This window comes from Nipponia nippon, unplaced genomic scaffold (genome assembly GCF_047370975.1).
Source record: "Nipponia nippon isolate SJK-2023a ecotype South Korea unplaced genomic scaffold, ASM4737097v1 scaffold_6, whole genome shotgun sequence".
Classification (NCBI taxonomy): Eukaryota; Metazoa; Chordata; class Aves; order Pelecaniformes; family Threskiornithidae; genus Nipponia; species Nipponia nippon.
Window position 1 is genome coordinate 60,905,560 of NW_028262380.1, and position 60,948 is coordinate 60,966,507.

Genomic DNA, 60,948 nt, shown 5'->3' on the forward strand with positions numbered 1-60,948 from the left:
AGGCTCAATATGAGTGAACAGTGTGCTGCTGCGGCCAAGAAGGCCAATAGGATGCTGGGTTGCATCAAAAAGGGCATCACCAGCAGAGATAAAGAAGTCATTATCCCACTCTACTTGGTGCTTATCAGGCCACACCTGCAATACTGTGTACAGTTCTGGTCCCCGCTATATAAAAAAGATGTGGACAGGCTGGAGGGGGTCCAGAGAAGGACCACTAAGATAATCAAAGGTCTGGGAAGCCTGCCACATGAGGACAGGCTGAGAGAATTGGGCTTATTCAGCCTTGAGAAAAAGAGGCTTAGAGGTGATCTCATCACCATGTACCAGTACTTAAAGGGCAGTTACAAAGTAGATGGAGACTCCCTTTTTACAAGGAGTCACATGGTGAGGACAAGAGGTAATGGGTACAAGTTACTCTTAGGGAGATTCTGATTGGACACGAGAGGAAAATTTTTCACAATGAGAACAGTCAACCATTGGAATAATCTCCACAGGGAAGTGGTTGACTCCACCCCACTGGACACTTTTAAGACTCAGCTGGACACAGTGCTCGGCCATGTCATCTAGACTGTGCTCTTACCTAGAAACGTTGGACCAGATGACCCTTGAGGTCCCTTCCAACCTGGTATTCTATGATTCTATGAAACATACAATTCATGTGCCAAGACTGAGGTATATCATCACATATCCACAATAAAGTTCCAGGTGATGTGCAGCAATACACAAGATCTGAAAGAATAGCACACACATTATACAGCTGATATAGTCCTTCAGGATATACAGATGAGTTGCTTAACCACTTTATTGTTAAGACTCTCTTTCCAATCACCTACAATTTACAACCTTCAGCTGTTGAGGCAGAAAACCAACAGCCCGCTGTGTGAACCATGTCGAGCTCACACTGCTCACCATTAGGATTAAGACCTTAGACTCAAAGGCTGTATACTACCTGCTGAATAGAGTAACTGATCTTTACTACTACCAGATAGCAGTCCTCAATATGGGAAGGCTTGTCAAGTCATGGTGCCGTAGAATCTTCCAAAAGAAGCAGTGTCATGGTTTAACCCCAGCCAGCAACTAAGCACCACACAACCACTCGCTCACTTCCCCTCAGCAGGATGGGGGAGAGAATCAGAAGAGAAAAAGTGAGAAAACTCGTGGCTTGAGATAAAGACAGTTTAAGAGGTAAAGCAAAAGCCGCACATGCAAGCAAAGCAAAACTAGGAATTCATTCAGTCTTTCCCATCAGCAGGCAGGCGTTCAGCCATCTCCAGGAAAGCAGGGCTCCGCCACATGTAACGGTTACTTGGGAAGACAAATGCCATAAGTCCAAACGTCCCCCCCTTCCTTCTTCTTCCCCCAGTTTTTTATTGCTGAGCATAACGTCATATGGTGTGAAATATCCCTTTGGTCACCTGGGGTCAGCTGTCCTGGCTGTGTCCCCTTCAACTTCTTGTGCACCCCCAGCCCGCTCGCTGGTGGGGTGGTGTGAGAAGCGAAAAGGCCTTGACTCTGTGTGAGCCCTGCTCAGCAATAACAAAAACATCCCTGTGTTACCAACACTGTTTCCAGCACAAATCAAAAAAATAGCCCTATAGTAGCTATTATGAAGAAAATTAACTCTATCCCAGCCCAAACCAGAACAAGCAGTCATAAGAGTGGTCCAAAAAAGTAAAAGTACTTTCTCTTAGAGTATCTTATCCCTCACAAATTATTAAGCATTCCCTGGGAAAATTAAGGGCAGAACATGTTACTGTCCAAGGTGCTTGCAGGCAACAGATTGGAAGCAGGTGCAGACAGCACCTGCAGGTAAGGTTTTATTTTTCCAGGGTATTCTGAGAAATTCCCATTAACTATATACCATAATGACCTTTCCCCAAAATAAAGGTTTTGTACACTTGTTACTGGAACCGAAACCACCCATGACCAAGGAAGCAATTCAGAAGTGAAGTCCTTGCTGCAAAAGTGCACTACTTGCAAAAGTCAGCATTTTACAGCTGCTTTAAGGGGTAATGAACTTCCTAAACACAAAATTAAACTCCTAAATTCATACTTGAGCAGCTGTAAACTTTTCTAGAGGAATGAATATCAGCATATCCCTGGGGATCTCCAAGTAGCAAAGCACAGAAGTGCACAGATGGAGTAGAGGCAACCTCTCCATTATCTGTGTTCTAGTAGAAAGCTGTTGTCCCTTTAATGGACCAGCCAGAGAGAGGCAGAGTCATGTGGAGCTGATTCTGAATTGGGAACATATGAGTGAGATGGCTGCAAGGATCATATCAGTCTCAGGGAAATGTAGGACTTACACAGTCAGCATGGACTGGAATGACAGAGAGTTTTCTTGCAGCATGGAGACCCTGTTTCACTAACCTGGTCTCCTTTATGACAAGGTGACCTGCTTGGTGGATGAGGGGAAGGCTGTGGATGTTGTCTGCTTGGACTTTAGTAAGGCCTTTGACACAGTTTTCCACAGCATTCTCCTGGAGAAGCTGGCTGCTCACGGCTTGGATGGGTGCACTCTACGCTGGGTTAAAAACTGGCTGGACGGCCAAGCCCGGAGAGTGGTGGTGAATGGAGTCAAATCCAGTTGGCGGCCGGTCACAAGTGGTGTTCCCCAGGGCTCAGTACTGGGGCTGGTCCTGTTCAATATCTTCATTGATGATCTGGATGAGGGGATCAAGTGCACCCTCAGTAAGGTTGCAGATGACACCAAGCTGGGTGGGAGTGTTGATCTGCTGGAGGGTAGGAAGGCCCTGCAGAGGGACCTGGACAGGCTGGATCGATGGGCCGGGGCCAATTGTATGAGGTTCAACAAGGCTGAGTGCAGGGTCCTGCACTTGGGTCACAACAACCCCATGAAACGCTCCAGGCTGGGGGAGGAGTGGCAGGAGAGCTGCCTGGCGGAAAAGGACCTGGTGGTGTTGGTTGACAGCCGACTGAACATGAGCCAGCAGTGTGCCCAGGTGGCCAAGAAGGCCAATGGCATCCTGGCTTGTATCAGAAGTAGTGTGGCCAGCAGGACTAGGGAGGTGATAGTGCCCCTGTACTCGACACTGGTGAGGCTGCACCTCAAGTACTGTGTTCAGTGTTGGGCCCCTCACTACCAGAAGGACATGGAGGTGCTGGAGCGTGTCCAGAGAAGGGCAACAAAGCTGGTGAAGGGTCTAGAGCACAAGTCTTATGAGGAGCGGCTGAGGGAGCTGGGGTTGTTTAGCCTGGAGAAGAGGAGGCTGAGGGGAGACCTTATTGCTCTCTACAACTGCCTGAAAGGAGGTTGTAGTGAGGTGGGGGTTGGTCTCTTCTCCCTAGTAACAAGCGATAGGACGAGAGGAAACGGCCTCAAGCTGCGCCAGGGGAGGTTTAGGTTAGATATTAGGAAAAACTTCTTCACCGAAAGGGTGGTCAAGCATTGGAACAGGCTGCCCAGGGAAGTGGTTGAGTCTCTATCCCTGGAGGTATTTAAAGAAAGGATAGATGTGGTGTTCAAGGACATGGTATAGATGGACTTGGCAGTGTTAGGTTAACGGTTGGACTTGATGATCTTTAATGTCTTTTCCAACCTTGACAATTCTATGATTCTATGATCTTGAAAACATTAAGTGAAGATGGTGAATTATATCACTTCTCAGGGCATGTAAAAGGAGAAATGAATCTAATAATTCAGAATATATTTGCCCTAGGTTGGTGACAGTTTCACATCCATGGATACAAGTCTCAGAGGGATCTGACAGTTTTGCTCTGTAGTTCTAATCAATGGCTGGGAAACTGCTCAGATGTCCTCTGCTCAGCGATTAAAGGATCAGCAGAGCAGGGCAGCAGCTTTCAACCTCGAAAAAGATCTGAATTTGTGTTTGTACATGCTGAGCTTTTAGGGCTGTCCAAGCAGGAGATCATCATTTGAATAGGATTTTCAAAGGCACTCAGAACATACCTAGCCCCTTTCCATATCATAAAGTAAATGAAAAACACACATTTCCTGAAATTAAATCTTGATCCTCCAATAAACCCAACGAGAGAACAGACCTCTTCACTGATGCGTGGTTCATGGAGGGGCCAAGGCTTAGTGGGTAAAGCATGAGGTCCAGGGAGTTCTGAGAAAGTTTTATCATTACCTGCAGGGCCCAGAGATGAGAAATAGGAGTGTCAGAATTTCATCAGCAATCTCTGCCACTAAGTACTACATAAATCAATTTCCTGAATGCTCAAACTTGAAAATAGTCTTAAATTAATGAATGACTGGATTAGATACTGGATTATCTATTATTTGGAATCCAGTTCTGAAAGAAAGATTTATCCTGCGTTTGAAATACATCTTGAGTGAGTCACCTCTGTTTTGTTTAAACCATAATAATAATGCCCATATTTTCCTGACATAGCTTAATTTTCTATATGTCTTGTATGCTTTTCAACACAGGAACTGTCAGAATACATTAAGCCTGTTCTATGCTCATTTAGTGTCCTGAACCTGGCCACAGCAGTGCAGGCTTCTTTATAGGTAAAGCACAAAAACATGATTGACAACATAGAATAATCCATTTATGGGGGATGCATCTCTGCAGCGCTTTCAGCTAGCCTACCTCCCAAAGCTTCTCCCCTCTACAGTTATGAACAGTCATACAGATAGTAATTTTGTCATTATCAATAAAGCTACGTTGGCTTTACTGCTCAGTGCCTAGCACGTTAGCAGCCCACCTGCAAATGCACTCCCCGTTTCCATCATACCTGCCCCATTTCAAAGATCTCAAACTTCTGATCTGTTTTCTTCCTAGACCTGTGATTTTTATTTTTCTATTTTAAATGTAAAGCTAATTAGGCAGTGGCAGTTCAAACCAATCAACTGGCATCTCTTCAGCTAAGTATGTTAACTATGAAGCTCTCCTATTCTTAAGCTCTGTCAACCCTTTATGCCATCTTAAGAACTAGATGCTACCTGGAAATCTTTATAAATATACTTTCTCATGCTAAATTAAGGTAAAAGGTTTCTACCTGGGCTCTCAAATTACTTTAATGCTTATTACTTTGTATCAGCTCTCATTTCTGTCACTGTTATTCAGCCATTCTCTGGAAAAGTTCACTGAACTTCCTTCAGAGCCATGTTTCTGTTAGAGGCAAAGGCAGACAAATACCTGGAAGCAGTAAGCCTGCTTCAGTGCTAATGTTCTCCTTGCTAGTTTGGGGTGATGACAGCTAGCAGGCAAAGCATCTGAGATACTGGAGGAGAGGACAGGCACAGCCCCATGGGTAATGGGACCAGCAGACACCTCAGGCAGTGCCACCCTCCCTCTCCTGCCATGTCAGGCCAGATCTTGTGGCAAGCAGGTTCAACATACAGGCTCACAAGGTGGGCCACACACCACATTTGGTAGCACCTTTCTGCCTTCAGAGGAAATACCACATCACTGCACTGCGCAGAGCAGTGTGGGTTGTCAGTACTACAGCAAATAAAGGCAGTGATGTGGAGCACAGAGAGAAAAAATAAAACCCTTTTACCCTATCTTGTAACTCCATGTATGGCAGAGTACAAGACTGATGGTTGAAGTTTGACAGTTTAGACTAGGAATACAGTACCAACCAATGGTGTGGGGACACAACTATGAGAATAGCTTGCCTAGGTATCTAGCAGGTTCTCTAGCACATTAGCTTCTTCCACAAAAAGCACATCTTCAAGAAAAAAAGAACTAACTTCTGATCAAATTAGAAACAATGGTGAGCTTTTATGGTTGTCATTATTACCATATTTTACATAATGCTAGAATAACTGGTTCCTCATGATCTAAAAACACAGACATTCATGAAACTGGAAGGCTAAAAACTAATGCAAAGCAATGCCAAGACACGCGTTACTCCAGACTGAGCCTTGCTGGCAGTAGTCACCTACTTGCAAGTCTGCAAGGCTTTCTGACTTGCTGCACGTCCATTCTGCCTGCTTGTGCAAGGACCCCATGGGATCCCAGGAGGCCACTCAGCCAGGTTCCTAGCTTGCCGCAGCTCTGACTCCCTGCCTAGCCCCAGCAATGGAAGATCCGCACTTCCAGCCCTTATGGGCCAGGGGTATATGCATGCACGCATACATTTTCCCCAGGAACAGGAAAGGGATAGTTTAACCTCCCTTAAAAAAACAGGTAGGGGACATACTTCTGAAGAGACAAAAGCCACAACCAGATACTGCGTGGGTACTACTGGTGAAAATGTTTTAAACATTCAGAGCTGTGGCTCCCAGCTCTGCATCATTCCTGCACAATTAAAGAAATGCATCACTGAGCCTGTGAGCTATTTGGATAACACTAGATCCACAGCATAGGAGTTGAAATTAGTTGTAGTTTGAGGGAAGAAGATAAATAATAATTTTGTAAGCTAAAGTTATGCCAGCCATCCAAAGCTGTTAAGCACGGTGGATCTCCAAAGCAGTGCTTTTGGCACCAATGCAAATAAATGTAAACTGAGTAAAGACTATATGAAAACAGCATGATGAAATTTAAACGCCAGTAAATAATGTTTTCACTCAACAGGAATTTAATTTAGGAGATACTGTTTTAAATTACCAACTACCGTAGCATTTTCAACCAGACAAGGAAGATTCATGAGCACTTTTCTTCATAGGCCAGGATATATTTGTAAGTATAAATATAAAAAATTGTTGACATTTTGCTGCTACAGAGAACCTGCTATCACCCTGTAATCGTCAAAATAATACACAAAGTAGCATATACCAAGCACATGGTAGTGTGGAGTGTTATCTTTAGCAATGTAAGTTGAGAATGAGCCACAAAAGCCAGAAGTTATAGACATAATCTACATGACTGTAATAAACCTTTCCTACTGTACTGTACAGTTGCATATTCTTGATAGACCACACATTGTGGAAGATAATTTTTTAATCAGGATAAGAGGTTTGGACCTTTCCACCTGCAAAGCAGTGCACTCTCATAGCGGCCCTTGGAAGGATGTCCAAGCATCCGTTAAATGACAACTGTGCTTCTAAGAGGAAAAGAATACAAAAATATTTCTATTCAAATAGTTAAAGAATAAAATTATACTAGAAAAAAACATCCCAAACCAGCAACAGATGAGACCTGAGACTTTGCATTGCCTGGGACAAGACAGGTGGTGGGCTGTCATCCACCCCTGACCCCACTGCCCCTCTCCCACTGGACTGGCACCATGAGTTGAAATATACTTCCAGTGGACTTGAGTCACTGATGACATACCCACCCCACAATGCTTTGAGTCATATCTCTTTTTGAGAGGGGCTTTGCATACATGTAGATGGAACAGGTCGGTTTCTCTGTCTGTCTCTAAGCCGCCATCAGACTTCTCTAGAGGACTGAAGACAGAGGAAGACAGGCTACTGTGATCCCTGAATGCCTGAGGTCCTGGACACAGTTGCCTAGAGCTGGAAACATTGGGTCAGCCCCCTCACAGCATTTACTACCCTTCAGCTCAATTTGCTTCAATTTCAAACCAGACCTTCTGCACTAGAGACTTTCCCATTGCTAAAGCAAGTCAATCCTCCACATTTTTCACCAGCAAAATCTTCAGCAAAAGCTGGCCACACAAGGACTACGTAGCCTGCCCCCCACAAGACCAGCACTAACAATGCTCTCTGCAGTAGAGGCAGGAGTGGCTGTCTGGCTATAACCCTTAAGAGAGCTTTGCAGCTTTTTAGAGTTTTGTGTGTTGCAGCTTTCCTTCCCCCCCCTCCATCACATTAATAATGTGCTCATTCCTGTTCTTTTCCTGTTTTATCTACATATGATAACTTCTTCAAGCTGAAAGCTATTCCTGTAATCACAATATTTCATCCACGCTCACCCTGTAATGTCTCATTTACACTAATGTAGAAATGTGGCAACGTGTTGCCTAGTGACCAGAAGCATTCCCCTCCACCCTTTTCTCCCACAAGCAAGGCTTTTGCCATGGCAAATAAGTGAGTATTTTAATGTTATGGAATTAAGTTTTATTAGATGCCAGCTTCCTAATAACATTGGAGAGATCTATAAAATAGAACTCCACACATCTGCTTGCCAAATGGTTTTCTAAGCCTCCTAATGTTTCCATTTATGCAATACAATCCTATTTTATATGGCATTTTACAGCTCTAGGAAAAACACTTTCCAGTCAAAACACATTCTAATACATATATTGGGCTTACATGAATACATACAGGAGACAGTCCCATGTCTATCCAAAGGATTTGCTCTTTTCTTACTCTAGTCCCAAACAGTCATAGTCTGTGTTTTACCGGTATCTTAATTGCCCTTCTATTACACAGTTAATACAAATTACATGAATTACTGAGTGAAGTTCTTTCACTTGTGATCTGCAGGTGACAAGAGTGGTCCCTTTGGCCTTAAAAATTTGTGTGTCAGATGAAAACAGAGAGAATGCGGGACAATGCAGAGCAGGATGTCAGCTGCAGTGCTGCCAACACCCAGCTCACAAATCTCGGGTCTGGTTCCAAGAATACACACAGCAGGCTTAAAAAGCAAGGATCTTAAATACAAAAAAGTGATGGGAGGCTTGTTTTAGTTGCCTCCTGTTTTTTTTTCATGCTTCACTCATTACTTGTTTCTTCCATCAGTAGATAGGAAGGGGGCAACAGTTAGAAATATGTCATGACATATTTTCAAACGAAAACTGCCAGTCTCACTTAAAATTCCAGTTTCTGGAATCTTTGAGTGTGGTGGGTTGGCCTTGGCTGGACTCCAGGTGCCCACCAAAGCCGCTCTATCACTCCCCCTCCTCAGCTGGACAGGGGAGAGAAAATAGAACTAAAGGCTCGTGAGTTGAAATAAGGACAGAGAGAGATCACTCACCAATTACCATCGCGAGCAAAACGGACTCGACTTTGGTAATAAATTAAACTTATTTCCCCATGAAATCAGAGTAAGGTAACGAGAAAACAAAAACTAAATCTTAAAACACCTTCCCCCCACCCCTCCCATCTTCCCAGGCTTAACTTCCTATTTTCTCTACCTCCTCCCCCCACAGTGGCGCAGGGGGACAGAGAATGGGGGTTGTGGTCAGTTCATCACACGTTGTCTCTGCCGCTCCTTTCTCCTCAGGGGGAGGACTCCTCACACTCTTCCCTGCTCCAGCGTGGGGTGCCTTCCACAGGAGACAGTCCTCCATGGACTTCTCCAACATGAGTCCTTCCCACAGGCTACAGTTCTTCACAAACTGCTCCAGCGTGGGTCCCTCAAGGGGTCAGAAGTCCTGCCAGCAAACCTGGTCACTCATGGGATCCTCTCTCCACGGGTCCACAGGAGCCTGTGCCAGTGTGGCCTTCCTACAGGGTCACAGCCTCCTTCAGGCACACCCACCTGCTCCAGTGTGGGGTCCTCCATGGGCTGCAGGTGGATATCTGCTCCACCGTTAACCTCCATGGGCTGCAGGTGGACAGCCTGCCTCACCACGGGCTTCACCACTGGCTGCAGGGGAATCTCTGCTCCAGCACGTGGAGCATCTCCTCCCCCTCCTTCTTCACTGACCTTGGTGTCTGCAGAGTTGCTCCTTTCACACATTCTCACTCCCCTCTTTGGCTGCAGTTGCATGTGTTCCCCCCCCCTTAAATATGTTATCCCAGAGGCGCTACCACTGTTGCTGATGGGCTCGGCCTTGGCGAGCAGCAGGTCCATCTTGGAGCCAGCTGGCATTGGCTCTATTGAACATAGGGGAAGCTTCTAGCAACTTCTCACAGAAGCCCCCCTACTACCAAAACCTTGCCATGCAAACCTAATACATTGAGAAAAAGAAAGTACTGCAAAATTCAGTCACTTCACCTGTGGATGACATGGCAGTAAAATTCCCCTGACATCCAGATGTAACAACTTCTCTGTGGCACCACACAATACTGCACCATCTCAAACCTTCTTAGAGGGAGATATCATCCTTCAGATGACCCTCCATCCTGCATCCCTTGAAATAATGCATTGACATCTCTGAAGCAACCAACCACCAGCATTCAGAAGTTTCATCTGTAACAAGGGCCAAAAAGAGATGTCAAAAACATCCCCCGGCAATGATGACTCAAGTTCACAAAGTAAATTCTGGCATTTTCCTGTGCTCTCTGGAGCAGATTCAAATATTGACTTAAACACGGCTGCATGAGATATTTTCAGCCAAAATGAGCAGGAGATTAAATGTGCAAAGAATGAAGCAAAAATTCTATAAGAGGACCCAAGAGAAATAACAGGCCCTCTCACACACCATGTTGTCTAATGTTAAGAGCATTAAAATCCTTGAATGTTGCAGTAGACAAATGCTCTCTCTTGTGGAAAAGAAATATCATCTCTCTTGTAAGGAAGCAAGAGAACAGCCTGAACAAAAAAAATAGTGGAAAAACTCCAACCTTTGGGATTTGGTTATGAAGTTATATTTACTCCAGCCCTTTCTGAACAGGGGTTTGGTTTAACATTTTAAAAGGCTCTAATTCCCAGTTTCATAAGTGACTTTTATTTTTTAATGTAACGGGCTTCTAGTTCAGTTGAGCATATCAAAAAAGTACACAGTTAAGTAGAAACCATATAAATATCGTTCAGCTTCCAGCAAGCCTTGCTGCAGTTGGCAAGGGTAACAACTACAGCTCGGCTTGGAACAGCCAAGAGGAAGGACGTCAAAGGCGCAAGTGAATTAAGCGAGAAATTTCAGAGAGGGGGACGGAGGGCTACGCTGGACATTATTAGAGTACAGGCAAAAAGGAAGGACCTTTAGACAGCCTAGAGGACTACGCATAGCCCAAGTACATAGGAAAAGTCACCGACTGATGTGCCTTAGGCTGTGAGCAAGAAAGCTTTCCTGCTGTTAGATTTCATTCTTGCTAAGGGAATTTGGAATTTGTCCAGTCTTTTATAAATGAGCAAGACTCTTCCAGCTAGAGAGAGGATCAGGGATGGAACCGTTGAGCTACATTTCTGCCTTCTGAGTTGGCTATTGCAGTGATAGCTGGCATAAAATTTTGCAAGGGGTTGCACGTTTATGGTCTCAGTTTTTATTAAAAAGTGATGGAAAATATCGTTTATAAAGCCTTACTTGGGTTTTATTTATGAATACCAAGAGGCCAGATTCATAAAATGAGTTAGGGATTATGGTTCTTTTTGGCTGTAAGCAGCTCCTTATGTCACTGAGTATAAGGGGAGGGAGGAGAAGACATGCTGATGTAACCTATCGAATTTGTACCATCAAGTTTGCTTCTTACTTGCAGCCTGCTCCCATCACTCTCCCCATTTCGCCTTTTGTCCTGTCTAGGATCCTCAGATGGCTGGTGTGAGAAATACAGGTGCTTCCTTTAAAAAGAGACTGAAACCAGGTCCTAGAGCTCTTATACTGACCAAGGAACATAACTTTTTTTCCTACCTGCTCCATCTGGAGCAAAGGCTGGCATCTGAAGTGTGGCCAACTCAGTCAGAAAGTCAATGAACACAGAGAACTTGGCAGACATTATACGTATGGATATACAACAGAACAATTATCCACCTTGTACCAGAGCTCCATGCATGCCAAGGATCACGCCTTTCTAATTCAGGGCCTGGAGACTACAGCCCAAGAGTCATTTGGTTGGGAAATGGGAGTAGGTTATTACTCTTGAGAAACACAAGCAAGTCTAATTCCATCTGCACTGCTGCCTCTACACCACATGAATTAGTTCGCTAGATGCACTCCCACATCACCTAAGGCAAACTGGCATTAGCTGCCTCACATCTGTGCAGCTGAAACAGCATCTGTAAAGTGCTCTGTATAAATGCACTGTGGCCTGTAGGAAAGCAGGATAGACACTCTGAGGGCCCTTCTTGGTCTACTATGTTGCTGCTTGTGGGAGCAGGAATGTTTCCAGCCCTGTTTCATTGTCCTGAAGCACTTATAACATGATGGGCTGCTTTACCAGTGAAGAAACAGAAATAACAGCTGGAACTCAGGAATAAAAGGAGAGTTTATGACCTTTCGAAGAAGGGGCAGGCAACTCAGGAGGACTACAAGGATGTGGTGAGGTTATGCAGGGAGAGGATTAGAAGGGCCAAAGCCCAGCTGGAACTTAAACTGGCTACTGCTGTAAAAGACAACAAAAAATGTTTCTACAAATACATTAGCAGCAAAAGGCAGGCTAAGAAGAATCTCCATCCTTTATTGGATGCGGGGGGAAACATAGTAACAGAGGACAAGGAAAAGGCTGAGGTACTTAATGCCTTCTGTGCCCTCAGTCTTTAATAGTCAGACCAGTTGTTCTCGGGGTACCCAGCCCCCTGAGCTGCAAGACAGAGATGGGGAGCAGAATGAAGCCCCCATAATCCAAGAGGAAATAGTGACCTGCTACACCACTTAGACACACACAGGTCTATGGAGCCAGATGGGATCCACCCAAGGGTACTGAGGGAGGTGGCAGAGATGCTCACCAAGCCACTCTCCATCATCTATCAGCAGTCCTGGCTAACCGGGGAGGTCCCCGCTGACTGGAAGTCAGCAAACATGAGGCCCAGGTACAAGAAGGGCCAGAAGGAGGATCTGGGGAACTACAGGCCTGACCTCAGTGCCGGGGAAGGTTATGGAGCAGATCATCCTGAGTGCCATTACGCGGCACGTATGGGACAATCAGGGGATCAGGCCCAGTCAGCATGGGTTTATGAAAGGGAGGTCCTGCTTCACTAACCTGATCTCCTCCTATGACAAGGTGACCCGATCAGTGGATGAGGAAAAGGCTGTGGGTGTTGTCTACCTGGACTTAGTAAAGCCTTTGACACAGTTTTCCACAGCATTCTCCTGGAGAAACTGGCTGGTCATGGCTTGGATGGGTGTACTCTTCGCTAGGTAAAAAACTGGCTGGACAGCCGGGCCCAGAGAGTGGTGGTGAATGGAGTTAAATCCAGTGGGTGGCCAGTCACAAGGGGTGTCCTCGAGGGCTCAATATTGGGGCCAGTTCTGTTTAATATCTTTATCAATGATCTGGATAAGGGAATCAAGTGCACCCTCAGTAAGGTTGCAGATGACACCAAGTTGGGTGGGAGTGTTGATCTGCTGGAGGGTAAGAAGGCTGTACAGAGGGACCTGGGCAGGCTGGATCAATGAGCCGAGGCCAACTGTATGAGGTTCAACAAGGCTGAGTGCCGGGTCCTGCACTTGGGTCACAACAACGCCATGCAATGCTACAGGCTTGGGGAAGAGTGGCTGGAGAGCTGTCTGGCGGAAAAGGACCTGGGGGTGTTGGTTGACAGCTGCCTGAATATGAGCCAGCAGTGTGCCCAGGTGGCCAAGAAGGCCAATGGCATCCTGGCTTGTATCAGAAATAGTGGGGCCAGCAGGACCAGGGAGGCGACAGTGCCCCTGTACTCGGCACTAGTGAGGCTGTACCATGTTCAGTTTTGGGCCCCTCACTACAAGAAGGACATTGAGGTGCTGGAGCGTGTCCAGAGAAGGGCACTGAAGCTGGTGAAGGGTCTAGAGCACAAGTCTTATGAGGAGCGGCTGAGGGAGCTGGGGTTGTTTAGCCTGGAGAAGAGGAGGCTGAGGGGAGACCTTACTGCTCTCTACAACTACCTGAAAGGAGGTTGTAGCAAAGCGGGGGTCAGTCTCTTCTCCCTAGTAACAAGCGATAGGATGAGAGGAAATGGCCTCATGTTGCACCAGGGGAGGTTTAGGTTGGATATTAGGAAAAATTTCTTCACTGCAAGGGCAGTCAGGCACTGGAACAGGCTGCCCAGGGAAGCAGTGGAGTCTCCATCCCTGGAGGTATTTAAAAGAAAGGCTAGATGTGGTTCTTAGGGACATGGTTTAGTGGTGGACTTGGCAGCGCTAGGTTAATGGTTGGACTTGATGATCTTTAATGTCTTTTCCAACCTAAGCAATTCTATGGTTCTAGAAAGCTCTGAACTTCTGACTTTAGAGTTGTGTGTATCCCCACCCCACCCTCAAGTTCCCCTAACATCCAGCTTCTCCTCTCATCCCACTATAGACTGCCCCACATTGCTACCTTGCCCAAGTGCTTTACAGATTTTTAAAAATATCACCACATTCTGCCAGTTTGAAAACCACTAAGTCAATCTCAAAAAGAGAGAAATAAAGGAATTACCTGAAAACATAGCAAAGAAATGAAACTTCTGTTTCTGGTTGCCATCCATCATATTTTTAAGCATGTAATTTGCATTATGGATAACAAAGCTCTTACAAAGTTCTGGGACTTGGAAGTCAGTCCTTAAATAACCTGCATAAAAGTCAGGGGTGGGAGGAGGGAGCAAAAGCTAAAGACCTACTGAGAGACACAAAACAGGCTACTGAAAGAACGGAGAGTAGGGAAGACAGAAAGATCAGAGAAAAATAAGAGGCTCCTGAGGAAGCAGGGCTCCTGTTTTACTCTCCACATATGTGGAGAGCCTGCAGTGCTACTGGATTAGTTTTCTTTGCTTCCTTTTTAAAACCAGGCAAGATAGGTGCTGTAGGTGTGGAAAAGAAATACAACATTGTTCTCCAAAGCCCAAGTGCCACCACAACAAATCAAATCTTTTCTAGTCAATAGGACAGCATGTTTGATAAAATACTGTACAAGTTTGGGCAGCAAAGGCTGGACCAGTACGATGGGAAAAAAAATAGGTAAGGGCATGCCATGGGAGTTGAGCTGGGATGGAAGCAAGGGAACTAAAGCGTGGACTCTATTTCAGAGCAAAGAAATTATTAAGAAGCTTCCCGAAGGCAGTACTGGATGCTCATCGCATGCATCATTTAAACATGAAGGGGAAAAAAGCATCAGTTAGCTATAGCATAATGGATATTTGTACACTTGCAAATGGGGAAGTGCTCTGATTGACAAAGTAAAACAGCAAAAAGCCTTGCTTCATTATACCTGTAAGACCAAGAAGGGTTGTCTCTTATCTGCTTTGTATCTTCAAGGCAGAAGCTACCCAGACACTGCAGATGAGTATGGAAGTATCCTTTTCTGACACTTATTTGGTATCTTCAGTCTCCCAAGATTTCATAGCAAAACAATTAATAAATCTATGTGTTTTCATGAATTTTTACTGGGAGTTTCACAAAACAATTCTGACAACGTTTCAGTTATTCTAACTTGTGGATAATGGGAAAAATATTTTTTCAAAGTTTACTAGGTGTCAACATTGTTACAGATTCTCTTTGCACTGCCCAAGTTTCTCATTTATGGTATTGATATGACTTTCATCTTCAACATCTCCTCTTCTTCCCTCTCCCACCCTGAGTCTTTGGACAACAGTCTGGTTTGAAATGGTAGATGAACATTATAACATGGTAATTTCCTTAAAGAAAAAACAATGTACCAAGATTAAAGTTTTGTATGCCTACTTATGTATATTCCAACATGCTCTAATACCTGTCACAACCTGACTGCTCAGCTGTATGACAAGCACAATCAGCATGCTCTCCGGACATATTTCTTAACAGAAGGGGAAAACACTCCCTGAAGATCTTGATCATTAGATACTACACTAAAAGCTCCCTTATATACATATACATGCAAAACGCAAGTCACACCAAACATTCTTCCATACCTTCTATTTCTTCCTTCCTCCTTTTTTTATTTTATTTTCAGTGGTAGTCTTAGAAACTCAGACACCAAACTCATCCTGTAAGGACTAATCAAATAAGAAAAAACACACATTAAAAGATGAGCAAACAATTGATATTTGTTTTCCTGGAAACAACAATAAAATAACCCAGAACAAACACCACACATACTTCAGGTAAACATTCAATCATCTTTCGTTTTTATAGACAAGTGAAAAGAATTTAAATCAACCAATGGTCTTTGTTCTATGTCACTTTTTAGTCTTTTTTTTAGTGTTAATGACAAGCAAACCATAACACAAGTTATTTCAGTAGTAAAACTGAAATATTTCGTTTCCAAAAAAAAATCAGTGACAATGTATGTTTTTCAGTTTCACTTTTTTACTGGCTGCAACAGGCAGTCAATCCCAAACTGTATCTTTGACAAAGGGAGTTTTCACCCAAAACATATACCTGGCTGTAATAATCAGCACATATAGACCAATTTACTCCAAAGCTATGATAAGACTTAGCGATGAACTCTGATATTAGTATCCCCCCCAAAAAGTATTATCTTACAGCAGCATGTCTTCACTACCCACACATGCTCAGAGGAACAAGACTGCTGGGAGTGCAGCCATTTCTAAAATTGTATTAAAAAAAGATGTTTGAAAGAAAGCCACAATACACAACATGTTGGAGGAGTTATCCTGCCAAAAGGAAGCGTGTCCACAAGCTCCACAAGCCAGCAACGTAGATTTTCCACTCCTTTGCTTTCATCAGGACTACTATATTCCTGTATGATCTAGATGAGTGACTGAAAATGGACCACACTGTGCTAAGCACTAAGCACTCTACATAAGTACAGAGAACATGAAAGTCCCTGTAGTGCCATTAGCTAAACCCTGGAAAAGGAAACAAGACCAAAAAGGAGTAGGTAACTTCTGGCCATAAAAGCCAATCAGTGGCAAAGCTGGGAGCAAAGCTCCAAACTACTAATTCCCAGCTCAAGATTTAATTAATCTTAACTACAGAGGCTTTCAGATTGTTTTTACAACGTGACCAATAACAAGAGTCAAGAACGTAGGCGACCTTTGCAGAAGTGACCTGAAACCCCATTGTTCAGCATCCCAAATACTCAAGAGTCAAACTGAAATCAAGCAGATCAGAAACCATGACTACTTATAACATGATATAGCTTGCATTTTTTTCTAAACTGCAAATGCTTTTCTAGAGTGAACTTCTTATTTAAGCATCCATTTTGTGATTAAGGAGCGCAAATAAAGAAAAAGACCATCCCCAGCAAAACTACTTGTCATTCTAGATTAACTGCCAGTGCATCATGACCCAGGAGTGAAATGACAGAAAATATTTTAATATTCTAATATGTACTTCACTTGTTTGAAGGCTGCCAGATGTCAACCAAATTTAAGACAGATTTTCCTCTTTAGGACAGGAGCTTCATGCCTTTTAATCAGAAGCATTTGACTTTTTTTTTTTGTTTGAAGTTGTTTGTTTTTTTTTTTAACTGTATGCCTTTTTCTTTTTTGGTTTTTGTTTTTGTAATGTGATAGAAATCCTAATCATGGAAATATTATGGCATAGGAATAATTTCATACATCTGTTATTCTGCCAAACTCTCCCACATAGTTTTGATCCAAGTACAACCAATGAACACACTTCTGCACACTCTGAAGAAATCACAGATTCAGTTCGGCTCACACCTTTAAGTGGGGTCAAATATTGGTGGGGAGGGGGAAGAGAGAAGCTGCTAAGCTTCCATTTACCTACAGAACATAGCATTCACATCTCCTAAACCACTCAGCTTCAAAGGAAAGATATGATTCTTTCTGCTAAGCAGCCCAAATCTTTGCCGATCCCCTCCTGAACCCAGACAACCATGCCATGCAGAGGTACTCACTATGAGATCTGACAGTCATGAAAAGGAAGTATTTGCAGTCACACAGACCATCTCCTGGAGTCAGAAGACTTAGCATGACTGCATGGCTCAGGGTGTCCTATTTACAGCATTCCCCAGTGCTGGGAATCTTTGCATTTAGACAATTAGCAAAGAACTGTATTAACATAAAAGTCATAAATTCCAAAAGACTGAAAATGTGCAGATCTGTTAAAGTGTCTGTGGGGAGGTCAGAATATAGAGGAGAGAAACTTGCCAGAAAGGAGTCTCAATTTCAGTGCTATCTACTGGTTTAAGACCAAAAAAAAAAAAAAAAAAAGCCTTTAATTATTTCTTTAATTATTTCACAGCAAGCGTTTACTTTGCCCAACAGAAATCAGTGCCTGGAACTGTAAAGAGGCAGGACTCAGAAAGGATGAGAGCAGTTCCAGGGTTGGTTGGTTTTGTTGTTTTTTTTAACACAGTGAAACTGGATGCCTTGAAATCTGCTCAGGGATGTGCAAGAAGAGTGAGGTATTCTTATATGAAAGTCATGTTATTATAACAAACCCTGGAAAAAAATACCCTGAGCTCATTCAGTACATTTTAAACTGAAGTTTATGGCTGGGTCGTCAAAGGTAAACACATAAAAATAAGAACCACCCCAGTGTTTATATTATACCACAGAAAATTAGTCATTATATTGCAGTATTGTTTTAGACATGTACATTGTAGAATGAAAACTGCAGGGAACTTAATTGTGTCAATATTTACCCCAAAAGCCACTTAACAAGTTGCATTTGTTTTGAAGAAAGCAAATAGCTAATATTTTGGAAACAGTATTGCCTTCAAAGAGCAGAGAACTATTTTTTTTTTTCCTGTAGAAGAGGCATCCGGTCTTGACAAGAAAGTACAACTGCGGTGAGACACAGCCCTCTTGCAGAGACTTGTTAGGGAGCAGTGTAAGTTCAGGAAGGAATGGTGGCATTTTACTGTCCCCCCCAAAAAAATTCCTTCAAAGCTTCTTTCCAAACAGAATTCTGGGGAACAGTACAGTGACCAAACCATTTTGTTTTGATGAAATAATAAGTCTGCCTTTCATTTGAGAGTCCAAAAATAACCTAGAAAAACTCTTTAAGGGGTGAAGGAAAAAAAAAAAATTATAAAAAGGGTAGGGGGCTCAAAATGTTCCTTTTGAAATGGCCAGGAGTAACTCTCTGAACTTTATAAAATAGACCCATTCCCATTTATCTCCTAGAAAATATTTTTTTATAAACTGACATCCTCAAAATCTCTTTCATCTACTGATATTACTGACTAGGAAGACACTTTCCCACCCTGTACTTAAACACTGGGGTTGGTAGGATATTTACCAATGCAATGATTATAATGTGGAAATGCAAAAGATATGACCTGTTTGGGAGACTGGCCAAGCTGAAAACCAAGTCCCTGTTGGTACTGTATGGAGAAAAAAGAAAAAAAAATAGTGACCAATGCCTGGGACTGTCTGGAAGCAGACAGGCAGAATTTTGCCCTTCCAATTTACCTAATGGAGAAGCATTAGCTATATTTCTTCACAGGATCTACACATTTCACACTCCTTTTCCATAAGAAAAAATGGATAATGTTTTCTTCCTATAAAGGTACATATTGCTCTGCACATGCAGATCTGCGGATGGACAGAACAGGTTGCCACACAAAGACTAACTACGCATTCTCCACTCAGATAAAAGATGTGAAGTTCAGCAACACAATTCAGCCATCAACCTCTCCTTACTAAAGGCAAAAACTCTGAAAATCCAGTGCCAAGACCACTGGCTGCCCCACACCAACACTTCTGAGTGCCTTATACTGCGACCGTTCAGACAGTTGGTTGCAGCTTTTCACTGCGTATCCTGAGCACATGCACTTGTACTCCCCTCACCATCAGAAACTGATGGTAGATTTTCTGCAGTTAAAAGCAATGTGGGGAAGACATCCTTCTCAGATGCTAAGAATCTGATTCTCCTTCATGACCAGGCACCACAAGAAAGCAGACAGAAAGAGAGATACAACTACAGCAGGTCTTATTTTTTTCAAAATAAATATTTAACTCTAAAGATACATTCCACTCTCTAGATACTTGGCAATACATTGAGAAACAACCAAAGACCAGCTGCTACAGCAGCTCAAGAAACTGGGGAGATGTTGGGGGACATGAGCCAGCAGTGTGCCCAGGTGGCCAAGAAGGCCAATAGCATCCTGGCTTGTATCAGAAATAGTGGGGCCAGCAGGACCAGGGAGGCGACAGTGCCCCTGTACTCGGCACTGGTGAGGCCGCACCTCGAGCACTGTGTTCATTTTGGGCCCCTCACTACAAGAAGGACATTGAGGTGCTGGAGCGTGTCCAGAGAAGGGCAACGAAGCTGGTGAAGGGTCTAGAGCACAAGTCTTATGAGGAGCGGCTGAGGGAGCTGGGGTTGTTTAGCCTGGAGAAGAGGAGGCTGAGGGGAGACCTTATTGCTCTCTACAACTACCTGAAAGGAGGTTGTAGCCAGGTGGGGGTCAGTCTCTTCTCCCAAGTAACAAGCGATAGGATGAGAGGAAATGGCCTCATGTTGCACCAGGGGAGGTTTAGGTTGGATATTAGGAAAAATTTCTTCAGCAAAAGGGTAGTCAAGCATTGGAACAGGCTTCCTGAGGAAGTGGTTGAGTCCCCATCCCTGGAGGCATTTAAAAGATGGGTAGATGTGGTTCTTAGGGACATGGTTTAGTGGTGGACTTGGCAGTGTTAGGTTAACGGTTGGACTTGATGATCTTTAATGTCTTTTCCAACCTCAACGATTCTATGATTCTATGACAAGTCTTTCGAGTAGAGTGGTTCTTCCCTTATTCATTTCCCAAAAGCTGGGAGCTACTTCCAGGATCAAGACAAGGAGGATAAAAAGTTCTTTATTACTGGATTTTTCATGTTTTAACTCTGTTTTATTGCACTGCATTTAGCAGCACAGCTGAAAATGGGGCAGGGTCACTATGAGACAAGATTCTCCACATACAGGGTGCTCGCAATTGTGGAGCTGCAGTCTCCGACTTCCCCTACTGCCTGTCCCCACAAGCCGTTACCACTCCCACCAAATCAGTGTCCCTAAACTTGTACAAAAACTCGCTGACACCTCATATCCATGCCAGACCCCAGAAAAATCTCTCCCAAGTAAAAGTGGATGTAAAGTCTTTGCTAGGCTACTACATCCTTAAATCCTGCTGCGTCTTGTCTCTCAAGCCAAGTCCACATAGCTCTAAAGTCCTTTGTGCTTACATCATTACACAGATCAACATTTTCCCTTTACCTCATTTTTAAAAATACATTTTTTTTTCTTTTTATCTTTACCTTATCTTCTCTTTTTTCATTTTAGAAATGCTCCCTTGTCTGGGCTACTCCACTGTGAATTCTACTAACTCGAATAAAATATTTATGGCTTTAAATATTCTCTGACATCCAGCACCACAGGCCATATCTATGGCTGTAGGCTTTCCGCTAGCTAGAATCAGGCTTGCTACATTAATTCAGCATAAGCCTCAGATCAGGCATTCCCAGTCTCTTTGTAGTCAAACCTTGCTTGAGATGACTGGAAATTATCTGTGTCCCACTGGGTTAAGCTCTTCCTCCTCTACTCATCAACGAGCTCAGGGCTGCAGACAGCTCCTAAACTCCCACTCCCTCCAGAGCAGCTCCTTCTCCCTCACCTCTCTGACTCTTTCCAGCACTAACACTGAACCTATGCTAAGATGTCCAGCTGATGTCCAGAGCTAGGCACAGCTTTTGCTCTGCGCTCCTCCAGCCAAAGGAACGTTTCCCCTCTTGGGAGCCGCTGGTCATTGCATTTTTGCACAGTCTGAATGCAAACAGCATTTGCCAGCAAACTTTCTGCCAGACCAGCATTTCCCTTGTACTGCTTCTTTACATCTCCAAGCATTTCACCTGCCCAATACATGAAGCATCAAATGAGAGCCAACACATATAGACACAGAAGCTGCTAGACATTGAACAACTGTGTGGGCTGGCAGCGGGCAGCGGTGCAAAGATATCTCCTTTTTGAAAGGCTTTTAGTGAAACTCATGACCTACCAAAGCACTGTGCAATGTACGCCATTCACAGCAAGCACTGCTGAGTCCTGGGTGGTCCAAATATTCCCATAAGCTTTTCAGCTGGTTTACTAAAAAACAAACCACTGATGAACAATTCCATGCATTGGTAAGGATGCAGAGGTGTTTGCTCCAAGTGGATTTTCCCCGTTTCACCTGCAGGTTCCTTGTTAGCCCCTTACCTTATCCCCCATCCTCATTCCAACATTTTTATATTCATTAAATTTTTGTTACTTCAAGCTGATTTCCCTTTTAGAGCAATGCTTTCTACAGTTGTCACGGCATACAGATCAAATGACAGTTTTTAAATTCATGTCTTTAACTGATGATCTCAGATTTTGACAGTACTTTACCTGTAACCCTACCTCAAACTTCATATTTTCTACTATGCACCACAGAAACCTAAAATCTGGTAAGTCATCCTGAACAGGACTACCCTCACAACAGGGTAGGCAGCACTTCAACTTCACAGATGTGTCACAGAGCACTGTGAGAGTGATCTCATGAATTTTAAAGCATTCATCTGTAAGGTGTATTACAAGATGACATACCCTGATGCATTTCTCAAATGTTAGAAAGTTTAAACAGTTCTTCAATATGAAGACATATCTGTCCTGATAACACAGCTGCTTGTAATGCTTTAACTAGCAACAGAACCAGTGATCTCTTTCATGGGTGCAAATCACTGTTTACGCACACTCTGTAAATACTTTTTGAAGAAATCTTGGCAGGAATTTTCAAAGGACCCTGCAGGAGTTTTGTTGCAATAGACCAGCTCCCTCAAACAGCAACATTACCTTTCAACTTCATCACCGCTAGGGTCAGTAGGAAACTAAGCATTATTCCTCCTATCAGAGTTTCAACAGGAAAAGCACCCTTTTGATTTATTCCTATAAAGAAACAATGATTTTCCACGGAAGAAAAAATTACAAAGCAAGAAATGCAGAAGAAAGGGAAACTCTAACCACTTGGCATGAACACCTTGGCAAGATTTGCCATTTGGAGCAAAACCAGTGGCTTCAATCCCTCACTTCCTAAGAAATTGCCTCTTTGTCCTTTCTCGTCTTTGAAAGCAGCTGTAAATATTTGCAGAGCCTCACTGATAACCTCACTGGAAATCCTCAGCAGATTTCTCCTTGGCTAGATATTAACACAACATCTGAGAATAGGAAGACAGGTAAAGGATGGGCCACTATTTACCATACCATCGAAATCTCTCTCTCGCTCAAACCCATCTGTCCTTCTACAGCCCAGTCTTGTACTCAGTCTGGACTCTTTGCAACATGGTCAATCCTTCTGCTTTGATCTTCATAGCACGTAGCGCAAAGACCACTTATTTGGACTAAGCCAACACCTTAGTGCAGCATTGCACGGAACAGACTTCTTGATAAAAGTCAGCATTTAAGGTTTAAGTGTCACTGCCTAATTGTTTACTTTTATTTCATTTTTCTTCTTTTCAGGTTTGTTTTTGAGGAATTCAGGAGCTCTAGATTAAAGGAAGAGGGCTGTACTTTATCATTTGAACACAGTATTTTTGTACTGCAGCTCTTTTGTCCGTACCCTGTCAGGGTACCCTTGCTCCTTCTCATCACCTCTTTCTCTAGCAGAGAAAAGGGGAGAAAAAGTGTGGTACCTCAGTTTCCCAAAACTCACTCCTCTAACACAAATTGACGAGCAGCTGACAAGCAGGCTGAATAACGGATTTGTGCCAAAGCACTTTGTACTATAATTACAGCACAGAGAGTTGGCTGTGATGCCCCCAACTAGATCTTGCTATCATGTGTCATATTTACCTCCATACCACCCTAAATTAATCTTTTCTTAGAAGGAACAAGATCTTATTGGATTTTCAGGGAGAAAGAACAAGTCTGTCCTTACCTTACAGCAGCATGGCTATGCACATAGGTTAGTGTTACTTGTTGACAGTTTGGCACCTGAAGGGGAAAGTTGTTGCTCAAGCAATTCACGATAAGCCTCCTATTTTGATACCACTTTACAGGATCTCCCTTATTTATTGGATTGTCACCACAAAGTTTATTGCCTAAATCAATTTTTATTAATTCTCAAGGAAACAGCACAAAATCAAACAGAAATACCTTGTGAAAAGAAGCAAACTACTAACTTATTATATAAACCCCCTTAACAGGCAAAACCCAAAACTGGATGTACATACATTTGATACAGTTTAGCTATCCATTGATGCAAATAAGTTATGTTTAGTGTACAGAAATTTAAAACAAAACATTGCTTGTTATGAGGACAAATGTTTACTTCCTTCTAAATGAAAAAGCTATGATCAAGACCTTGTGCTATACCCAACATCCAGGCATCCACTGCACTCTTTTTCAAGGTTCCAGCTTTTTATGTGAGTAGGAAAACAATTATTGTTGCACTGTGGCCTTACACACTGCAAATTCAGCATATCCAGCTGTTGATAGGGTGTCGGGGAGAAAGCAATATCAGCTCACTCTTCTGGCCAAAGCACTTTTCTGCTTCAGCTTCTCCTAAATGCAGTGCTCCTGAGGAGTCACAGAGCTTGTGAAAGAACTCCTGGTTCAGGTCGACAGATTTTGCCAACCCTTCCCATGCTGACTACAGATGCTGTCGCTCCAGCTTCCAAGCCCATCCCCTTCTCAGTGGCTGCTGCACCCCAGCAACAGGACAGGGGGACACCCCCTTCTTGGCTGCCACAAACCCTGTGCCCTATTCTTTTCATGCAGCAGCTGTTTACTGCATGTCCAAAAGGAAGGGATTGCTATAAATGTGGTCTATCTCTAGTAAGATTTGGTGGGATTCACAGGCCTGACAAACCCACTTAGAGTTGAAGACTTCCTCCAAACTCCTGTGTATTTAAGAATCCAGTCCATTTTGAAAGATGCCTGCCAGAGAGTAAAGGCTGGCTGCACTTCACATTCCTCAGGTTTTTAATGCATGATTGCAGATTATGTTTCCTGTACAGAACAAAGCAGGCTTGCTTGTTTGTTTGAAGAAAAAGAGCACAAAAATATTGTGGTTGTACAAGTCAGGGCATGTGTCAAACATTCACAAAGAGCAGCATAATAAAAAGCAGGTGCTATGACAAGCTTCCAAATTTGCTATACAAGCACCAGCAATGATTTATTTATAACTACAGTTCATCCCACTGAGGTTGTTTTCCAGCAAGTGGTTCGTCTGTTGGTCTAGCATATGCATCAAGCACTTTCTCTTCCTATCATTTCTGTTACAGTGGCTATTCTCACACTCTGAAGGTCCAGTTCTGCCTTTGCTTTGGGACAGAGGAGAGAGAGAAGCCCCACAGAGAAAAAGGAGTGCATTGCACGGGATACAGCCAAGATGAGCAGAAGGTGCTCTGAGAAATAGAGGATAAAGAGGCATAAAATATTCTGGAACTACATCCTCACGTGGGCCCTGCAGCCCATAAGAGATTAACAAAACCAACAATACAATTTATAAATGCTGAAATATTCTGTTATCACTACAAAGTAATGAAGTAAAAGATCTGTGCGCTCTGTGAACTTTCTGTTGAAGCATTTCAACTCTTTCCATGACTTGAGATCAATGGTGCTAAAATGCTGCAATTTCCTGAGACATCAGATCCAGCTCCTTTTGTCATTGCTTTATTTTTGACATTGAGCTGAGATTTCAAAACTGCACTTTGCAGCCCTGCTAAGCACCTTCTAGTTTATATTGGGAGAAACAAAGGTGAAAAACTGACCTCATTTAAGTGCCTAACCTGAGAACTGAGCTCCTTTGAACTTCTGGACCCCTATGCCTGGCCATAACCCTTTTACAGGATGGTCTAAGATTTTTCTTAGTGACATTACTTTCACCTAGGTTTAAACGTCTGAGCCGGTCACTTTACAACCACTGTAATAGAACCAGACAGATCAGTCTCCAAAGGTGGTTCACTGATTATAAAGAGGGCTTCAGTCAGTAGTTTGGATTATTTAAACGTCAAGAAGCTAGTGCACAGGGATCCCATCTCTCACCTTTTGGGGTAGATGAAGATTACAGTGCTGCTTCTGCAGCTGAAAATTGAAGCCATGAGTACAAGACTCTCACCTTTAAGACCAAGAGTTTCCCAGTGCTCAGCTGCAGTAGCCTACAAAAGGCAATTTGGTAAGATAGAGGACAAAGTCCATCCAAAGGACAACACAGCAGCCCCCATAAAAGCACCTATCTGTTTTTCTGTCTAACGAGGAGTGGCAGCATCTTGCTATCAGAGAAGTACTGTCACAATAATGAGACAAGGAAACAGAGACAGAGGTCTTTTCCAGAAAGTAGTCAGTTTTTAAAATAACACAACTCTTTCTACTTTAGTTTATTTCTACATTTACAAGCTGACGAAGCTATAAATTTGAAGAGAAGCATCTTCCATCCTACTTTGATAAACAGATTGCAGACAGTATGACAGCCTTTTTAAATTAAGGACCTGACTTTTGTCAAGAGAGATTTTGTAGAAATATCCCCCTCAGCAAACTTAACCTGAACTTTCCCAATCATAAGCAGAAAGCCATGCAGCCATCCTTCAGGAAGTATTTGTTCTGTCCAAAACACTTTTTTTCCTGCAGTAATTCCCAGCATAGTTTCATTCCCTTGCTGGTGATGATTAAATTTCAGCTATTACTTGTAGGTTTTGGGCCACAGTCCTTAGATTGTCCTCCTTGCAGCAGTGTTTTTTGTTGTAGATCCATTAGACAATGAGTCAATACTACTTCTGTCTGCTGAGATATTTCCTTAGATACACACTTTCAGACAATAAAGGGTTATGAAAATACAGTTTATAGCTCTTAACTGGCAGATGTTTCATAGCCTTGGAAATAACAACTCTTTTTTGCAGCATAAAAATGAGAAGCAGTACCACACCCCGAGATTTTAAGAGCAAGATAGATGCATAAAACAACCAAATGGATTAGGTGACTAAAATGTTAGCAAATGCCACACTACTGTTTATCTAGATGCCAGACTATCAAAGGCTTGGGAGCATAAGATGGCAGACATAGCAGTTCATATGGGACATCTTCCACCTCCTCCCAAAGTACCCACCCATGGTCCAACACCAGCAACAGAGCAACATCAAGAGGAGCTGAAGAATGTGACATTTCAGTTGAGAGTGCTAGCTGGCTTTCAGAGGTCATCCCCACTTTTGGTTTGGATCCCAGAGTGTTTTTGGTGAGCACAAAAGATTCCTTTTGGCTGAAACCACCCCAGATGCACAGCGTGCTCAATGCCAACTGGACATAAGAGGCATCCAAACTAGCAAGCAAGCCACATCACTGCAAAGTCCTTTGGCACACATTGAACACGCCTACTCCAGTAAGAGTGCCTGAACTTTCACATTTGCTGTAAACCTCCATTCCCCAGTTCTTCACAACTTGTTATTTTGTCTTTCACCAAGATGCCTCTGGCCTCGATAACCTAACAACTACAAACCCAAAGAAATAAGAGGTAACAAATATCAAGTTAATTACTGGAAAGATGGTTATTTAAGCCTGCAGGGCACTAGCTTGGCAGCCGTTTCAACTCCCTGTTTAACCATAGGCTTTCTTGTTTGTGGGGTAGGAGGCAAGTTACTCAGGAGACCTGGGAATTGCTGTGATCAACACAGCGACATTGGAGTTGTAGGGCCAAGGAGAGCAGATGCCAACACCATGAAGGGATCGAAGTACCTTTTTGACAGAGTGACAGTCTAACAGAGAGCACATGATGTCTGTGGAGCAGGAACTTGACCCTTGTCTGCCAAGTTGACTCCACCCACCAGCAAGTCCAGTCCACTCTGGCCCAGTATCTCTGGCATTATTTTCTGCTCAGATGTTTTGTCAGGGAGGACAAGTTATTCCCACCATAAAATGTCTCAGTTGCCAGGCTATTGTTTATTCTGCTGGGAGACTTGAAATGCTTAAAGGTTTTGAACCTTTCAAGCAAAGCTGGGCATCAAATCTTTCTCTCCCCACATCCCAAACACACTGCCTAGGCAGCAGGCTGCTGTACTGCTATTTGATAGCTTTTGAACATAAGCTTCTCCACCCCCTTCAGTCTCTTCTCAGACCCTCAAAATGCAGGCAGAGAAATGCCTAGGCAGGGATGTCAAGTTGAAGATGGCTGCTCATTTCCTGTGCCCAGGTGGGACGAGGACAGTTCTGGGAACACACAGGACTTAAGATGCAAAGGCAGTTTGGGCACTTACAGTATTCAGTAGGAGGCTTGTGGTCTGCACACTGATTTAGCCACAGAGGGGCACTTAAACAATACTGACTGCTGAAATCCTTGGAGGAATCTCCTCTTAAGCCTCTTCACGCTCCGGTTTGCTAGGTATAATACAGAGAATAGCACTTTCCTGCCTCACAGTGTGGTTTGCAAGGACAAAGAAACCTATGCAGCTCAATTCTGTGTGTTACAGTACCAAAGACTGATTTCAAGAGTCAATCACTCCAAACCTATTTTTCACCCAAAGCATCCACTCTCAAAAGAAAAAATGAGCTACATACATTTTACATCAGCTTGTGCATGAAGAAAGACAGGCTTAGTGGATGGAGACACTTCACACTGAAGCGTACAAATTGGCTCACCGTGGGAGCGAGGGGGATGAAAATAACTCTCAGAGTTAAGGAATGACCCTTAGGCCAGTCCAGCACAAGAAACGTCATCGAGTCTGCAAAAGTAGCACCTACATCTTCAAAAAAAGTGAGCGCCCTTTTACCAGCAGAAGCTAAAAGTGTATTCCCTGAATAACTCAAAGGTAAATGCATTTTGGAGGGGAGAATAGGATGACTGAAAGGAACCCCTGGAGGACTACAAGTCGTCAGGTGTTAAGAGCTAGGATCCTCTTCCAAGAGCTCTCTGCATAGAGCAAGTCTGAGATGTAGGGCATGCAGGAGGACACAATCTCTCATGAGGAAAGAGTCTAAAGGAACTCTTCTGAGTACAAGGAGAGATACTTTGTAGATCAGTGAATTTATATCCAGTGTGGTTTCCTTTCATTCCTTTACCTAAAATTTCTTTAGGGATTCGTAACTTGGATCTAGTTTGTAAACTGTGTTTTATTTGGGATGTTTTATGTTCTTTTATTTCCAGTTTCAGCTTCACCTAATCTGAATTGAAGAGAATTGCTACCTGGCTAGCATCAAGACAGGATGTAAAAATCCTTAAACCCAGGTATTAGTGCAACAGTTGCACACCCCTTCTGCATGTTGCTCCACAGTATGAAAACTGTAGCTGGCTGTGCCAACCCAGAAGATGTGTAGGCCAATTTGGTAGTGATGGGAGAGGAGGAAGTGCCTGCCAGTGGTCATAGACAGACAGGAAAGCCCTCTGGTATGGGGTAAAGCAGTCAGAGCATACCTGAATCCCAGGGAACCATTTGCCACAGTACACAATTTACTAAAAGATAAAGCCATTGGGATTGCACAGTTGTGGCTTAGAGAATCACTTTGCAACTTACAAGCCTCAGCTCTGTGGTTTCTGTCCTGCGGCGTGAGAATTTCTTTCTATCAAGTTTGCCACAGATTTTTAGGAGGAGTCTTAACTTCTCACACCATGGGCTCAGACTCACAAACAAGTTACTAGGGAGCAACAAGCTACTGCATGTCAAATAACCAAGTGTGCTTAGCCTTCTTCCATCCAGCTACTTTGAATGCTTCTGAACTTGCTAAGATACATTTGGCCAGTCATGCCTTAACTTGTCAATACCCTCAACACTTTGTTGTAGCACTTCGGTCCCTGAAAAGCTCATCCAGCTATAATGTTGAGCCTAAACTTCAGGAATTATCCCTGTGCTCTTTCTGCTTACAAATTATACTTGGCACACAATGTTACAATTTCCAAGCTAAGTTGTTTCTTTTTGGCATTTGCAAATAGTCTTAAAGCTTCACAGTTATATCTGTAATGGCACCATCACATCCTAAAAGAATCATCAGCTCAGAACCATACTCTCCCAGTGGTAACTGAGTAGTACTCCTATAGCGGGGCAGCAGATTATTTAGAGGGAAAAGCAGTATTAAAGTATTTTTTGCTTCTTTAAATATAGCTTACCATAGGGAAATGAAAAGCAGACTGCTGTAGCTGCACGGTCAAGTGTTTGAAAGAAGAGTGGCAATATCCTAGTTTATGCAAACTGTTCATATGTACTCCATTTCATCTTCATATTCTTCTCTACTTACGTTACATAACCAGGCTCTTGAATTAAATGGTAGTATGCATCGTGATCAGGTAACAAAAATTTTAAACGTTGAGTAAGAGGAGTAATGAGCGTAGGTACAAGTTAATACATATGAAAATCTTTATGAATTTTAAGTATTGTAGAAGTCCCAGGAGTCATATGCATAGACACAAAAAGGGCATAATCCAATTCTTCATGCACAGGGGAACTTACATTTCCCCTTTCACTTGGAAGAAGACAGTTTTGTATTAATCTCTATTTGTATTAAGCTCTAATCAGCAGGCTCAGATATACCAGTAACCTATTGCACAAATTGTGTGTCAACATATTAGGATTATTATTGCATTTGCATGAACATTGTCACAGAGTTTTGATGGTTATAATTGAGACATGTTTTCTCTGATTACGTTTTAACAAGATTTATGAATAAATACCACAGTAAGAAGTCTGCAACATCTGGATGAGGCTTGCTCAGAATCATTATGACAGCATTTACTTTATCAAAGTCACTGGAATATACTTTTATCTCTGGTTACATGACAAGCAGCAAGAATTCAATCTGTATGTCTGGTGCGTAGGCTGATTGCTATCCCTTTAATAGTCTGCATTGTTAACAGTTGTGGAGCTTGAACTGTTTGAAAGTGTTTTTCCTCCATAATGGAACATAAAACCTTCCCACCTCCACGAAATTTAACCACTTGTTTCCCTTTCAATGAAGATGCATGCTTCTATGGAAGCTAAATCCCAGCACACTCTTTCCAAAACTGACCTGCATACAGATGCTGTCAGTCTTAGATCAAGTAACATGTAAACTTAATGGGCAAAGGTGTTACCAAAAGTAGTAATTACAGCCAGAGAAATTAAAAATAAAGGGACATTAAGTCAACTACCAAGTCTCCCCTTTCTCTTTAATAGCACAAGCCCATAGAGGGGAAAAAAAAAAAAAAAAAAAAAAACCACAACAAAACAAACCACCAAAAAACACCGAACAGAAAAAGATAAAGGCCAACTTGTAATTCTGCTTAGTTGCCAACAGAAGAAAATATATTCCAACATCATTATATAACATGGATATACTATTCAGGTGTTTACAGAAAACATACCTTTCCTACAACATTGTTAATTCTACCATCAGCATGTTAATTTGTCCTGTTTAGCTGTCCTGTGAGATGGTAAACCTTTTTGCAATGAATGACCAGGAGCAAAGCTACAGCAGAAATGGTTACTAAACTTAAGAATGCCCTTCCATTTGATGTCCAACTTGAGTGTAATTTTTAGAAATAAAAAAAAAAAAAAAAAAAAAATCAAGTGAGTACATTCACCATTCTCTCTCTGTCACACTTTGAGGAATTTCATTTTTATTTCCAGCTCTCAAAATCCAGTCTAAAGAATAAGGAACTGATGCATGCTGATGCATGAAAGGCCAGTGATGCCCTCTCATGACTAGTGAACTCTGCTGGGGAGGAACAACATAAAAAAAAAAACCCCAAACTTCATTAGGACTTGTTTTGCACACTTAGACTCCGGAGCATCTCAGTACAATGCTTTCAGATTAACAACTCTGTGGCATCACACAATCAGAAGAATTAAAAAGCTTTCTACAGTTATTGCTATCAGGAACACACCAACTCTTCCCAGCAAAATGAACTACCAGCGTTTAAGCATTCAGACCAGCGACTCAACTATCTAGTGAAGTTCTTTGCTAAGAGACCCATTAGCAAAGAACTAATGGGGGGAGGCAGGGGAGAAGCAGACAAGGGCACTTACTGTGTTCTTCTTTCCATTATTTGTATGGTTTTATATTATTATTATAAACAATATGCCAGCTGTATTTAGTGGCAATATTTTTATTAATTATTGTTCAGGGAACTCATTTAATTCTGAAAGAACAGATGTTGCTCCATTAAAGTGAACCACAGCATCTCTTTTGAGGGAATAAATGATGTTTACTAACCTGAGACAGTGGTTTTGTGAGAACATTTATGCCTTTATTACTTTACTGGTACAAAAATAAGCCTTATACCAATGGAATTTAACAAAGAAATATTACAGTACAATAAAAGGTAGAGTTAATTTTCTGTGTATGTTTCTTCAGTGAAGCTGAAGACCAAGAACTCTGTTATGGAGTTTGCATGACAATAATATGGATTTTTCAGAATTTAATTAGGTCTCAATTCAGATGGTTATCATTTAAATTTGTACCCATATGTACATATTTTGTATATATATTACACTTAATCATTCCTACAGCCAATCTTGAGCATCCTTTAGGAAAAAGCACAGCACAAGGAATTTCCGTATAAACCACATATAACATGTAAATTCAAAAACAACAGTCAAATGTTCATTGGAGGAGATTGCAGAACAAAAACACAGACTGAAAATAGAGACACAAGATGTTACCACATGCTGTATGTAGGGACCTGGGCAAAGCTGCTGTTAAATCCCCAAATTAAGCCGAAGCTTTCCAAACCTTGAAAGGATCTGCATCATTTTGGCAATACTCATTGATTCACACAGTTCTCTCTGCACTGTCACGGGGGCTGAGCACCCTGCTCAGGTAACCATGCCACCTGTAACTCTGGGGTAACTTCCACAACCACAGCAGGTAGATGGGGATGACCGTCCATTACGATCCAACCTCTGGTCAAAGGGAGCTGCAAAGGCTCACTATCTCCCAGATCAGACTGTCGTTACCCAAGTCTCTGCATGCAGGTCAGCAAAGACCTACAGCCCCAACTCGGCAAACAGCCATCCCAGTTCACAGCTGTTGGATATGGGCAGTCTGAGGCATCCATCATGTCCCAGCGCAGAGAGCTTATCAACTCGTCCTTTAAAGCACCAAAGAGGAAACAGATTCCTGCTGCCATGACAAGAGCGGATACAAAGGCAGGCTTTCGATCAGCAGACAGCCAGACCTGCTTGTCTTGTGTTAGGCACTATCACTTCCACATTCCTGCAAACGGGAAGAGTGCATTCTACATATGATACATGTTCATATTCAGTTTCTTCTAATCGTTGTTCTACACACCCAAAGTAACTGACCTTCTGGTCAAGCATCTTTAAACAAAACATGTGGACATTTGAGTATAATAGAAACAAAGTTTAGAAGTGGTGATAGACATAAAAAAAGAAAAAGGAAGTACCAGAAACTGACTGAGGTGATATACAAATATCCAGAGGTACAAGCACAAGTCATGAATGTCTGCAATATCACCATCCACAAATACATACCAGACTTGCATCCTTTGTTAGTTAGTCATGGGGAAGCCATGTAATAAAGATGGATTGGCTGCACTACAGTGGATTTCCACAGAGTTATGTACAACTGCAAAGAGACAGCCAGAAACTACTGGCAGTGAACAACCTCTCTAACTGCAACACAAGTAACCTCTGAAATGCAGCCAAGCACCTATTTTTTCCCGAAGCCCATGATTTATTTACTCCACATCCACTTTGGACTGCTATCCGAATTTCCTGGAGCTATAAACCACCACATATGTGAATCTTGTTCATGTAAGTCAGGACAGCATAAGCCACCAAGACTCCCAGTTGAACAGGGATTTGGCTTACTGAAGCTTGGTAGAGAACATGCAGAAGGAAGAGAGAGAGGAATTTCAACTACCTGTCCCAGGGTCATACACAGGAACAGCTGTCTGTGTGCTGCACCACCTCTTCAAAGCGCCTCCTGTGCACTTGACTGAAGAGGTTTCCAGTCCAACCAATACTTTCCTGTGTGCCTAAGAGACCATTTTGATGTGGCATCACCGGCAGATCATCTCAGCAACAGACTTCTGTTCTTCCCCATACTGCTTCTCTCCCCTGTACATGCCACCTCTTCAGGCTTTGAGGTCCAGAACTGCCTACTTAGGAAAATCATGGTTTCAAGGATGCTTCTTCTTAGACTTTCACAAGTAGGTTTAGCCAGGCAGCTCTCACCTCCAGGTCAGATGTTTTACCAGGCGTCCATACTTTGAGGAAGTGGAAAGCACCAGGAATGCAGCACAGCCAGAGCCATGTGGTGCTGCACAGAGGACAGCGAGCTCACTAGGACTCAAGGAGCAGCAGAGAAACCTTTGGGGAAGGTACAAGCATGAAACCAGTCAAAGCCTCTGAAAAAATTAAGAAAATTAAACCTCTGCTTCCAAAGTAGCCTGGGCCGATCTAATCACTTGCTGTCACAGTCCTGCTTTTTTGTCCATCACAGACTGTGGCACTGCACCCTCTCTGTGCCAGCACTGGCCTTCCCCCAACCCTGCACTGAGCCATTTCAGCTTGCTAAGCTGGCAGAAAGTAAGTCACTGCATCAGCTAGGGAGAAGATATTTTTCTCTCAGTCCCATGTAGCTTCCCTTCAGTCTGCCTTCTGATCAGCACAAGTGGCCCCACATCCATCCCTCAGACCCTGTGAAGAGCTTCCCAGGCTAAACTCCCAGGTCTTTTCTACTACAATCATTCTCATGTAACAAGATAAAATCGTATTTTCTCCTGAATTCTCAGAATAAGAGGATAATAAAAGTCCCTTTTGCAATCCGGTTACTCGGGTTTTACACTGGTATCAGAGTATCATGGTTGGGTTGCAGGACAAACTGCTGTGCTAGAAACCTCTCTCCTTAAGCCCCTCTAGAAACAAGCCAGCGAGGTAGTTATTGCATTAAAGGCCATCAATCCATCACTCAGAGCATCCATAGTCCTCTCCACACTCCTCAGGACTAACGATCCCCCACTTAAGACTTCAGGGGACCTCTTTCATCCTTTGGCTCCTCTAAAACTCACAGGCCAGCAGAAAGCAGCTGGGATTTCGTACACCGCTGGCGTCTTTACTGAAGGATATTTCTCTCTCCCTTCACACACTGCACTCATCCTTCTTTGTCTCTTCCATACAAGCAATTATTTCACATAAGCAGAATAACTCGGTTATCAATTATCTCTTCTTGTCAATTCTTGCTTAAAAGAGGAGGGATCAGCATGCCAAAGCAACAACAGCTCTGTTTATGGGTAGAGACTTCAGATACTGTAGGTAAGATCTATGTTAGGAGTTCTCAAGAGGCTTTCTACCCAAGACTTCCCTTGAGAGGGGCTGTATCTCTCTCTGATACAGTTTATGGAGTAAAGAGGAATGTTTCTAGATAGGAGTCTAACCAGAGAAATGTGAGCCTGAAAGCAGGAATTCAAGTTATTGGCTGGGGACTATCTGGGTAAAAAGGAAATATCCTAGTCCTTCTTCACTCAGCACCCTGGTAGTGAGAAAAAAAAATGGTGACAGAAAGCTGCATAAACCACTGACCTTGCAACATAAGTACGTTTGACAGCAAAATGAATGCATCAAATCCAATGTTTGTGCTGATGGCTGCCATTTACTGTTTGTTTTTTATAATACAGTTTGGATGCCTCGGGCCTGAGATGCAGATGAGCAGTCTGCTGTAAAGTTGGTGGTACTAGCCTTGACCCAGCTTTCTCTAACTTATCTTGATCTGAGTTCAGGCCTCTGCTGAGTACACAAGCAAAGCTTGATCATTCTCACATTAATTAACACCTGCAACATTTGACTGCAAAATTACTTTAGACATGCTTGATACCTAATCCCATAGAAACGTGAGAGCTGTTAAAGCATGGATTGCACCAATACTTTAAAATCATTGTGCAAAGTAATTAAAAACATCATTGTGCTTCCAATTGTTAAGACACCTCATTAATTCCTCAATACTCTATGTCACTTTCTTGGTATCGAGTACTAGATGGGTTAAGCTGCTGATACTTCCTAAAGCACACAGAGGAAATTCAGTTTCAAACCAAAATAAACCTAGACTAGTTATTCCCCATAAGGACTGCAAATACTTAATTACAGAGTACCAAGCAACCTTCATGTTCCTTCCCTCCACCCACCTTATCAAATGGATTAATTCATATTTCTCTGCTCCCCTGCAGATCTTCTGCAGTGTTTTCCTCTTGGAAGCAGGCATCCAGTATGGAATAAAGGGAATGGCTGCAGCCAGATATATTATTGCTGTCAAAGTAATTTGTATAATTGTGACTAATATTTTGAAAGCTAGATATCAATGTGGATTGAATTTTATGGTTGATTTTCCAATTCTAGGTATCTAGCCATGTACAAGTACTGACTTCATTCTGCTACAAAGGATTCAACAGTGCATCTACAGGAAATAACATTAGTCATATCCTGAATCATTTGCAGTCTAAGGTTTTTGAGGGCCTTGACTATAAATATTAATACCATGGACAGACTTCTTCGCAGATAAGCAGACATTTTGAAGCACTAAAATACAGCACTAAGAGCCTATCAGTGTCACATACATACTAAACCCACTTAGCTAGCTACTTTAACAGTACTTCTTTTAAAAGCTACACTAAAGATAGATTCACTATCTGCAGATATCTTGCAGATTTGCAACTTTAAATTTTACAAAGGATTTCACAGTTGATGGAAAATTTGTACTTCTAATTGAAAGCGAGGGTAGGGGAAAAGGGAAGAACCAAGCCAGCATGTATTTCAGAGACTCCATTCCCATGAAATCCCTACATGGAAACAGATCTAGCACCGGACTCCAGTAAATAACGTTGCACTTACTCTACTACCCAGCACCAGGTGGATCTGTTCTGAGCCAAGGCAAAAAAGAAGCAATGTTTTGTGACAGAAAGAAAATCCCATTACTAGGAAGTCAAAAGTGAAATGTGCCATTGAAGTTTCATGCAAAGTCAGGCTGCCAAATGATTTTGCCAAATATTTTTTTGAGATGCCCTAGAAAGTTTTCCATGTAATAGCAATTTCTCCAATTAAAGGCACTGTTATGTTAGGAGCCATAATAGTCTTATTCTGACCCTGGGTAATAGCTCTGAAAAGGTTGCATTAAAACTTCGCAGTTGTTGGGGAAATGGTTGGTTGCATAGGTTTCAGTTTTACGCATAACCCCCAGGGTAAGAGCTGCATGTGTTTTGGATCAGGTCTCTTCTTGAAATCCACCGTGCTACAGAAAAAAAGTTTTTCTCTACAGCTACCACTGCAATCATTTATCAACCCCTACAAACTGTCAGAATGGGTAGAAGCTCCTACAGTGAAATAAGTTTAGGAGTCTTGTTCGGGTGTGTTTCACTATTCATCCAGAAAGGCAATCATTAAAACCACAAGGCTAGAAAATACAAGTTGCTACTGCAGATGAATTAAAGTACATATTGTAAACAAAAAGGTGTATTTCAAAGAACTGGAATATGCCATGTGTGCCGCCTTGAAGTAACTTGGGAAGAATGCAGATGTGGAAGGACCTACCATCCAACTTTGAGTTACACAGCACTCTGCGATACTGCCAGCCCTATCCACAGGAGCCCACAGAAGTCACATCCCCGTAGCTTCATAATCAGAGAATCATAAAATGGTTTGGGTTGGAAGGGACCTTAAAGATCACCTAGTTCCAACCCCCCTGCCATGGGCAGAGACACCTTCCACTAGACCAGGTTGCTCAAAGCCCCGTCCAACCTGACTTTGAATGTTTCCAAGGATGGGGCATCTACCACCTCTCTGGGCAACCCGTTCCAGTGCCTCACTACCCTCATACTGAAGAATTACTTCCTTACATCTAATCTAAATCTACCCTCTTTCAGTTTAAAGCCATTACCCCTTGTCCTATCACTATTGGCCGTTGTAAAAAGTGCCTCTCCAGCTTTCTTGTAGGCCCCCTTCAGGTACTGGAAGGCTGCAATAAGGTCTCCCTGCAGCCTTCTCTTCTCCAGGCTGAACAACCCCAACTCCCTCAGCCTTTCCTCATAGCAGAGGCGTTCCATCCCTCTGATCATTTTTGTGGCCTCCTCTGGACCTGCTCGAACAGGTCCACGTCTTTCCTGTACTGAGGACTCCAGAGCCGGACATGGTACTCCAGGTGGGGTCTCATGAGAGCAGAGTAGAGGGGGAGAATCACCTCCCTCGACCTGCTGGCCATGCTTCTTTTGATGCAGCCCAGGATACAGTTGGTTTTCCGGGCTGCACATGGGATGCAACAGAAGTTAAACTCATTTTTCTTATGGCTTGTGCTTTGCTGGCTCACATCCAACATGGACTCTACACACTAAAAATGTTTGTCATGCATCTTACTGGGGACAATTCACTATGTGCAGTGTTTTGAGGGAGACTCTTACTGGAGGGAAGAATGCCACACTGGCTACGGGAAACTGCTTCAAGGACACAAGACAGTTCATCTCATGGGAATGCTTTGCTTGCAAGAAAGGTGACACAAGGACAACTTAAAGATTGGTTATAACTATTCAAGAACAAGCCATGAACACTTCAGACAACTGAGCTGGCATGCCTCTTCAGGGAAGACGTCATGATGGAGATACAGCTCTTTATATATCCAAGGTACTATTTTGCAGTATGTAGTAGTTACCAACATCAGCCAATTGATTCCTTTTGAAAGGAGACGAGAAGACACACAAGTAGGACTAGAAGAAATAGACACAAGGCAGGCTGGGAGAGCCAGGACAGTCTATCACTGTTTATCCTATATATTCACTTACCAAACTCAGCTGGTGGAGGTAAAAAGTGACAATAAAGGAGAAGAAAGGGTGCAGCATTATGCACTCCTCAGCAGAACTCAAATGTCTAAAGCCTTCTAGGTTTATTTCCCAATAGAGAGAAAATACGCTCAATGGAATTAGGCTGAAGTGCTACAAAAGCGTGAGAAAGCTACAGGCAGAGCTTTCACTGGCAATATCAAAGAACCAATGAATACTGCATAACATTCCAGGAAGGTCTGGGGTCCTTACTAAGCCTTCAGATGTTAAGACTTCTGAAAAAATTATGTATATGCAAATTCAGTCAACTGTGAACTGTCACATTAAAACAAAAAGTGCAATAAAGTTTAGTGAGAACCTGTTAATAAACCTTAAAGTAATGCAAAAAAGATTCCCTAACAATGAAAAAAGTTTTGATAGTAAATCATTTATCCACCTCAAAGTATTGTATGAATATGGAATAACCCTATTTGTTTTCATAAGAAAATATAACCCAATATTCCACTCGGTGATCCTGACTAACAGTATCAGCTCTCCCTAACCAGATAGGTGGCAGATATTTCACTGAACGTTTTCCTATCCAGAGCTCTTTGGAGAGAAGGAAGGTGCTGCCCTCTCACCAATTATCAGCTGCACCAATTTTAACCTTTTCTTCCTCTCCCTGAGATCCGCAAGAGCTTAATTGTTCATTTGTATAATGAAATAAAAGATTAGTAGATTTCCTAAACAACTAGAATAGCCAGTGTTATAAATTCCAGTCATTTTGAAAGACACTAATCTTAGAAAGACTGCATTCTCCAAGTGTTAAAGACAAAGGGTAAAGACTGTGGCTAAGCTTGCAAGATGAAAGAGGAACAAGAGTAAAAAAAGGAGGTTGATGTCTCTGGAACAATATGTGCCAGACCTCTTTATTTGCAGTCAAGTTTTTCAATCAATCAGCTATGCTCCCAGAAAAATGTAGTGTCTTTCCTTAGACATTAAGCTACAAATAAAAACCACAGGCATAAAATCATATGTACTTTCAGCAAGCACCTTCCGCACTACACTCATATCTGGACTGCTGCCCTGCCCATTAACATTTCCATTTCTCAGTGCTGCAGAACAAATGGAAGAGAACAAAGCATAAAGACTCACTTTTACATCTTGACTTTCACTCTTCTTTTGGGATGTGGAAGTAAGCAGACGTTAATTGCTTGGTTCCATATTTTTAGTACATGGCTGTGTGAGAAAAGACCTGGGAGCGGGTCAAAAAAGGAGAACATTTAAGGTAAACAAAGAAATCTGTCCATGAAATAGGAAAAAAGGATCTAAAGGTTCTGTGCCAGAAGAACAGAGTAAGAAAAGACGTTTTAAAGAATAACAACAGCACCCTCATTGATAGAAGCTTCTGAGCAAGAGGCAGCAGGGACCTCTGACAGCTTCTTCCAGGGAAGTGCTCTCTCCAACCAAACTTGGCTGAACATCTCAGCTGACAAAGCCTGTTGGCTCATACTCTAGTGTTTTTCTAGAAGCGTAGGGGTAGAGGTGGGGATCAGGGTCCCTTCAGAGCCCTCCTCAAAGAAGAAACTGGCATATTCCAGAACACCATGGAGAATCCACACCCTACATTAGCCACACGAAGACGATAGGCAGTGCGATTGTCCTGGTTTCAGCTGGGATAGAGTTAATTTTCGTCTTGGTAGCTGGTATGGGGCTGTGTTTTGGGTTTAGGATGAGAACAATGTCGATGATACACTGATGCTTTGGTTCTTGCTAAGTAGTGCTAAGCTGTTGCTAAATAGGTGCTAAGTGGTGCTCACACTGGTCAAAGACCTTTCAGCTTCCAAGCTTTTCAGCTTGTGCTGGGTGCACGAGAAGCTGGGAGGGGACACAGCCGGGGGGGCGGTGCTGACCCAGACTGGCCAAAGGGCTATTCCACACCATGTGACGTCATGCTCAGTATATAAGCTGGGGGAAGAAGAAGGAAGGGGGGGACGTTCGGAGTGATGGCGTTTGTCTTCCCAAGTAACCGTTACGCGTGATGGAGCCCTGCTTTCCTGGGGATGGCTGAGCACCTGCCTGCCGATGGGAAGCAGTGAATGAATTCCTTGTTTTGCTTTGTTTGCGTGCACGGTTTTTGCTTTGCCGATTTAACTGTTCTAATTTATTTTACTTCAGCTATTAAACTGTTCTTATCTCAACCAACGAGTTTTCTCACTTTTACCCTTCTGATTCTCTCCCCCATCCCACTGGTGGGGAGTGAGCGAGCGGCTGCGCGGTGCTTAGTTGCTGGCTAGGGTTAAACCACGACAGCGATCAACTAACCAAACTGAGTGGCTAACATTAGAGATGTAGTCAGATCCTCCAGTGAAATTGCCCAAGGTGACAGTTATCCAAACTTGGGGAAAAAAGGATAAAAAAAAATACAAATTATTTCCCTTTATTCCATTTACCTCTGCTAACAGATTTTAGAAGGGGCAGGTATGATCGCTGAGTGAACCATGAATATAGGGTATGAAGGGTTTCCTTGTGGCAGTTCCAGTCCATTTTAAGTTAGAAATTTTTTTCCTCATACCTATGTGAACTAAGAAGCATGGGAAGACCAGTCTCTCTCTCATAGGGTATCTATAACAGATTAGACATGCTTGCTGGGAAAAAGGAATAGTTCATCCTGCCTTAGACAAAAGACTGGTCTAGGTGACCCTTTTGATAATGCTCTCCAAAAGCCTCCTTTCTGCAAGACTTAAGTTTGTAGATCTTCTAAGTTTTCGAGCTACAAATTCAGAACACAAAAAAGACAATTCAGAAAAACAAATCAGCATTTGCACAGCATTTGCCTTCATTAGATCTCAAAGTGCCTTACACAAAGCTGGCACGAATACCTTCATTCTGCAAAGTGGATAATGTGAATTGTACGACTTCACACAGCCTGAAGTGTGGCAAGAGCCCCAAGTGCTACGTAGCGAGCTACCTCTCAAACCAATGTCAACCTGTCATTCCAAAAAAGTTTTAGGTCAGAAATCATGTCAGCGCTGGATCAAGGACATGTTAACACACTTCTACAGGTTGAAAGAAAAATTCAGCCTCCAACCTCAATCAGCACTGGAGTCAAGACCCATAAAATACCTGCTTTTTATGACGTGGACAACCCTGCAGTAGAAAAAAGTCCACTGAACCCTTGCCAAGCTGACTCATTGCACAGACATGGGCTTGTTGTTCATCAGGCCTGGATTGCAAACAAAGACTCAGTGATTAAAGGCTAAACTACGTCCTAATCTAGCCAGGCACTCGGCTCCTCTCCCTACATCATCATTGATTGCAATGGTTTCTTATAGTAGGTTTCCCCATCCCTCATTAAAATAAGGTTCTTTTCTAAAAGCTCCTCCTTGGTGTCTTGTTTGTAAACTCATTGATGCTGATTCATTTCCTTCTAAGCAGCTCATGAATAAAATATGAAGATTATATGTTCAGGAGTCTTTGATGTGTTTTCAAGCATTAGGAACTCAATCAGTTCTGTGCAGTTATCCCTTTGAAGTTTCAATTGGGCATTTTCTTCCTCAAAAAAGAAAAGCTCCTGTGTTTTTGAAGGATGACTTTCTTAAAGATATACTATTTATTTTGGCTTAAATGATAATGGTTTAAAAGTCAGAGGACAGCACAAGGATCAGGAAAGAAAACGGTAACCATTAAGAAGGGCTACCTTTGGGGTAAACATAGATTTATGAACCTACAAGGACCTTTAGACTTATCCCATTTCCATCGGTATCAACATCAATGCAATTATTTCAACATCAACCTGGAACAGCGCTAGGCAGACCTCACCGTTGATTACCCATAGCAATGCATAACAACAGTCATTCCAAGGAACGGCTTTACCTCTGAACATATGAGCAAGTTAATTGACAGAGGAGCAGTGAATAGTTTCAGAAAGACACACAAAAGGAAAAAAACACTAAATTTTGCCCTGTCCCTGCTTACATAGAAATATCGCCCTTCATATTCACTTAGTGCTCATAAAGTGTTATGCTGTTTCTTAGTTTTGTTAGATTTCAGGAATGAGATGTGATTGTTCAGAGCCTGAGCTGCTCCCGCAGCTTAAACACCAGCCTCCTTGAAGAAGTGCATTAGTGCCTTGCAGTGACATACATCATAAGGTACTGTGGAGCTCAGAGAATACTTTACCCAAAGGGCTCCCATGCAGTCATCCTAAGAACAGAAATAAAAATCAATTTGCTTTAATTCCCTTTCTACAGACATTCTTGTCTGCCAGGTTTTCTCAAGGAATACTTTTGTTAGAAGAGAAAGTTTTCTTGCAAGGAAACACGGTCTTTTATTCTCTCTACTAATTGTTTTTTTCAGGCCATATCCTAAAGAAGTGACTTGTGCAATTTCTGTAGTTATGGTTTTCTGCAACAATGACATAACTCCAGTAAGCCCAACCTAGCATTAAAATAGCCCATAGTAAGCTGCACTTTACTTTCAGCTCAACAGAGCTACAAAATGAGTCAAATAATGAGACTTTAATCTGTGTTGGACTCTGTGAGGCTTCAGTATGGTTGTCTCTGGTAGCCAAATGAGGTAGTTTTGTGCCTGAAATACCTGAATAATAGCTGGTTTGCCCACAGATGGATTCATGGAAGCAGTGAGAGAAAAACCAAACTTGAACACCCACATATCTATAGAATACCGTAACTTTGCAAGCTGAAATGGCCAGCTACTCATATAGAAACGTCTACCCTGATTGCAGAGCATAGCTCTGCTTTTACCTACCCACGTGCAGGATTTTGGGGTCTTACCTTCTAATAATCTCCTCAATAAAGATGGGTTTGCAAAGCTGCTGTGAAAGCAACTGCTAGAGTCCCCTAACCACATATTCATACCACCAATGATCAGTACATCTCATGGAAGGTCAGCCTCTCTCTGTCCCCAGCCCACTTTGACAGCATAGTCCCTGGCTGAAATGGTCCAGAAGATGACCCCAACAATATTCTCCAGACCCAGTAGGTTCTGGTCTGCTTAAGGCTTGCCAAGGAATGTGGTCTCACACCATCACCTCCTTTGGGTATCTGCACCTGCATCTTCTGTTACAGGGACTCGTAGGTGCTCAGACATTAAGCTAACACTGTACATTATTGAACTTCACTCCTTGCTCAGTCAAATGGAAATCTAAAATAAAGGAAGCCTTTGAGTACACTGAAGAAACCCAGGTTTATTTAATATTAGAATATTAAAAATTAGGCTTTTTACCCTCTCTGGCAAGAGACAATTTTATTGCAGCTTAAAAGGCATTCACACCATTTGTAACAGGCTGTAGGTGTGAAAACCATGAGGGAGTTTGAGGGAGATCATCAGCTCTGCAGTGAACTAACACATTCAAATAAATAGTTCCATTAGAAATGAGGATGTTGTATTCCTGACCTAGTTTTGCTTCCATAGTGGATATGGGTGCCAAATTGCACTGTGCAAATGGCACACAATTTATTCTTACATGTGACGGAAGTGAGGTTTAGAAAGTACTTTCCATGGAAGATGTTTAACAGTTCTCATTTTTCGTACTTTTTATCAGTAGTTAAAAATGAATGAAGATTACTTTAAGTACATGATATTAGGCAAAGAATAAATAAGCCTGAAGACTGCTGAAAAATTATTTTGATACATTTTAACCATTGAAATAGTCTAGATATGTTGGTAATGAGCATTTTAAAACAATTTCCTTAACTCCTTGGATCGGTTTAAAGGAGTACATATGCATAAAAAATTCTCTTCAGGCATAAATGCATTTAAAGTAGTTATTACAGCTTTTACAAATTGCAGTTATTTTACATGCACTTAGCTGAAAATAGTATTCAAAACATTGTCAGCTGAATCCCAAAAAGCATCAGACTCCTGTTGCTGTGGCAACACATTGTTCATGGTTTGTCTGTCTCAGGCAACAGAAAGTCTAAAATATTGAATGTTTTAAATATGTTTAAGTCCAGCACTTAGATTGCGCCACCATGTCCCAGTTGAAAGCTAGATTATTCCACTTCCACCTAGAGGTGTCCTCTCATTGAGAGCCAAACTATTACTTAACATACTCACTGATAGCAAAAAGCTTTCCAGATGCTAAGAAAAAGGATTGTTTAGCACTCTGTGGAACAGCACTACTAACAATAACAAAGGAGAGTGTTTTGCCTTCTCCACTTGCCACCACAGGCTGGGGTAGAATTCAGAAAGAGGCACTGTTCTTTGGAGCTGGAGACATTCTGCTTGTGGAAGATAAATTAGGAACTTAATTCCCATCTCATCTGTACTGAATCATTCCACTGACCTCTGTTTACTTCTGAGAAAGCAAGATTTGGACACCCTCTCTGCTTTGCAGCAGAACACCCTGCTGTCAGCTGTGCTGCCCTAGCAGATGCTTTCCTTTCTCCCAAGGCAGAGCTGCTGGGTGACAGGGTGCAAAAGCAGCAAGAGATGTCTCCTTTAAAGCAGCACAGCTCACTCTGTGTCTAGTACCAGCACTGCATAAACAACGTTAGAGGTGGGGAAGAAGCAGAGCACTGCTCAAAGCTCCATCATGTGTCATCTTAAAATCAACCCCAAAACCCAACATTAAGCACAGAACGTGCACAGTTTCTGAGCAAGCAAATTAATATGCCCTGAGCATCATCACTGCCCTCACCTTCCTTAGAAAGCTTTAGTATTTGGCTTTTTGTAATCCATCTGTAAACAATTTCACATGAGGAAAACAATAGGTAAATTTGCAATTAATTAATTCACAAATTTTCAGGAAATTCTCCTCAGTCCTGTGCAGCACACACTTTCCATACCTACACTCTTCTGCAGAATTCCCTTCTGGGAAAGTGTGTGCTGCACAGGACTGAGGAGACACTTCAGAAAAAGCTGCGTTTTGTTACGCCCTGACTCTCTCACTTAAGGTAAGCACGTTTATGACCTCCAATTACCGTGTTCTGCACTCCCAGTGGAAACATTAACTTTAATACATGTTTGCATTTTAATTCCAACTTTAACAATAAGCAGCTGCCCTACTTTGGACCTGAACGATATCTTCCGAAAATACAAAAATGAAGACCTGCCAGCTAATCAGAAATCATCTCCCTGTATCTAAACAGAAGGGAAATATTCCCTCTATGAATCACCTGCAGTGACTTTGATTCAGCTTTCATATAGCTGCAAAATGACTACATAATACCTAGCTACCAGTGTAGATGACAACTGAGGCTCCCAGGAAAGAAATTATTTGGTGCACACACATGACTTCACAAGGCAGAAAGTTACTTTGTTTGGAAGAATGTCAAAAAAACACATTATTAAAGCCAAATTTCCAATGTGATGAGTTCACCAAAGGGAAGTAAAACCACACCTCTCAATTTCACATCCTCTTATTCCTTCAAAACCATCTGCATGTACCCATGATAGAAGGTAAAAGGAAAGTCCACTGAGAATAGCAAGATGATGATCTTCATGCAGGACTTGTAGCTATATTTAGCAATTGCAACAAAACAAGTTATGATGATCATAACCTGATCCCAAGCCACCCTAGTTAACCCACTGCATTCAGTAGGCCTGGCCTGAGATTCTGTTAGCTGTTCCCACAACTGGCTGACAGTCCTTTAATTCTACATTGCTGCCTTTGGCTAATTCAGGCAGTAGGACACAGACGAATTTCAGTGTCAAAAAAACCAAGGAATAAGCAATGTACCATAAAACCTTGCTCAAACAAAACCTTCCTGAAACATGTAAAAGCCACTTTTGTTAAAGAAGGTGACAAGAATTCATGGGGAAAAAAAGGTGTTGCAATACATGACCAAAATGTTTTAAATATTTTGTACATTACTTAATTTCCTGTACCATGTTGATAGTGAAAAGAGTTTCCTATGACTGGCTAAAAGAGAAAAACATGAAGCTTTTCTTGAGTATGACATTACTACTAAAGCTCTGTGCTACAGAAAGCTCAAAACTTTGAGAAGAAATGCTCTTACAAACTGGACTAAAATCTTCCAGAAACTAATCAATTTAGGCAGACATGCCTGTGTGGTAGAGAGCGCTAACAGGAACAAATCCAGAGAAGCACAGAAATACTCCAAATAAAAACAAACAAACAAAGCCTCAAGGAAATCCTAGTGCGAAAATTTTTTAGGTTGAGGACTGTGTGTGGGGAAGAAAAAAAGAACTCTTGGACCTTTGGCTTTCCTGCCATTTGATTCTTTCTCCTGCTGTTTGATTCTTCCTCTATTCAGGCACAGTGCTTTTCATTTTCTAGAAAGAAACAAGACTGAATCACATAAGTAACTGCTTTCATCATTAGTTCTTTGCCCTCCTTCCTATAACAGCCTGCAAGCCATTGAAGTGTACTCAAGAAACATAAGCACCTGCAACTTCTGTAAAAGGTGGGATTTACCACAAAAATTGAGAGCTCTAGCCTGGGGGTATTTTTTTTTTTTTTCAAGTAATAGATTAGAGCCAATCCTTTTGCTGAAGACCTGTTGCATCAGTCTAAATTAATCCCATGACCATCCTCAGAGTATTGGTACTTTTCCTCAGGTCTAGAAACCTCTTCTTTATGCTGCCTTCAAGCTGTCTGCAAACATTACAGCAGAGCCTGCTCCTCCTGGACTTCAGCTGGCTCCTCTCCAGCTAATCAGCTCAACACAAGTTGTACCTCCCCCACCTCAAATAATTCTCTGGATATACTTTTCAGTGTGGGTGGAAGGGCCCACGCACTGTCTCAGTTCCCTTGGTGGATCAAAAGTTTGAGCAACTGATTCTGTGTATTATGTGGGCAGATGTATGAAGGAAAAAAGATTCAAACCACCAAATCCTTTGGGGAGGGAAGGTACCTTGAGAAAGAAGGAGCTTTATATCTCAGAGAATCTGACATCACATCTGGAGCACATTTTACAAATGGATTTTCAGGACATTCTGAGTTCATGGATATTGGGGTACTTCAAGGGCAAAAAAACCTCAATGTGCTGTTCAGGTGGCAGTATCTCAGCATCAATAGCAGCAGTAAATCCCACCCTGAGCTATAGGACAGGGATTTGTCCGTCCCTGGGAACCATAACTATTTTTACAATTTCGAAATGTGCAAATAATCTTTGATACCACACACATCAAGGATAAGGTTCCCCTGGATCATAAATAGCAACTTCTTTTCCTCGCTTTGCCTCAAAGCGAGCCTATGAAAATCCCACGTGCCATGTTACCTTTCTCAGGCCAGGACCGATGATATTCTCTATTCAGCTGCAGTTCCCGCTCTGCCTTCCCTCTGGAGAGGCAGCCTTCCACTGCCATGTTTCCTGGCATCTGTTTACTCTCCTATCCTACCAGCACTAACTGACTTCCCTTCAGCTCTTGGAGAAATTCAAAGGCATTTTGTGTTCATAATCTATCCAAATATTTATATTTTGCTTACATTGTTCAGTTAATGTGAAATCACTACCAGCTTTTTTTTTTCTTTTCAAATAATGAAGTCATCCAGAATAGATTTTCTATAAAGCTTAGCTCTCATTTCCATGCCTCCAAAAAACTGCCTTTTTTTAAATGGCGTTGTTTAAAGCAATCATTGGAAGCTGCACACTTTTCAGAATCCAATCTTCAGTTCCACTGTTTCAATATTACTATAGCTCACGTGCCCAGGGAGTAATATCACTTTCTTCAAGTGAACATATTATCAGCTGTTTAGCTCTAGTGGTATTATCTAGCAGTCCAACTTCTAAGATTCTGAAAATATTAAAGCAAGGACTCTGTACCGCTCCTTTAGTACTGCAATAACTGATAATTAAGGTAACACATTCATAAAACTATAGTTTTGGGTTTTTATTCTTTTTCCATCCCTTCTCCCTCCCTTGAGAAATTTATGAGGTATCACATAGGAACAATATCACTGAAAAGGCATAACAAATTTTCGTCTGTGCAGTGGCATTTAGAGAAGGCAGTGATTTACTCATTGCTAATGATTTACTGACATATTCCCTCAAATTCCAGTTTTAACATCTGAGTATCTGACACCCCTGGTTTTAGTACCTACAAAGATTATCTCTAGAAGTCTGCATTTGTTGTCATTCTTTTCACAGACTAAAGACTGTTTTGTAAACTGTCTTTCAAGACAGATATAGACATATTGGAGCATGTCCAGCAAAGGGCCACAGAGATGATTAAGGGATTGGAGCACTCAAAATATGCAAAAATATGTTGAGAGAGCTGAGATTGCTTAGCATGGAGAAGAGAAAGTTTAGGGGAGATAGTACGTGTGTGTGTACCTGATTGAAGCAGGGGGGAGGCTGGTAAATAAGACAGAGTCAGACTCTTCTCAGTAGTACGCAGTGACAATACAAGATGCAATGGATACAAATGGAAATATAAGAGATCCCATTAGCAAAAAAAACCCTTTTTGATTGTCAGGGTGATCAAACACTGGAACAGGCTGCCCAGAGAGGTTGTGGAGTCTCCATTCCAAGAGATATCCAAAACCCAACTGGACAAGCCCCAGAAGTCCTTCCCAACCTTGGATGTTCTGCAGTTGTGACTAACTAGCCACGATGAACTACCTACTTCAACATTTTTTTTTTTTTCCTAAGAAATAAATCAACAACAAGGCACAAATATATCACTGCTCTTTATGAAATCAAAGACACTCTCATAGGAAAAGAAACAACATTTTATCCACAGAAAGAAGTATCAAAAACTAATTTCTCAAAGCCAAAACCTGAAATGTTTTTATTCTCAGAATACAAAGAGAGAAAAGTCAGACTATTCCATGAAAAGCAGCAAAAGAAGAGAGAAAACAGTAGAGTTGTTTATACCATCCCTTGTAACAAAACCCACTTTCCAGCCTATTTGCATGTTTGCACATCCATAGCTATTTGCCATTCAACTCATTGTAACCTGCCATTTCCCCAACTTACATTTCACATTTTTCTTCCAGTTTCAAATGCAAGAGTGTCTGGAAAATCCTCTTTCCAGAAACCCATAGCACTCAAACCCAAGGGACCCTGTTGCCTATGGAGTATTGAATGCCGGCAGGCTGTCAGACTTCACTCGCAACTTTCTCATTCTCCACGGTACCTTCAGAGCAGTTTGCTTTGCAGGGAGAGGTAAGGCAGTATAAGCCCCCAAAACAACAGCTTTTCCCATTTCTGCCTGGCTGGCTGCTGAGATATTCAAAATACATATTTGAAAAAGTAATATGCTCATGGTTGGGAAGAGAAAGTATGAGACTATTTCACGAGGTAAATTAAAAATTACTTGAAATAGCATACTTCTTGTTTCAAGCTTTGGAATAGTAACCGCAACAAATACAGAGATTTCAGACATTTCAGTCACTCCCTGCTAATCTGCACCTCCCTTAACTCTCACTGCAATTTCAGTTCATGCTTTGAAGCTGCACAGTGATTTTTATTACCCTAAAAATTATATGATCCTACCAAGAACCAATTTTTCCTTAGCAATTTCTCTCATTCAGCACTTGCACTGGTCAGTATTTGGACCACTTTGCTTTTATGGCATGCAATGCAAAATTGCTGAGAAGTTCGATGGCCCTCCAGGTTCTATTATTTTCAGATCCCATCATTTTTACTTCATGCTTCTGGGATATTCTTAGATGGTGCTGTCACAGAAATACTCATTTCTAACTAGGTGAGGATCAGATTCTTTGCTCTCCATGCACACCTAATACCTCTGTTTCTTCAGCATTTGTGATCCTTCTAGGATCAGATTCTTAAAACCAGCTGCTGTTAATTACTTGATTCCTAGAAAACTGGGAACATTCATAATGGCATCATCTCTTCTGTAAAGCTTATGACAATAATTCGTGTGTTAGTTGGTAGAAAACTAGTTGGTCTTTATGAAAGGACTTCCATTTATCTTTTGATTCACATTGGAATTAGGTGATAAAGACTTCTATCTGCAATCTAAATCTTGTTCTCTCTTGCAAACACCAGACCACGTATCTTGTCAGTTCACAGATCGACTAATATAATACCACACTGGCAGGTCTCCCAGATACTACTGTAAGAAAATGTCAGCTGGTCCACTGTATTTCTGCAGAGTTAATCATCAGTTCAAAATGTCACCATCCTATTTCCTTCTTTCTTCACTTACTTGATTTCCTTCTCATAAACTTTTGAATTAACTTTAAAAACTAAACGACTGACTCTCCATTGCACCAAAGCATAAGAAATGTTTTGTAAATGAGTAATCCACAACTGGACTGAGGTGCACTGAAGCTTGATGCCAATATAAAGTAACCAGCAAAAGCCTTCAATGATGTTTAGATTCTCATCCCATCCCCATCACTTTGGTACACAAGGGCACTAGATTGCATCATGTGGTCCCAGGGAAGACACTGAATAACAAATGCTGCCACATGTCCAAAACTCTAGGCAGCTATCTGCGATTGCTTGCACACACAGGCGTTTTGATCACAGGACTTGGCTATGCAGTTTTTGGGGAACAGGCATATTTCATGGAAGTAATCCTTATGACTATAGCTGGCCTCCTTCAGCAAGTACTGCTCAAGATGAGCAAGGACTGAAGCTGCAGGCTCAGATAAGGAGTTTTTCTTAGGAAGTTCTTCTAGGGAAGGATGAGTTTCTCAGGTATGCTGTAGGGATCATTACTGCATGAAGAATTTACTGTCACATATCAGATGAGATTCCAGTACAAACCTGGGGGACCACTGGATATAGCCTTTGACCCCAAAGAGCTTGGAGTTGCCTCATTAAGATTGCACCCTCCAACCTGAACAATCTCAGCCCTGGAAATAGGCTACCCACATAGGCAAGGAGCTCTGCATAAACTAAGTAGCACTACTCAGAGTACCAGAGTAGCACTTCACCCAGTGCGCGGTTTCATTTAGGTCAGGCAATGTTACACACGTTACCCCACCAGTGACACCAGTAGGCTATGTGTTATTAAGCATGTTCAGGTATAGCATCTCCCCCGTTCCTTTCAGGATCTGGAACAGGTCAAGGCTCACATCACAGAATCCTGCACATACACTTATAAGGAATTAAGCCTGAGCCCTGTGATCAAGCATGGCAGTTTTTGCTAACCATTACCTCTCCCTGCATTAAGCCCACCCAGATAGTAAGTGATATTCTGATTTTATTCTTTCTTTCTCCTTTACATCATTCCAACATTTGACAGCAAGTCTTCTTGATGGCTTTCTAGAGTGGAAAAGATTAAATATAGGTATGCATATGCAAAACACTTTAAAGCAACAAACCCTCAAGGAAAAAAAAAAAAGAGACTGTAGCGTCACAGCCAGTCACTTGCTTTGGTGTGGAATTGTGCTGTTTTTTTAAAAAAAGCACGTTTGCTTTTTTCAAATCTACAGATGTGGAATGATGTTTGCTAACACTTAAACTCAGTCCTTAAAAAGCCAGAGTGAAAAGGGCGAACTAGTTTTCAGGTGAACAACATATTACTGGGATAGCTTTTTGCTCAGAGCTCAAGTCCTTCCTGCTTTTCACGTTCAAGCGTACAGCTCATCTTTTAGCCCATCTATGCTTGATCTTCACATATGGGTGTACAAAAGTGCAAGGCACGTGTTGAAGCATGCTTATAAGTTAAGATACCCATATAGGCATAGATTTGACAGCACTGGGAGCCTTCCCATGTGTTTTGGTAAGAACAGCTACATCAGATCAGGTGAAAGATCCATCCTGTCTCTGAAACAGACAAAACCAAATAGTTATGGAAAAGTCTAAGGTAAGGGCATGCTATATCCCAGAAGGATTTTTGCAGGCAACTAACAAGTTGCTGTTCAGATACTCCCAATTCAGAGCTGGTGCTGTTCTGTTTATTTTATTTTATAGTCCTTTGAGAGGCATTTCTTTCATTAAATTGCCTCTGGAATTCATGTAAACTTTTATCTGCAAAAAATGTGAAAAACTGCTGTCCTGTTTTCAACCTGACACTTGCTAGCTTCACTGGTTGCCTGTGAGCTGTACTTTCTTTTCCAACACCAAAATGAACAAACAATCCTTATTTACCTCCTGTATCCCACTCAAGGTTTCACAGACCCCTGTCATACCCCCCTTATTGCCCTCTGTCCTGGCTGATAAACAGCAGCACGGAAGCCTACCCATACTTTCCTTCTATATTCCTTTTGAGATGGGGGGACCAGAGTGCATGGTCAAAATGTAAGCGCACTATGGATTTAAACAGTACATGATAATACCCAGTTCATTCTCCATTCTTTCATCTGATAAATAATTACTAACAGTTGATGTCTTTTTTTGGTACTACTATAAATTAATCTTACAATCCCAAACACACTTACTGGGCAGTAACAACCAGTCCAGAATCTATCATTATACATGTAAAGTTTGAATTATTCCCCTCTCCCAACGCCCAAATACCTATCTATCCACATTATGATAGTAACATTTTGCAGTAATTCATAATAACAGAAATCAGCCTAAATATTTATACAACTATTTTAAAAGTGCCGCAGTGGGTTAAAAAAAAAAAAAGTTGCTTTCTTTAAAAGACTAACCCTGCTTCTAAAGGTACAATCACTTTCACTTCTCCAGTCCCTTAAGTGTTAGAATTGCCTATATCCTCAAGATATACATCCCCAGAGAAACAGAACTAATACAAATTTCCACCAATAAATTTTTTACCCCCACTTTGTGTTATTTACAGTAAACACGGTTGATAATTCGGGTGGAGAGGGTGTGTGTGTGGAGAAAAGGAGGCTTGCCAAATCATTTTTGTTTTACATTTGCAAACTGGAATTAAAAGACTTATTTAATTACATTTTAATAAAACACCTGCTTTCAGGATTTTCTGTGCCCTGTCCCATTTTCCACTCTCCCTCCCTTAACTCAATGACTTGAATGTGAAAATGCACGAACAGTGCAGGTGTGCAGGGAACAGAGACAACAACTCCTTCTAGTCAATGAACTCAGCTGCAAAGCTCTTCCTCAACAGAAAGGCTGGCTGATGTCTTCCAGTTAAGCTTACAGATCTGTGGTTGGGGTTGGCATCTGGTAGACATGGATTTGAAGCCCTCAAGCTGAAAGGACAGTTTTCACAGTAGCAATGCTCAAGGGCTCACTGTATTAAATATACTTCCCTGGGCAACAGAGATAGCGTGAGGCCTACGGGATCCTATGCTCTGTCTCTGGGCTGGGTGTCTTCTTGTGTGTTCATCTCCAACCTCCTACAGAGCCACCGGCATTTCAGATGCATTTGTCACCACTTCTGATCTGGAAAAATCATCCCCTGGTAGGGAAGTTTCGGGCAGGTTTAAGGAGTTGTAGTCTGAATATCAGCTCATTCTTGATGCTGGATAGTCACAGAGGTTCTGCATCTCTGGTCATTGCCTGGGGCACAGGTCATTCATTCCTAAACTCCCAAAAAGATGGACTCTAACTTCATTTCAATGGTAGAAAAATTACTTGATCATGATCAAAAGCCAGAGCAAGCAGCTCCTTTTGGGACCATGATTAAAGTATATTCTTAACAGAAATGTTTTCCTAACTTTCCTTCTTGTTGTCTCTTCTCATCTATAAAATGAAGCCTAAAGTAAAAGGATAACTGTTTAAAACTGCTTATTGACAGAGGTGGATAGCGGAAAACATGATTCCAATTTTTCAAACAGATATTCTTGGGTGAATCCACAGAATTAAAAGCCAGCACCCCTGCTGTCCAAATTGGATCAGCTGAATGAAGTATAACGAGGATAAAATAGCCATATAGCTAAGTATATTTAGGAAAACCCTACGTGGCTTTTGCAAGGGAAAAATCCTGTCTCACAGGTCCATTAGTGGGTTTTTTTTGTTGTAATTTCTTAAATGGCTGCTTAACACATGAACATGGAAATCTAGCTGATACAAACATTTGGCCTAGGAAGCAATCCTGACACATTCAGTGGGGCAGAGCAAAGCAGAAGCAAACAAGCAATAGCTATGATTCTATGAATATCCATTCTCAGAGGGAAATGGTTGCATCCCCAGTTATCCCCATCTCAGCCCATATTCCATAAGCCTTTGTGCCTTTCCAACCCCACCTCCCCACCCCCAACTTACACTGTACTTAGACATTATACTGACCACAGCAAAAAACTCCCAGAAAGGTGAACTCTATGCACTGGCAATTTCTAGGTAGCACTCATTTAACCAAGAGGTGGGAATGCCTGTAAAGATGGGCTCTCACCATTTTCTTCCCAGTTAAGAGCTGGAGCTGATACAGAAGAGCCCCCAAGAGGGAGCTAGAGCTGCCCCCCTCCCCCTTGCAGCCAAGGAGGCCACATAGAATTACAGATTTCACCACATGCTTTCAGATAAATATCTGGCATATGGCCCAATATAACAGTCCATACCAGAAGCCTTGCTGACATGCTTGGTCCACTAGTAATCCATCTCCACTTTCTTGACCATCCCAGCTGTGAGGCATGGAGCCATTCAGTCATTCTTTCATAAAGGCTAACTAGCCCTGATCCACAGCACAACAAACCAACACAGGTACCAGGTAGCATCCCTTTTGCCTTGCGATATGGCTTCAGAGTCTGGCCATACACCAAAATGAGTGTGCTATTTCACGCCAGTGAGTGCTGTTTTGTCCTAGACAGAAGGTGAGGGGGTAGCACAAGGTAATAGGCTGTTGCACATTTTCCAAACTGTTCAAGAAACAAATGTAAACACAAAGGTGAAAGAGTCTGAGCTGTTCAGGATAAAAAAGGCCAAAAGCTAACAGCAAAGAGTTGCATAAAGATTTCCTGATACTGAGTAAACGGGCAATAAAAATGGCAGATGAAGATAAGGTTGAAAAATATAAAGTCATGCACCTAACAAAAAGCAATCCTAACTTCAATATTCACAACAATGTGGTCTGAACAAACTATTACCTTTCAGGAAAGTGATTTCAGAATTAAAAGAGAGAGTCCTATTAAAACACACAATCAGTAATCAGTGGCAGTCAGAGGCAGACAAAATGCTAGAAATTACTAGGCGAGAAAAAGCAGAGAACAAAACAGAAAATGTCTGTATAAATCCAAAGTGAGCCTGACTTTTGAATACTGCTTGCAGGTTTGGCCTCTCCCCAGATCTCCAAAAATACACTCCAGAACTGGAAAGGAGAAGGGTAACCGGAGGTACGACATGCCTTCAATACAAGGAACAACTGGACTGCCTGCAGCTTTTCAGCCTAGAATACAATCAAGTGAGAGGGATGATACCATACAGGTTTAAAATTAAAAATGATATTAAAAATGAATATGAAATTAATATTGACTTATTTGTTATAAGAGAAGGCCTAAAAAGCACCAAGCCACATCATCAGGTAGTAGGTTCAAAACAAAGAAAAGGCGACAATTTCCCATGCAACATACAGTCAAAATGCAAAGGCCATTATTACAGGATTATGTGAATACCAAAATTTTATGCAAGTTCAAAGAGCAATTAAACATTTTTATAGAAGGCCAATGCATCAAAACCATTAGACGAAAGTTTCACCTTGGCTTCTAGCTCCAGGCTGCTAGAAACCACATCCCAGGGAAGTACCACCACTCCCCCTCCATTTGCAGCTCCCCCAGGTACATGTCACTGACAGACCTGTTGTTTAATTTGGTTAGGTCATTTTTGTGCTCTCAGGGAAACTGTATTACTCAATGAAGCCAGCAAAGTCCTGCAGCTTGCATTAACAAAAAACAGAGTGCATATGGACCTTACTCAAGAAACCTCAGCTTCCCACTGAAGCCAATAAGATTAAAAGAAGCTTGTTGTTCAAATCTTTCTGGACTGGCCACAAAGATGTTCTTACTCATAAACTCATATTTCAGCTCCAGTTATTAATAATTTATATCAGGTAACAACTAGTTAATTTTCATTCATTAATATTCATCAGCTAATAAACACTGCTGCTGAGTTCAGTTGATACGTTATTTCTCCTCCCTTCCTTCTATAGTCTTCTAGAGTTCCATAATTACCAACAACTTAGTCCTAATTATAACAACTGTTATTTGTTAGTAACTGGCAAACACTTTACAAATCAGATATTAATCCTGTGCTTATTTTGTTTTTCAATTTGAGATACTAACCCGTGACATTCTGTGCCTTTCCAAATGCCATCTGGAAGAGCAAGTAAATTCTCACTATATCTGATCAGAAACTTTATTTTTCCAACCCTTTACCTTTATTTTTAACTATCTGCAGCAAAGCAAAATATTTTATTATCTCATCACAGACTGCAATGTGGATAAGGGGTTTGAATTGGGAATTTGAAATGCTGCACATAAGCGCACATAACAGCTATTACTGTAAGGTTGCCTGAAGCAAACCAAGTACGTCAAGCGCTCAGTGTTGGTGAGCTTTGTCTGATTTGATGTGTCCACACAGTGCAATGGGAACAATCACAGAGAACTCAGCTACTGTCTCATCCACTTCAGTTCATGCCAGGGCTAGGTATTTGAGTGCCACTGCCAATTCGTCTTCTCTTTTTTTCCTGTTGTCAAGAGGCTTGGAGTACATGAGAATAAAAGGCAAGGCCTATCTATTCCAACTTTCTCCTGATCTGTCTTTCAGTATTAAAAGAGAACACAACAACAACAACACAACAGCAGATAAAAAGGAACTAAATGACACACATCACCTGGCTGTGTCTACATGCAGGGCACATATGGCCCATGGGGTATCTTGTCTTTGGGACATACCTTTAGTCCAAATGTCCCATGTCCCTGCATGCCTTGACTTCTTTTGGAATGAAAACCCTTATGTATCCACAGGGATGAGGGAATCAAATGGCTTTCCTAAGTCTCCAATGGAGAGAGCTGGTGAAGTAAAACCACCTTGGGGCAAAGTACATGTCTTATGGCACAGGTACAACCAGGTACCCTCCTGGTGGGCCAGAGACCAATAAGACACTGCAGAAATTGCAGTGTGTATCCTGGCATTTTCCAGAACAGGACTGCAGGGTAAGCATGTCCCATGCCAGAGTTTTTAGATTGTTTCATTCGAATGCTGCATATCTATAGCAGCACTGCTTAGTTTCCTTTCAGTATTTACATGTTTATGTCTGTGCATATAAAAGAACCATTGCAGGAAGTAACAGCTATATTTAAGGTTGCCTATGCCTTTCTGCTTTATACTGTTATTTATGAGAAAAAAACTCGTTTGCCTTTCTGCAAACTTGGTTGTCATCTAAAGCAAGAGGTGTGTGGGGGAGTTGTTCTCGGGGGCTTTTTTTAGGAGGAGTTCTTTCACTCTTCACCTTTGTTTTCAGAATATCAGCTGAAATTTGTTTAGGCTTAGTCAAAGGATGCATTGGGAAAGCAGACAGTTATTACACCTGCAGCCAGTGTCCCATGACAAATCTGCTTCACCCACAGTTTGGAGCCAGCTGGGTATGAGCAGACCTCTCCTCTGGGAGCTCACCACTAACAGTGATTTGCTGCTCATACATTCTCAAAAGCCAAGTATTATTTAGGCTTCACACAGGAATTAAAGGAAAGCAGAAACAGGAACAGCAAAAAGTGCTTTCAAGCATGTTTCCCTCTTACCTAGGCATTGCTGTTCCTCTGGGGCAGAGCCAGACTCCCTGCATCCCCCAGCACACCCCTCCATACAGCTCCCTGCCACGGAAAAGTGATTTTATCCCTCACCATTGGGTGCCAGCTCACTCAGGTGCCTCCAGGCAGGACCCATACATGCTCTCCTCGCCCTTAACAAGCCTCTCTCACCTCTCTGTAACGGTGGCTACCAGCAGGGCAATGGTTCCGCACAGTTTAGCACTCATGACTCAGTGGTAAAGCCAAATATTCAACAACATGTATAAGGCATTAGCATTAAGACCAGCAGGACAGGATAAATTTCGGAGAGAAATTTTCAAAGATCTGACTGAAGAAATGTCTAGGTTAGGTTAATTTTGAGAAGAATGGGGAAACCCGAAGGAGAACATAGGAGCTATGCTTCCAGTTGCCCATGTCTTTGTGGATAATACTGTTATTTATAAGCATGAATCACCTTGGCTTTCTGTGGCACAAGCAATCATGAAGGCAAAAGGTGGGGGGGTGTGGGGACTGGAGGTCTTTCACTCTTTATCCTCATCAATTTTATAATTCTAGGCTCAGGAAAAAAAGGTTGTGTTGGTTGGTTTTTTTAAAATAGCCTGATGAAGACGACCAAAGCTTACAGTGTGCAGAGTATCAAATTGTCTTTCAGGGCAAAGGGTAGGAGAAGGCAAGCCTCGCTAAGAGACTCAGATGGTTACATCTCATCTGAAAGCCCCAACCTACAAATCCCAAACTGCACAGTCCTGTATCAACTGCCAGCTAAAGCAGAACAGGCATGAAGTCTGCAAATACACGTTTCCCCTCCAAAATTTCACTTCTCCCTAAAGCTCTAACTCCAGACAGGCCCAACATCCCTAGCAGCTCAATGCCTCTTGTTCTAAGCAACCCATCCTCCAGCTCCAGTTCTCAAGGGACCTGACCTGCAAAGCCTTTTCCAAGCCCACCAGACTAGGCTTGCCACAAACCACAGAGGCCAAAACCCTCTTTCAGAGGGCAGTAGATTCCTACCTTCCCGAAGGATGTCGGAAAGGGTTTTCCTTTGAGGCAGTGGGAGAAAGAATCAAAGCAGCAGGACAGCTCCCAGAAGTCCAAACTCTGTGGCTGAGCTAAGGAACCTCCACCTACATGCCCATGCTGTTCGAGGCAGCTGTATGGGCAGCTCCTTTTCCTCCAAATGATAGTTCACTTATTCTAAATTAAGGGTTACTCAGTACATGCTTGAGTTACAAAATTACAGATTTTTGTGACTAAAGTGCACGCTATTTCATTAACAAGCTTCATCTTAGACATTAAGAAGTCATTTTCCAGTCAAACCCACAAATTTTAAACAAAATTTGCCTTCCACAAAAGACAAAAAAAGAAGAGGTGCGTTCCCTTTTGTGCCAGGACTCCTGTTAAAATGTGTTCATAAAGGTTCAATAAATACACAGTAAACATTATAAGCATGCTACTTGAGAAGTAGATATTGTGTATGTGAATATAAACCACGATTTCAGGCAGCCTATGTCAAGCCAGTTTATCTAAGAGTGCATTAACCATTTAATCACCCCTAATAAATTACACAGAAGAGAAGCAAAGTATAAAGCATCACTGAATCTTGATCAGAACAGAGTGCTGATTTAACACTTAATTTCTTTTCTGTAAGTTTGTTTTGAAGTGAACTCCCCTTGACACACCGATAAACTGCACAGTTTGGTACTGGGGACACAAAGCACTACTCTTCCCCAGGTCTCTCATTGCCATCACTACTCCGAGGTGAAAGCAGCTATTGTACCTGTACTCGGGACAGACCAGCTCCATCCACAGGCTGGAGCTGGTCAAGTATCAGCAGACACCTCCTCTGAGAGCTCATTGCCAGCAGCAAGCCACCATCCACAGTCTCAAAAGCCAAATATTATTTAAGCTTCACACAGGAATTAAAGCATAATAGAAACAGGAACAGCAAAAAGCAGCTCCAAAGCACGTCTCCCTTACCTAGACGCTGCTGCTTTTCCAAGGTTAAAGCAGTTTGCTCATGTTCCTCACACACCCCTCCATACAGCACCCTACTGAGGAGAAGTGAGTTTGTCCCCCAGTGTTGGGCACTGGCAGGGCCCACAGGTGCCCTCATTACCCCTGATGAGCCTTGCCTGGCCTCCCACTAGTTGAAGACACCTGAAGGGCACCTATCTTGGGCATGTGCACAAGCCCAGGGGACTGGCCACTGCCCTGCTCCACCACCCCACAGCTGGGCTGCTTTAGAAATTAAACTCATTTTTCCTTACTCTGAGCATTCCCACGTTGTTTCAGAGGACACATATGGCAATTCTGTTATAAATATTGCTCAGATTGTCTGTGGTAAATTCATTAAAAGGCCTGGTTGTGTTCTGCAAAGCTGGAGATTACATTGGCCTGAGCTCCCCTCTCCTGCCCCCACAAGCCTCCCCAAATGCATTTAAGAAAGCCACACATATTGAAGATTCACCTCCTCTCAGTACCTCACCTCCCTGTTTCCTTGGGCTCACTCAGGACACCATTTTCTGGCTTGCATGCAGTCTGCACCCATGGCTGTCACCCAGGGCCCAAAACCCTGTTGGGAAAGCCACAGCCTGCCAGCTACCAGCCAACAGATACCACATGCACCCTTCAGCAACACCCTGAGCACCAGGAGCAAGCACAGCTCAAGCAGCCGTCCAATGGATGCAGCGCATGACTGTGGTCCAGCTGCCTTTTGCCTAAGCCAGAGCAGAGTGCTGGGAAGCTGTGCCGGATCCCGCTGCTGCCCTCGGGAAGGGACTAATGCCAGGCTATCTAAGCAACAGCAGGAGCACAGCAAAAGTCTTCAGAGATGAAAGTCTTAAAAGATCTGGTTGAAGAGATTTTTAGGCTTTGTTAATTTTGGAACAGTGGAGAAACTCAAAGACCGAACAGAAAATTGAAAATAATCCCCCAAATAAATAAATGTGACTACAGCTTGGCTAGCTGGCCCACAGTTCTGAACGATGCATGGAAAGACTGCGATGGTCAAAATTTCTATCCCAAACAAATAATGCATGTTCACCATCTACGGCATCCACCTGAAGGTTGCTATAGCAATAATGCTATATCCCCTTTTCTTATTCAAAGCTCCAGCAACAGAGAACAAATAGTGTGCTGCCTGAACTAGAGTCAGAGCTAATTCTGCAAAACTGTACAGGAATCAAAAAGCCATTTACCTGAGCTCTGTTTTTTTCTGTCACTGTTAAATTGCAAGTCAAACATTCACTAA

At 42.2% G+C, this 60,948-nt stretch overlaps 1 long non-coding RNA gene across 1 annotated transcript; it reads right to left on the reverse strand.

Moving 5' to 3' along the window:
* Positions 1-31,853: 31,853 nt before the first annotated feature.
* LOC148051509 (uncharacterized) lies at positions 31,854-59,764 on the reverse strand. Its single transcript, XR_015700057.1, has 3 exons — positions 59,676-59,764; positions 33,304-33,752; positions 31,854-32,634 (listed from the first exon to the last, which is right to left on the reverse strand). It is a non-coding gene; the product is annotated as an uncharacterized LOC148051509 (long non-coding RNA).
* Positions 59,765-60,948: the final 1,184 nt, after the last annotated feature.